At 37.4% G+C, this 72,089-nt stretch overlaps 2 pseudogenes; both read right to left on the bottom strand.

Annotated features, from left to right (window-relative positions):
- Window positions 1-43,327: 43,327 nt before the first annotated feature.
- On the bottom strand, window positions 43,328-44,571 carry LOC123852068 (uncharacterized; annotated as a pseudogene).
- A 6-nt stretch (window positions 44,572-44,577) lies between these two features.
- LOC135361452 (uncharacterized) lies at window positions 44,578-47,225 on the bottom strand (annotated as a pseudogene).
- Window positions 47,226-72,089: the final 24,864 nt, after the last annotated feature.

The following is a 72,089-nucleotide window of genomic DNA, read 5'->3' as shown; positions in this document are numbered from 1 at the left end:
CACATGGTGAACTATTATGTCAGACTTATAGCAAAAAAATAGTTTGAAGAAACAAAGAATCAAGGAATCCCATGATGTGACTCCCTTAGACGAAGAAGATGAGTCTGATGTCCTAGGATATATTCTTCCAATCCACTCTGTATTTGAACCAAGGTGAACCAAGGCAGTAGCTGTTCTGGGAAAAATTAAAAGTGTTAGAAATACAAAGAAGAGTTGATAGAGTTGTCAGAAAGAGAAAGACTTTCAGGGCAAGAAGTGGTTAAACTAGTATCTTTGCATCAGACCTTAATGTTCCATTTTCTTAGATTGGACCCTTCTTGAGGTTTCCTTGTCAGCTTCAGATTTTCACTAAGGCATTAGTGGATAAAGAGATACAGAAGAAAAAAATGATCACTTCTGAAAGCTGAGAGTGTTATGTTTGTCATAAGCTTTTAAATGTAAATAAAAATACATTTTTACTTTCAGTGCTTGGGGAGCTACATTTTATGAGGCAATCTGATGAAATACATTCATATTTCATTTCACAATTACAGGAACAAATTATCTTATATACTTTTTGTGTGTTAGTGGGGCTTCATTCTTCCAAGGAATTCAGGCCCTCATTTAAAAACCAAATGGCAAATTAAAAAAAAAAAATGTTAAAGAAGCAGGGTTACTTTTGTGTTTGCTCTTTCAAAATGTTATGGGAAGTGACCTCAGAGCAGACATTTTTATTTTCTCTTCACCAATGGCTAAGACGATAAATACGGTTGTAAGAATTGTTGAGCCCTGAGTCATAGCTCCTTTGTTCCAGGCTCTCCTTGTTCACACACCCAGCAGAAGAAGACAAGATTTACTTTCTTGAAATGCTGTTTTCATCTTATTATTTCCCAATTTAAAACTCTTAATTACCTCCCTAATGGTCACTGGATAATGGCATTGAATACATTTTCAGTCCTAAGAGAGATCTTAAATTATACCTAATCCATTGTCCCTTGCCTTCAGCAAAAAGGAGAAACCAATGCCCAGACAGACTCCATGAAGTACTATAGGTCACGCAGTTAGCTGCTGAAGGATCTGTGCCCACAGCTGGCTCTGGCTTCCCTTCCCATGCTCTTTGTGGAACAGCATCACTGCACAGCCCACAAATAGCCACTTCATTCGAGATGCTATCTCCTCTAAATTGCCCTTCTTGCAACTCTTCAAAAGCCCCACAAGCCTGGGATATGTCATTTTCTTTCCCTATTTAAGATTAAGCTACATTTTTTATGAATTTTTCCTGAGCAACAGCAGTCTCAGAAACAATCAATACTAGTTATACTCATTTGTCTTGTTTCCCTATCTACTTCTATCTATATTTAAAAGCTTATGATAAACATAACACTCTCAACTCTCAGAAGTGATAACTTTTTTCTTCTATGTCTCTTTGTCCACTAAGCACTCCATCATGTTATTTGAAAATTTACTATACACTTATGTTTGCCACATGATACAAATGGATGATGGATTATGTTGTGGGTTTTTTGTGCCGTTATGCATAAGAAGTCTCAAAAATTCTGTAAAATGCAAAGTTGTTATATAGGCAATATCATTCTATCTTCTGGGCTAAAATTACGATGACTATATATTAGCTGTTAGAATTTTTGAATAAAAAGTTGAGATGGGTAAAAGTAAGGAGTGCTTTCAAGGGAAAGAATCCTAGATTGAAAGGTTAAGAGACTCAGCCAAGATCAAATTTGTCGGGTAGCATAGCTGAAATAGAAATCCAAGGCTCTTGGGTCTTTCTCTTTGTTCTCCCCAACCTTTCAAACTTATTTTTTTTTATCATGTCTGCATTTTTTTATTGAAGTGTAGACACACAACATTACATGAGTTTCAGGCATACCTCAGAGTGATTCGACAAGTCTATATATTATGTTGTTGTAGAAATGTAGCCGCCATCTGTCACCATGGGACACTATTGGTTACCACTGACTACATTCCCTATGCTGTGCCTTTTATTCCCATGACGTATTCATTGCATAACTAGAAGCCTGTATCTACCACTGCCCTTCACCCCATTTTGACCATCCCCCACCCCCTTCTCCTCTGGCGACCATCAGTTTTGTTCTCTGCTTTTACAGGTTTGTTTCTGCTCTTTGTTTGTTTATTCATTTGTTTTGTTTTTTAGATTCCACATATGAGTGAAATCATATAGTACCAAACTTACTTTTATAAGTTCTTCTTTCACAGAATTAGGGTCAGAGTATCCTTTTGAAACCCAGTGTTTATGTGGCAATGGTTCACTCTCACTATGTGTTCTGTTGATACCTCTCCAGTGTCCTCTATTTGAACTGAAGCTGTACACACAGATTCCAAGTGAATGGGGATTTCACTAGTTTCATTGGTTTGGCCAAGGTTCTTAGCACCCGTCTTGCTCTTTAATCTGGCACTATGATTCAGTTGCTACAGTTACCTAAGATGAAAATCAGCTGGACACATAGTACATATTTTCAGCAGGCCATTTATATGAACAAGAGCCAATGTACACATTAAAATCTCTTATAAGTTGTCCATTGCCTTATTCAGCAAAGTGGCTTCATCTCTGGGAAAAAAAAGAGAACAGATTTTACAGGAGAATAAGATATGTTGGTGACCAAATGAATTCTGCAGAAGATAGAACTGGGGAAGTGACAGCCTGTAAAATGGTTTTTAGAATGAGTCTTATCAAAGGGAAGAACAATAGCACATTCCTCTTCAGGAAAATGGCAGAATGGATAGAGGAATTCATTGGAGAGTGTTTTGACAAAAGCAAAAAATTCAACTCTTCAATGGATATATATATATATTGAATACATATATATATACATGACTGAGTTATTCACTGATCACATGGGAACCAGCTGAGGAAAAAGGCCTAGACATGTTATATAGTGAAGATTTATCAGGGGGATATTAACTAATAAGCTTTTCTCACTTCCTGTTTGCTTAACCAACAGCAACTTGAGCTGCTGGGCATTATCTTCAGTTGTCCCAAAAAGAAGCAAAGGAAAAGAAAAAAAACAGTCTCTTGGTAGATCAATCAAGTTCCCAGCAGAAATGTATATTTGTAGAGAATTTTATGATGGAACTAACTCAGAGGTCTGGGTAGGGCTAAGGAGACCAACAAGGAATGTGAAAGCACCAGGAACTGTGAGAAGGTTGAATGAGCCTTAGGCTTGTTACTCCACTTTGCAGGAGTAAGTGGGGCCACTGGTACAGAAGGTGTGGTGACCATGGGTAGAGGAATGAAGTCACTGCTAGAATTATATCCTGGCAGGGATTAAGCAAGGAAGATATTTCCCTTAACACCTTTCTCTTATGAACTTCTAGTCTTTTGCAGATGCATTCCATGGCTAAACCCAGTGGGAAGCCAGAGGTCATGGGAGCACAGGTGTTGCAATTTGTAGAGGACAACTTTCTGGGGCAAAGAATGGCAGAGATAATTTTTCAGGAGTGGCAAATGGAGAATAAACAGCATACCTGGCTTTTAGGTTCTAAAATGTAATTCAGACTTCAGCTTCTAGGAAAATGGAATAGAAAATACTTTTTCCTATTCCTCCCTCAAGTATAGTTTTAAAGCCTGGACATATTACACACACACACACACACACAGAATGAGAGAGAGAGAGAGAGAGAGACTCCAACAGGTTGAAGGAGGAAAGTAAACTAGGGAACTCAGGACACAAGAAATTGCAAATTTTCTTGGTCAAGCTCTTTTATATAGTATTTGCTTATCAGTAACCAAGGAAGCAAGGCAAAAATCACATAGCCTTGTGTAACTGGCTTGTTGGTAAGTCTGAATTTATTGGAACATAAATTTAAAATGATTTTTTTCTCCCAATCTCTACAGGGTAACAATCAGCATCTTGAACACATCCCATACCTTTCTGGTCAAGATAAGTAATTGAAAAAATCCATTCCAATTTAATTTAAAACTTTAGTCTCATGTTTTACTTACATCTTTCTACCCTTCCAGGATTGTAGAGCTTGTGGAGTAAACAGATACTATGGTCTATGTTTCTCCTTCTCGTCCCAATCCAGCACTTTGGAGCAAAGGAGAGAGTAGTCTAACTTACTTTCATTCTTCTTCCCCCTCTTCAATCTTGGAACAATCCCTTTGGTGAGGGAGAGAGAAGACAACATATAGCTAGAGAATGGTAGCCATGCCTTAATTTCCACCTCTGCAGGTGAACAATACCACTATCTACCTCTAGAGACCAGATTGGGTATCTCTTAGCTGTGTTGTAGCTTCCTTGGTAATCTTATGGTTTATGTTCCACATAGAGTCATGAGAACTATAGAAATCCTCTTCTATGCCATCTGAACCAAGGGAGTCTGATGTGTGAGTTGGTTGGGGGGTGTCCTCTTCTCAGGCACAACACACATGATTATTCCTCATCCCTCTGCTTATGGCTAACTACACAAGCCTTTAACTTTTCAGAGATCTAAAAATGAGACACAAGCACACATCTCAGTGTTCATGTACTCCTGAAAACTGCCAGGGCTTTCATGCCAACAGTCCTCATTTTTTCCTCACTATAACTCATTCTAATGACAATACTAAGATATATCAGTATAGGATATCAATCTGAGGAGAGAGAGGCCAGTTCACGAAGATGTGCTCTATTTCTAGAGTGATTCTTTTGAAGCCCTCTCTTAATTGGTTTGGTGGAATGCAGCAAGAAAATTCTGTTCTCGGGGCATCTGGGTGGCTCAGTTGGTTAAGCGACTGCCTTCGGCTCAGGTCATGATCCTGGAATCCCGGGATCGAGTCCCGCATCGGGCTCCCTGCTTGGCAGGGAGTCTGCTTCTCCCTCTGACCCTCCTCCCTCTCATGCTCTCTATCTCTCATTCTCTCTGTCTCAAATAAATAAATAAAATCTTAAAAAAAAAAAAAAGGAAATTCTGTTCTTGCATAAACATTGACCTCCTTGCAACTCTAACACCTTCATCTCCCTTCTTCAGTAGGTGGATTGCAGAGGAAGGAGAAGGAGATTGGAGAGAAAGGAATGAAGAGAAAGGGTACTACGGTAAAAGCTGGGATAGCAGGGCAGATCCATCTGCCTCTTACTAAGATCTAAGGAACATGTCCAGTGCCAATTATTGGTGACTCTTTCTAGAAAGTGAAGTATTTAATGGCTCTCTGATTTCAGCTTTGGGACTAGGTACCACTTCATTCTATAGGGAAAGTTACATTTAACTTCTTTTCATGCTAGATGCATCCAAGTTTTAGAAATAGAAAAGATGATTATATACTCCTATTCCATTACTCCTCCTCCCTCCAATTTATTACCTCTTTCCAACCCAAGAAGACCTCTACTCTATTATTCTGTAATATCAGACTATGTTCTGAATGCCTTTTTGCATTGATTTTGGAGCTGATCTGTCATATATTGCTTAAAGGTCAAAGTTTTTGTGCCACTTGTGAATGTCAGATGACTTCACAGGGACCTTAATTTAAAAAGTATGCTTCTCTGAGTGAATGGAGAGGAATCAACTCAGTCTTAAATAAATATCTTACCAAAAAAAAAAAAGGGTAAGAAAAGAACCTGTAAATTGATATCTTTCTTTGGTTTTAATTTTTCTTCTCTTCTCTTTCCTTTCTTTTTTTCTTTTTCTTTTTTTTTTCCAGCCATTTTCTCTTCAGATATTTCTTCTGTCATATTTTCTCTCTCCTCTCCTTCTAGGACTCTAATTATATTGTCATAACTGGAAGGGAAAAGAGAGAAAGAATTATTCATTATAACTCACAAGTCTTTTATGTTCTTTTTCTGTGTTTTCTATTTTATGCTTTCTTGAATACATTAATTTTAGTTATTTTTAAATCCTTGTCAGTTAATAGTAATTTCTGAATCCTCTCTGAATTTGTTTCCATTGTTGGTTTTTTCTTTTTTTGTCACAAATTATTATTAATATGTTCAAGAATATAGAGGAAAATGTAAATAATATGAAAGCAAAGAGGGAATATTTTACATGAGTATCAGAATCCAATGGAATTAAAATTCTAGTTTGATATGTCAAAGCTTGAAATGCATATATTAGTGAAAAAATTCAGTTTCAAGAGGCTCAAAGACAAAAACAACAAACAAACAACCCAACAAATTAAGATAAAAGAAAGTGATAATCAAGGTAAGAATAGAAATCAGTTATATATACATATACACACACACACATAAAACCAAATACTCACTAAACAAAACTCACAAATTCAAAAGTTGTTTGTCTGGAAAGATGAGGAAAGTTGATAAAACTCTGAAAAGACTGATTGTGAGAGAAGTAACAGAAATTATTAATATCAGAACTAAAAAGAGGGACATCATTACAGGTATTTCAGGCAACAAAAACATAATTATAACTATATAAATAATTTTATGCCAATTAAATTGACAATCAAGATGAAGTAGGCAAATTCCTTGAAGAACAAAAATTACTAAAACTTGCACAATAAAAAAGGGAAAACAACCCTGAGTGTGCCTATAACTATTAAAAAAGTAGAATTTGTTATCCAAAACAAAAAAAAAACTTCAGGCCCAGATGGATTGACTGGTAAACTTTTCCAAACATTTAGGGAAGAAATAATATGACTCTTTTATAAATGCTATCAGAGAAAAGGAAAGAAAAAGAGAAAATACTTCCCAACTCATTTTAAGAGGTCAGCATAATCTTGATACTAAAACCTGGCAAAGACATTACAAGAAAAAGAAGTTACAGATCAGTCTTTCATAAACATGGCTAGATTGGATTATCATAGACACAAATACTAGCACGTCAAATCCAGTCATAGAGAGGTATAACATGGCGTTTAAAATTTGCTTATCAAACTAGTTTAATATTCAAAAATCAAACTATTTTATTGCCCTATTAACAGGAAAAAAGGGGGAAATCATTTTATCATTCCTATGGATGCAGCAAAAAGCATTTGTAAAATTCAACTACTCATTCATAAATTTAAATAGCTTCTTAAAATTAGGAATAGAAGAGAATTTCCTTAATGCAATAAAAGATATTCACAGAAAACCCACAATAAACATGGGTGAAATATTTAAAGCATTCTAAGTTAGGGAACAAAGATGACTACCATGATTTTCAACTCTGTACTGCTTGGAGTATCCAATGAAATAAGGTACTTAGATAAATAGATAGATGGATGGATAGATAGATAGATAAAAAGAAAGAAAGAAAAGGAAATACACAAATATTATTTATAAAATAAATATTTGTGCATATACAAAATATGAAATTATTTGTTATAAATTATTAGACTAACAAATTTAGCAAGGTCACTGGATACAAGACCAATATGTAAAAAGTAATTGTATTTATATACCAGCAACAAAAAATAGAAAATGAATTTTTAAAAGACACAACTTACAACAATACCAAAAATGCTAAATTTCTAGGAATAAATCTAATTAAAAGTGAACATGAAATCTACACTAAAAGCTCTAACATGTTGAGAGAAATTGAAGAACCTCTAAGTAAGTGAAGGAATGTACAGATAAATTGTGTGACTCAGTATCATAAAACTGTAAGCTCTCTCCAAATTATCTAGAAATTCAGTATAATCCAGATAAAAATCTGAATTTTTTTGGTATAAAATTCAGGTGGAAATACAAAATGAACTATGTAAGATAATATTGAAGAACAGCAAAACTGAAGGATTTACCCCACCAGATATTTATACTTATTATACTGTGGTAATTAAGGCAGTGTGATAATTCCAACAAAGATAGTAAAATAAAATAGTGATGGAAAAAATGGAATCCAGAAATAGACCCGCATATATATTGTCACTCAATTACGTCAAAGATGGCATTACAGTGCAGTTAATAAAGAAGTTCTTTTCAGTAAAGTGTGCTGGATCAATAGTCTATCATATGGGAAGGGGGGCAGAGTAAGATGGTGGAGGATAGGAGACCTGGATTTCGTCTGGTCTCAGGAACTCAGCTGGATAGGGATCAAACCATTCTGAACACCTACGAACTCAACAGGAGATCGAAGAAAAGAATAGCAACTCCCTGAACAGAAAAGTGACCACTTTCTGGAAGGTAGAACATGCAGAGAAGTGAATCCGAGGCTATATTCGGGAGGATAGATGGAGGGGGAGGGGGCCTCCGTCGCCGCTTCTGGCAAGTGATAGAGTGGCAGAGCACAAAATTGGAACATTTAGAAGTTGGCTCCACTGAAAGGGGAACCCTCCTACACTGTTGGTGGGAATGCAAACTGGTGCAGCCACTCTGGAAAACTGTATGGAAGTTCCTCAAAAAGTTGAAAATAGAGCTACCATATGATCCAGCAATTGCACTACTGGGTATTTACCCCAAAGATACAAAAGTAGGGATCCGAAGGGGTACGTGCACCCCGATGTTTATAGCAGCAATGTCCACAATAGCCAAACTGTGGAAAGAGCCAAGATGTCCATCGACAGATGAATGGATAAAGAAGAAGTGGTATATATATACAATGGAATATTATGCAGCCATCAAAAGGAATGAGATCTTGCCATTTGCAACGACGTGGATGGAACTGGAGGGTATTATGTTGAGTGAAATAAGTCAAACAGAGAAAGACATGTATCATATGATCTCACTGATATGAGGAATTCTTAATCGCAGGAAACAAACTGAGTGTTGTTGGAGTGGGGGGTGGGGTGGGAGGGATGGGGGAACTGGGTGATAGACACTGGGGAGGGTATGTGCTCTGGTAAGCGCTGTGAATTGTGCAAGACTGTTGAATCTCAGATCTGTACCTCTGAAACAAATAATGCAATATATGTTAAGAAACAAAAAAAAAAAGAAGAAGAAGAAGGTAGCGGGAGGGGAAGAATGAAGCGGGGGAAATCGGAGGGGTAGACGAACCATGAGAGACGATGGACTCTGAAAAACAAACAGGGTTCTAGAGGGGAGGGGGGTGGGAGGATGGGTTAGCCTGGTGGTGGGTATTGAGGAGGGCACATTCTGCATGGAGCACTGGGTGTTGTGCACAAACAATGAATCATGGAACACTTCATCTAAAACTAATGTTGTAATGTATGGGGATTAACATAAGAATAAAAAAAAAAAAAGTAAAAAAAAAAAAAAAAAAGAAGTTGGCTCCACTGAGGGACGTCGCTCCAGTGGCTAAGCGGGGGGTGGAACCCTCGCAGGACAGTGTGGTCTCAGGACCATCAGGGCCACAGAAAGTCCTGGGGTGCCTGAGTGCAGCAGAGCTCCCAGGTATCGGAGTATGGAAGCTGGCTGCAGAGACAGAGCCAAGCCACAGGCTCTCAGCTCAGGGTTGCCATAAACTGTGATTCCCAGCACAGTCGGACCACTGCTCCTCCAGCAGGGACCCAACGAGCAGCAGATCCGGGGAGACTCCCCTTCCTCCCCTGGGAGGAGCGGCACGGGAGCGCACCGCAGGGATCTGCTAGGTTTGGAGACTCCACACGGGGTCAGGAGCCAGAGATAGAAATGCTCGGTCACAGGCTGGGTGAGCACAGAGTGCGGCTGGAGACTGGGGAGACGGGAGTGATTGACTGCTTGTCTCTGGGGGCGCACTGAGGAGCAGGGCCCCAAGTACTCGGCTCCTCCGGGGCGGAGATTGGGAGGCCGCCATGTTCACTCCCATCCTTCAAAGCTGTACGGAAAGCTTGCAGGAAACAAAAGCTCTTGAGAGCAAACCCAAGCAGATTACTTAGCCCGGACGGGCAAGGTGAACAGAGGCAATTCCGCCTCCGGCAAAGACATTTGGGAACCACGGCAACAGGCCCCTCCCCCAGAAGATCAGCAAGAACAGCCAGCCAAGACCAAGTTTACCGATCAATGGGAACGGCAGACCTCCAGCGCTAGGGGAATAATGCACATAGAATCCATGGCTTTTTTACCATGATTCTTTAGTCTTTCAAAATTAACTTTTTTTAACTGTCTTTTTTTTTTAATTTTTCTTTTTCCCTTTTTCAACCAACATCTTAGCAATCTCTTTTTTAAAAAACATTTTTATTTTTCATTTTTAGAGTCATATTCTATCCCTTCATAGTAGTTACCCATATTTTTGGCATATATATATAAGTTGTTCACTCTTTAAAATTTTGAGATAAAGTTTCTTCTAACAGATCAAAATATATCCTAAATCTATAGTGTATGACTTTGTTCTAATCTCCTGCCTGATCACATTCTCTCCCTTTTTTTCCTTTTTTTTAAAAATCCTCTTCTTCCTTTTCTCAAACAACTTCTTATCAATTCCTTTTATAAAATTTTTTATAATTTTCATCTTTACAGTCATATTCCATCCCTTCATCATATTAACCCTTATTTTTGTACATATATAAGTTTTTCTTTCTTTAAAATTTTGGGAGGCACTTTCCTCTAACAGACCAAAATACACCCAAAATCTAGTGTGTGGCACTGATCTATGCACCAGCCTGATCATATTTGATCATATTCCGGTTTTTTGTTGTTGTTGTTGTTTTGTTCTGTTTTTGTTTGTTTTTATCTTTTTCTTTTTCTTTTTTTTCTTTTTCTTTTTTCTTTCCTTCCCTTTCTTTTTCCCCAACTTCAGGTCTTTTCTGATTTGTTTAGAGTATATTTTCTAGGGACATTGTTACCCTGTTAGCATTTTGTTCTCTCATTCATCTGTTCTCCTCTGGACAAAATGACAAGATGGAAATAATCACCTCAACAAAAAGAACAAGAGGTAGTACCGACTGCCAGGGACCTACTTAATACGGACATTAGTACAATGTTGTACCTAGAGTTCAGAATCCTGATTTTAAAGATACTAGCTGGGCTTGAAAAAAGCATGGAAGTTATTAGAGAAACCCTTTCTGGAGAAATAAAAGAACTAAAATCTAACAAAGTTGAAATCAAAAAGGCTATTAATGAGGTGCAATCAAATATTGGGGCGCTAACTGCTAGGATAAATGAGGCAGAAGAGAGAATCAGTGATATAGAAGACCAAATGATGGAAAATAAAGAAGCTGAGAAAAAGAGAGATAAACAACTACTGGATCACGAGGGCAGAATTCGAGAGATAAGCGATACCATAAGACAAAACATTAGAATAATTGGGATCCCAGAAGAAGAAGAAAGAGAGAAAGGGACAGAAGGTATATTGGAGCAAATTATAGCAGAGAACTTCCCTAATTTGGGGAAGGATACAGGCATCAAAATCCAGGAGGCACAGAGAACCCCTCTCAAAATCAATAAAAATAGGTCAACACCCCAACATCTAATAGTAAAACTTACGAGTCTCAGAGACAAAGAGCAAATCCGGAAAGCAGCTTGGGAGAAGAGATATGTAACCTACAATGGTAGAAACATAAGATTGGCAACAGACCTATCCACAGAGACCTGGCAGGCCGGAAAGGACTGGCACGATATATTCAGAGCACTAAATGAGAAAAATATGCAGCTGAGAATACTATATCCAGCTAGGCTGTCATTGAAAATACAAGGAGAGATAAAAAGCTTCCAGGACAAAGAAAAACTAAAGGAATTTGCAAACATGAAACCAGCCCTACAAGAAATACTGAAAGGGGCCCTCTAAGCAAGTAGAGAGCCAAAAAGCAACACAGACCAGAAAGGGACACAGACAATATACAGTAACAGTCACCTTACAGGCAATACAATGGCACTAAATTCATATCTTTCAGTAGTTACCCTGAATGTAAATGGGCTAAATGTCCCCCCCAAAAGACACAGGATATCAGATTGGATTAAAAAACAAGACCCATTGATATGCTGTCTGCAAGAGACTCATTTTAAAGATTTTTTTTTTTATTCATTTGAGATACAGAGAGAGAGAGAGAGAGCATGAGCAGGGGGAGAAGCAGAGGGAGGGGGAGAAGCAGGCTCCCCCCTGAGCGGGGAGCCTGATGTGGGGCTCGATCCCAGGACCCTGGGTTCATGACCTGAGCCGAAGGCAGACGCTTAACCATCTGAGCCACCCAGGCGCCCCAAGAGACTCATTTTAGACCCAAAGACACCGCCAGACTGAAAGTGAGGGGGTGGAAAACAATTTATCATGCTAATGGACACCAAAAGAAAGCTGGGGTGGCAATCCTTATATCAGACAAATTAGATTTTAAACCAAAGACTGTAATAAGAGATGAGGAAGGACACTATGTCCTACTTAACGGGTCTATCCAACAAGAAGATCTAACAATTGTAAATATCTATGCCCCTAACATGGGAGCAGCCAATTATATAAGGCAATTAATAACAAAAGCAAAGAAACACATCGACAACAACACAATAATAGTGGGGGACCTTAACACCCCCCTCACTGAAATGGACAGATCATCTAAGCAAAAGATCAACAAGGAAATAAAGACTTTAAATGACACACTGGACCAAATGGACTTCACAGACATATTCAGAACATTCCATCCCAAAGCAACGGAATACACATTCTTCTCTAGTGCCCATGGAACATTCCCCAGAATAGATCACATCCTAGGTCACAAACCAGGTCTCAACCAGTACCAAAAGACTGGGATCCTTCCCTGCCTATTTTCAGACCACAATGCTTTGAAACTAGAACTCAATCATGAGAGGAAAGTCAGAAAGAACTCAAATACATGGAGGCTAAAGAGCATCTTACTAAAGAATGATGGGTCAACCAGGAAATTAAAGAAGAATTTAAAAAATTCATGGAAACCAATGAAAATGAAAACACAACTGTTCAAAATCTTTGGGATGCAGCAAAGGCAGTCCTAAGAGGAAAGTATATAGCAATACAAGGCTTTCTTAAGAAACAAGAAAGGTCTCAAGTACACAACCTAACCCTACACCTAAAGGAGCTGGAGAAAGAACAGCAAATAAAGCCTAAACCCAGCACAAGAGAAATCATAAAGATCAGAGCAGAAATCAATGAAATAGAAACCAAAAGAACAGTAGAACAGATCAACAAACTAGGAGCTCATTCTTTGAAAGAATTAACAATATTGATAAGCCCCTGGCCAGACTTTATAAAAAAGAAAAGAGAAATGACCCAAATCAACAAAATCATGCATGAAAGAGGAGAGATCACAACCAACACCAAAGAAAGACAAACAAGTATAAGAGCATATTATGAGCAACTCTGTGCCAGCAAATTACATAACCTGGAAGAAATGGATGCATTCCTAGACATGTATCAACTACCAAAACTGAACCAGGAAGAAATAGAAAACCTGAACAGACTTATAACCACTAAGGAAATCGAAGCAGTCATCAAAAATCTCCCAACAAACAGAAAGCCCAGGGCCAGATGGCTTCCCAGGGGAATTCTACCAAACATTTAAAGAAGAATTAATACCTATTCTTCTGAAACTGTTCCAAAAAATAGAAATGGAAGGAAAACTTCCAAACTCGTTTTATGAGGCCAACATTACCTTGATCCCAAAACCAGACAAAGACCCCATCAAAAAAGGAGAATTACAGACCAATACCCTGATGAACATGGATGCAAAAATTCTCACCAAAATACTAACCAATAGGATCCAACAGTAAAAGGATTATTCAGCACGACCAAGTGGGATTTATCCCTGGGCTGCAAGGTTGGTTCAACATCCTCAAATCAATCAATGTGATACAATACATTAACAAAAGAAAGAACAAGAATCTTATGATTCTCTCAATAGATGCAGAAAAAGCATTTGACAAAGTACAGCATCCTTTCTCGATCAAAACTCTTCAGAGTATAGGCATAGAGGGTACATACCTCAATATTATAAAAGCCATCTATGAAAAACCCACAGCAAATATCATTCTCAATGTGGAAAAACTGAGAGCTTTCCCCCTAAGGTCAGGAATGCAGCAGGGATGTCCACTATCACCACTGCTATTCAACATAGTATTAAAAGTCCTAGCCACAGCAATCAGACAACAGAAAGAAATAAAAGGTATCCAAATTGGCAAAGAAGAAGTCAGTCTCTCACTCTTTGCAGATGATATGATACTTCATGTGGAAAACCCAAAAGATTCCACCCAAAACTGCTAGAACTCATACAGGAATTCAATCAAGTGGCAGGATATAAAATCAATGCACAGAAGTCAGTGGCATACCTATACACCAACAACAAGACAGAAGAAAGAGAAATTAAGGAGTCAATCCCATTTATAATTGCACCCAAAACCATAAGATACCTAGGATTAAGTCTAACGAAAGAGACAAAGGATCTGTACTCAGAAAACTCTAAAATACTCATGAAAGAAATTGAGGAAGACACAAAGAAATGGAAAAACGTTCCATGCTCATGGATTGGAAGAACAAATATTGGGAAGATGTCAATGCTACCTAGAGCAATGTACACATTCAATGCAATCCCCATCAAAATACCATCCACTTTTTTCAAAGAAATGGAACAAATAATCCTAAAATTTGTATGGAACCGAAAAGACCCTGAATAGCCAGAGGAATGTTGAAAAAGAAGGGCAAAGCTGGCGGCATCACAATTCCGGACTTCCAGCTCTATTACAAAGCTGTCATCATCAAGACAGTAGGGTACTGGCACAAAAACAGACACATAGATCAATGGAACAGAATAGAGGGCCCAGAAATGGACCCTCAACTCTATGGTCAACTCATCTTTGACAAAGCAGGAAAGAATATCCAATGGAACAAAGACAGTCTCTTCAACAAATGGTGTTGGGAAAATTGGACAGCCACATGCAGAAGAAGGAAACTGGACCATTTCCTTACACCACACACAAAAATAGACTCCAAATGGTTGAAAGACCTCAATGTGAGACAGGAGTCCATCAAAATCCTAAAGGAGAACACAGGCAGCAACCTCTTTGACCTCAGCCGCAGCAACTTCTTCCTAGAAACATCGCCAAAGGCAAGGGAAGCAAGGGCAAAAATGAAGTACTGGTACTCATCAAGATAAAAAGCTTTTGCACAGCAAAAGAAACAGTCAACAAAAACAAAAGACAATCAACAGAATGGGAGAAGATATTTGCAAATGACATATCAGATAAAGGGCTAGTATCCAAAATCTATAAAGAACTCATCAAACTCAACACCCAAAGAACAAAGAATCCAATCACGAAATGGGCAGAAGACATGAACAGACATTTTTCCAAAGAAGACATCCAAATGGCCAACAGACACATGAAAAAGTGCCCAACATCGCTCGGCATCAGGGAAATCCAAATCACAACCTCAATGAGATACCACCTCACACCAGTCAGAATGGCCAAAATTAACAAGTCAGGAAACAACAGATGTTGGCGGGGATGCAGAGAAAGGGGAACCCTCCTACACTGTTGGTGGGAATGCAAGCTGGTGCAGCCACTCTGGAAAACAGTATGGAGGTTCCTCAAAAAGTTGAAATAGAGCTACCATATGATTCAGCAATTGCAGTACTGGCTATTTACCCCAAGGATACAAATGTAGGGATCTGAAGGGGTACATGCACCCTGATGTTTATAGCAGCAATGTCCACAATAGCCAAACTGTGGAAAGAGCCAAGATGTCCATCAACAGATGAATGGATAAAGAAGATGTGGTATATATATACAGTGGAATATTATGCAGCCATGAAAAGAAATGAGATCTTGCCATTTGCAGCGATGTGGATGGAGCTGAAGGGTGTTATGCTGAGTGAAATAAGTCAATCAGTGAGAGACATGTATCATATGACCTCACTGATATGAAGAATTCTTAATCTCAGGAAACAAACTGAGGATTGCTGAAGTGGTGTGGTGTGGGAGGGATGGAGTGGCTGGGTGATATACATTGGGGAGGGTATGTGCTATGGTGAGCACTGTGAATTGTGCAAGACTGTTGAATCACAGATCTGTACCTCTGATACAAATAATTCAATATATGTTAAGAAAAAAAAAAAAGAAGAATGTAGCAGGAGGGGAAAAATGAAGGGGGGGAATCGGAGGGGGAGACGAACTATGAGAGACAATGGACTCTGAAAAACAAACTGGGGGTTCTGGAGGGGAGGCCAGTGGGAGGATGGGTTGGCCTGGTGATGGGTATTAAAGAGGGCACGTTCTGCATGGAGCACTTTGTGTTATGCAGAAACAGTGAATCATGGAACACTACATCAAAAACTAATGATGTAATGTATGGTGATTAACATAACAATAAAAAATTTAAAAAAATAGCCTATCATATGGGAAAAAAAAAATCTTGACCTCTACTTCATACACACAAATCAATTCTGGATTGATTATAAAAGTAAATATAAAGGTAAAATAGTAACATTCTTAGAAGAAAACAGGAGAACTAGTACATGATTTTGGTATAGGCAAATTTTTCTTCAATGGGACAATAAAGCACTTACAGAAATGAATGAATAAATCTCAAAACATAATGTTAAGTTAAAACAACTAAGTACAAAAGAACTTGTACTTCTGCTTCCATTTATAAAAGTTAAAAAAAATACCCATCTCTGTTATTCAGTGAAAGTTGTTGTTATCTTTGGGAAGAAGAATGAGTGCAGTGACTGGAAGGGAGAACCAGATGGGCTCACGTGGTTCTGGTTTCTTGATCCATGTGATGGTTATACAAGACTGCCTGTAACATTTCATTGATCTGTACATCGGAGCAGTAGGTAGGGGTCAGACTGTCTGAAGTTTGCTTAAGGATTTTGGTTTTAACCCTGAGAGCCCTGGGGAGCAAATAAAGACCCTGTAGAAGATAGTGTGGTATAATCTGATTTGCATTTTAGATAAATTCTTCTATTCCTCTGAATGGGATAGGGCTGAAAGCAGATGGGTTAAACTGGTGTGCTGGTGGTATAAATGGAGAGAAATTGAAAGATTTGGGATCTATTTGGAAGGTAAACTTGCTGATATATTAGATATAGGGATAAGGTTGATGGAGGTGCCAAAGATAAGTCCCAGGTTGCTGACTAGTAGAAAAAGGAGTCTGGGGATTTCATTCACAGAGAGAGGGAATGTTGAAATTTGACCTACGTTTGAGGAGACAGTCATGAATTTCCTTGGGAATGTGTTCAGTCTGAGATGCCTGTCAGACATAAAAGCAGGAATGCCCAGAGGTCAGTTGTGTTTAAAAATTTGGAGCTCAGATAAATTTGACAAATAACAATAAAATCTAACATAATTTGGTGCTTTTTATTTGCCAAGCACTGTTCTATGTGCTTTACATATCTGAACTCATTTATTCTGCACCAGAACCCCATGTCATTGATATTATTATTATCCTCATTTTCCAGATGAAGGAACTGAGGTATGGAGAAGTTACCTAACCTGCACACAGTTAGTACCTGATGGTATTCAAAAACATGTTACCTGGCTTGAGAGTCTGTGCCCTGAATCATTAACTTAATGAATATTTCAACCACTCAAAAATACAGAAGATGCAGTCTTGCATTATAGCATATCTTGCCCAATGTGACATACATTTTTTTTTCTTAAATTCAATACATGGAACACTGACCCATAAAAGAATTCCATTCTCTGCACCTCCAAGTGTGCATATCTCTCAGTCCTCCTAGAAAAGAAAATGGGCTCCTCCATGGGCTGTGCTCTTTTTTTTCTTTCTTCTTTTTCCACAACACTTGCTCTTAATTTACCCATCACTCTGGTCCTGTCTGCATTTCATCAAAACAGATTCCATCAATATCAGATTCATTGCTAGTCCTCTCCCTGTTGTTTGTTTGTTTGTTGTTTTTCAATGCTAAGGACTTGTTCCATATTGAACACTTCCAGCCTGTAATTTCAAAAGGATTTGGGGATGTCAACAAGCTTTCTGAACTATCTTAAACCATCTTAAATACCTTAAGGTTTCATGATGAAGAATTAGAAATTGTATTCCAATGCCATCATTCTGCACGACTCTTATCTCTGGACACTAAATCTAACATGTTTGTAATAACAGAAAAAAACATGCAGAATTTAATATTTATATTCTTACTGGGTGGGGAAAGATTAATTTCTAAAAATCATAGTTAGTACAGCAAGTTATTTTCTAATGATTCCTGTTTTACATCCCAGTTTAGGTCAGTGTTCATCATCCTTCCCCACATTCTCGTTTCCACTCAGAGCCACAGCAAGATGAGAGGGAAAAAAATACAGCAGGTCATTAAAGTGGCAGGTTCCTCATAATTGTTAGAGTAAATACCCATATAGTTCCACAAAATTTCAATTCCACATGATCTCTGAGATGAAGGTCGTTGCTCCTATGTTAGTTTTAATGCTTTTTCTATGAAGCAATAAGCTGGAATTCACCAAAATCCTCATTTGGTGAAAGAAGAGACTTAATATATTTATGTTACCGGGGCGCCTGGGTGGCTCAGTTGGTTAAGCGACTGCCTTTGGCTCAGGTCATGATCCTGGAGTCCCTGGATCGAGTCCCGCATCAGGCTCCCTGCTGGGCAGGGAGTCTGCTTCTCCCTCTGACCCTCCTCCCTCTCATGCTCTCTGTCTCTCATTCTCTCTGTCTCAAATAAAAATAAATAAAATCTTTAAAAATATATATATATATTTGTTACCAAGACTCCAGCTAGCAGAGAAGGTAGAAGTGGAAACCAGAGCTTCATGAGTTTTCAATGGTCATTGCATTTCCAGTTCATAATTTAGATTATGAATCTCCTGGACTAGCCTAGGAGAGAACACTTGATCAAGGGCTTCCCAACCTGTTGCTGTATTAATTTGGGTTTCCAAAGAAGCGGATCTTCAGACAAACATTGGAGTGCAAATTATTTCATCTTAAGGTCCAAGGACACATGAATAGGAGAGTAGGGCAGTGATATGAGAAAGAGAAGGCAGTGAATAAAAAGCACATCTTATGAAGCTACCTATCAGAGTAGTAACTAGAGCTTAATCTACAGGGAAATTCTCCCCTTTCACAGGACATAGGGTGTTTACATTTTAACTTTGAGTCACTGATTCATGACCTCATGGATTCTTGACAACAAGAATGGATGTTAATTCTCTGGCACTTCCGGTCTGCTACTCCCACAGGCAGAACAGCCTTTACAGTTCTGGAAGGGAAACATGATTCTACACACAGAGATACAGATACTGGCAGCTAGAAACTAGCTGAAGTACACTGAAAGATCTAAGGGATACAAGGTGGTCACTGACAACAACAATAATGTCACTAGAGTTTCCAACAGTTCTCCTATAAATTTAAGTCCTGTTTGGAAAACTGAAGACATATCCCAAATCCTGAATCCAAGTACTGTTTTAAACTATTTGACCTTACCCCAGACTCTTAGAGACTCCTAGAACCAAAATTCTTGCTTAGGCACTACCCTGTAAATACAAGTACATTTTGAAAAATACCCTAAACTACTCACTGAAGATACATGTGGCCCAATAACCATTTAAGAGCTGTCTACATTCACAAAGCATAGCTTGAAATCTAGTGTGGGTTGCTTTGATTTATTCTTTCAATAAATTGACTAGGTGCCTGTTAAATGTCAGCCACTGGAAAATGCTGGGTCACGACAATTAGTAAGACAAATGAACAGGGCACAAGTATGAACACCTTATAAAAGAGATGTCCAGGGGATGACATCAAATGAACTTTTCTGGTTTTATTTTTCTAATGTAGAGTTGAAGTACTAACTTGAATATAGGACTTTAATAAGTTATGTAATTTTAATAATTCGCTTTCTTTTCTTTGCTTTTTGTCTCCATTTAGTTAGTCCCCTCTCCCACTGGGGGATATTCCCTCCTCTTTAAAGAATGTTAATCTGTAGATATTCCAGTGCCCATTCACAGGCCACATTTGCGGGTTTGGTTTGAAGTATGATGGAAGAAGACCCACAGCAGTCGTATTTGCATCTAACTTTAATATAAATACATAGGCTGAGCAAGATTAGCAATGGTAACTACTGGAACTTTCTAACTGAAAAATTATAAGTGTAAAATTATTGAAGTAGTCATTTTTATCATGCTGAAATTTTAAAATCCTCAGGTGATTTTCTATGGTCTTCAAAAGTCTAAACTTCAGAGTCCAACTCCCAAAGAGGATCCCAGCGGACCTTGAGGATGCATCTCTCATCATTTCCTAAATAAACCATTGTCCACCAGGGCTCCTAAACATCCATTTTACATCTGTCCCCACAATGTGCCTCCCATTTTAAGTTGAATAAATGCCCTTTTATCTTCAGTGTTCAGCTTGTGACCTCTCTCAAATAGGACTGTCTTTCCCTCCTTCAAATGTTTCTAAAATCATTAACATATCCCTCATTTGTTATAGTAAGTGTGCATATGTATGTGTGCATGCATTATTACACATGGCATTTATTTATATCCTACCCAGGCACACACAGCAATAGTTAAATCCTGCATTTCTTAATAATCCTATTGCGATTGGCACCCAATCCATCACAGACACTAAAGATAATTATTGTTGTGGTTAATTATTACCTGATTAATTGGAATAAAAAGAAATATTGAATAGCAATCTACAGTAGATGTCAAGGCTGTGCTTTGTGAATGTGGATAGCTTTTCTTTTTTAATATCATTTTTTAAAAGATTTTATTTATTTATTTGAGAGAGAGAATGAGAGACAGATAGCAAGAGAGGGAAGAGGGTCAGAGGGAGAAGCAGACCCCCTGCTGGGCAGGGAGCCCGATGCGGGACTCGATCCCAGGACTCTAGGATCATGACCTGAGCCGAAGGCAGTCGCTTAACCAGCTGAGCCACCCAGGCACCCTGGATGTGGATAGCTTTTAAGCAGTTCTCAGCCACATGTCTTTTCAAGTGGGTCTTTTGGAATATTTTTCCAAACATACTGCTTGTTACTGATTATTGTGACAAACTTCCATTAACTTTGATTCAGGTGATTGACAGAAGGAGCACTCTTTTACCTGCGGCTTAAGAAATGAGAATCTTCAGGGTGCCTGGGTGGTGCAGTGGGTTAAGCAGCTGACTATTGGTTTTGGCTTAGGTTGTGATCTCAGGGTCATGAGATTGAGCCCCATGTCTGGCTTGGTGCTCAGCATGGAGTCTGCTTCAGATTCTCTCTCCCTCCTGCTTGTGCTCTCTCTCTCTCAAATCTTTAAAAAGAAGGAAAGAAAGAAGAAAAGAAAAGAAAAGAAAAGGAAGGAAGGAGGGGAAGGAAGGAAGAAGGAACGAACGAAAGAAAGAAAAATCTTTTACCTTCTGAAGACACAAGGTTTTGCTCATCCCATTATTCAAATTTAAATTTATTCTCTTCTGATGCTACCTCATATTAAGACCTCTATGTAGTTTGCAGCAATATTCACTCTGGCTCTAGATCTCTCAGAAACCCAAAACTATAAAATAATTCAAAACAACGTTTTTGAAGAAAAAAAAACAGTCCCCTCTCTTTACATGGACAAAGAAGTTGTCCTCATTTGCAACTAACCTCTGATTGGTGTCCCTGGACCATGTTGCCATCTCTGAGATAATTTCTTCAAAGGTAGCAGCTGCCCTTCAATTTCTCAGGGATTTCTGTTCCCCCACGATTTGCTACTTAGTTTTGGATTCGATCCCACAGGCACTGTTTCAGTTATCAAAAGATGGGCCTCCATTAGGAAAAAAAGCAATGCTACAATTTAACGATGTATCTTGCAGGGATGATAGCTGAAGCAGATCCTCTTTCTGCATTCAAAATGAAGACCCCTAGTCACTCACTTCAACTTAACTTGAGGCTTTCAAATTTCTATTTTAATTTGAAACACATTTCTGAACGTTACTGATAGTCCGTTCATGTTTTGAATTCTATGAACGGTTTTGAAACCTTTAAACTGCTGTGAAGCATTGCTTCTTCTGTCGTGCACATCTGAAACTCTGTCAGGGGTCAGAGGAATGATTGCGTGGCTTCTTTTTTTCAGGATTTCAGGGAAGATTTCTCTCTTAAATATCTGAAAAGTTGGGAGATTTTTTTTTTTTAGCTGAATCAAATCAGTGACCATGACAGAAAATGTTGTCAAAATTTCTATAATATCTTGGTGAGGAAAACAGAGTACAGTCCTATTATTAAAGTCTTTCTAGAAATCACATTACAAAGGATTTTATTATGTTTTATATTATGAATAATGATGGAATTTTAAATAGAATTGTTAAAGGCCTGTGAAATATGTCACGTGAATATGCCACGAACATTGCAAACTCAAGTTGGAAATAGAGTTAACAATCCTCGGGCGCCTGGGTGGCTCAGTTGGTTAAGCGACTGCCTTCAGCTCAGGTCATGATCCTGGAGTCCCTGGATTGAGTCCCACGTCGGGCTCCCTGCTCAGCAGGGAGTCTGCCTCTCTCTCTGACCCTCCCCCCTCTCATGCTCTCTGTCTCATTCTCTCTCTCAATTAAATAAATAAAATCTTAAAAAAAAAAAAAGAGTTAACAATCCTCACCCAAGTTACTTATTACTTCTAAAATAAATAAAATGATGTATGTGTGTGGGTCTGTGTGTATTTTTGATGCCAATATCCTTTCAATTACTCAGGCTGAGAGTGTCCAAGGTATATTTTACTTCCTTTATCTTCTATGGCCCCCATCCTAATCAGCCTCATGATCTCAAAATTCTAGTCTATATAAACATGCACAATAGTTTTCTCCAGCTTATTCCCTCTGCCACTGCTAGAATTTAGGCATTCATTTATCTCCTAAAAATTAAAATATTTGTTATTGTGATTAGACTGGAAAAATAATCCATATGCTTTCTAGACTATTTGGAAAAAACAGAAAAGAGGCAAATAAAAGTATCTGTCCTGCACAGCCAAGAAAGCACAGGCACTGTTTCTAAGTTTTTATTTAAATTCTAGTTAGTTAACATACAGTGTAAAATTAGTTTCAGGTATACAATATAGTGATGCAACACTTCCATACAACACCCAGTGCTCATTACAAGTATACTCTTTAATCCCCATCACCTGTTTCACCCATCCCCTCACCCCCCTCGGTAACCATCAGTATGTTTTCTATAGTTAAGAGTCTGTTTCTTGGTTTGCCTCTCTCTTTTTTTTCCCCTTTGCTCATTTGTTTTGTTCTTAAATTCCATAGATGAGTGAAATCATATGGTATTTGCTTTTCTCTGACTGATTTATTTCACTTAGCATTATACTCTCTAAGATCCATTCACATTGTAGCAAATGGCAAGAGTTCATTCTTTTTTATGGCTGAATGATATTTCAGTGTGTGTGTGTGTGTGTGTACCATGTCTTTATGTATTTATCAGTTGAGGGACACCTGGGCTATTTTCATAATTTGTCCATTGTAGATAATGCTGCTATAAACATCAGGGTGCATGTATCCCTTTGAATTAGTATTTTTATATTCTTTGGGTAAATACCTCGGAGTGCAATTGCTGGGTCATAGGGTAGTTCTATTTTTAATTGTTTGAGGAACCTCCATACTGTTTTCCAGAGTGGCTGCACCAGTTTACATTCCCACCAACAGTGTCAGAGGGCTCCCCTTTCTCTGCCTCCTTGCCAACACCTGCTGTTTCTTGTGTTGTCAATTTTAGCCATTCTGACAGGTGTGAGGTGGTATCTCATTGTAGTTTTGATTTTTATTTCCCTGATCAGTGATGTTGAGCATCTTTTCATGTGCCTGTTGGCCATCTGGATGTCTCCTTTGGAAAAATGTCTATTAGTGTCTTCTGCACATTTTTAAATTGTGTTTTATTCTTTTCCAGTCTTGGTTATGCATATTTATATTTTTGATGACTGCATTGTATTACATACTGTGGGTGTGTTGACGTTTATTTAACCATTCCCCTATTATAAGACATATAGACTGTTTCCAATTATCCCCTATTGTCCATATTGCTAAAATAGACAATATTGTACATACAAATCTTTCCACATCTTTATGTCTTACATCTAGATTCCTTGAAGTAGGATAATTTGGTAAGAGTATAAACTATTTTATTTTATTCTTCTACTTTAAACTTCTTCTTTTGGGGTACCTGAGTGGTGTAGTCAACTAGTTATGCTTGCAACTCTTGGTTTCAGCTCAGGTCCTGATCTCAGAGTCATGAGATCGAGCCCCACATCGGGCTCAGTGCAGAGTCTCCTTAGAGTTTCTCTCTCCCTCTCCCTCTGCCCCTTCCCCCCACAAATCAATCAATCAATCAAAAAAAACTTCTTTTGTTCTTTTCAAAGAAAATATTCAGACATCTAGAATTCATTTCAGTGTATAATCTGAGGGGTTTTTTAGAGGCAAATTCTTCCCGTTATTTATTGCATAATACATTAACTTGTGTCTTGTCTTTTTGAAATTTTATATATGATACATGTATATATTGCAGGTCTTTATGAGTATGTATTTGACTTTGTTGTTCTGCTTGTCTACTCCTACACAAATACAATTCTTCCCTGACTTACAATGTATATATTGCAGGTCTTTATGAGTATGTATTTGACTTTGTTGTTCTGCTTGTCTACTACTACACAAATACAATTCTTCCCTGACTTACAATGGGATTACATCTCAATAAACCCATTGTAAGTTGAAAAATCAGAAGTCTGCATTTAATACACCTAACTTATTGAACATCATAGCTTTGTCTCCCCAAACTTAAATGTGCTGAGAACACTTACATTAACCTACAGTTGTGCATGATCATCTAACACAAAGCCTATTTTATAATGAAGTGTTGAATATCTTGTGTAATGTATTGAATACTGTACTAACAGTGAAAACCAGAATGGTTGTATGGGAACAGTATGGTTTTAAGTGTAACAGTTGTTTACCCTTGTGACCACGTGGCTGACTGGGAGCTGCAGCTCACTGACATTGCCCAGCAAAATAGAGTATCTTACTGGCTCAGGAAAAGATCAAAATGCAAAGGACAGTTTCTACTGAATGTGTATCACTTTTGCACCACTGTAAAATCCAAAAATTGTAAGTTTAATCATCGTTAAGTTGGACTGTCTGTACAGCACCATTTCATCGATATTTATTAAAAATATGTTTTAGTATTTGCTGGGTAAAGCCCTCGTTAATATTCTTTATATTTTCTTATATAGTCTCATTTACTTGCTCTTCGAGATTATTTTGGATTCATTCTGTCAAGTTCATATGTAAGCCAAGGAAAAGCTCATATTAGGAATTGAATCTTTCGGAAAATAGACTTTATTTAAAAAAAAATTTTAAAGAAGGCTCCATGCCCAGTGTGGACTTGAACTCATGACCTTAAGACCAAGACCTGAGCTGAGATCAAGAGTCAGACACTTAACCAACTGAGCCACCCAGGCACACCGAGACTTTGAATTTTGTTTATTTTTTTAATTTAAATTCAAGTTAGTTAACATATAGTGTAGTATTGGTTTCAGGAGTAGAATTTAGTGATTCATCACTTACTTATAACACCCAATGCTCATCCCAACAAGTGCCCTCCTTACTGCCCATCACCCATCTAGCCTATGCCCCACCCACCACCCCTCCAGCAACCCTCATTTTATTCTCTATATTTAAGGGTCTCTTATGGTTTGCCTCCCTCTATGTTTTTATTTTATTTTTTTTCCTTCTCTTCCCCTATATTCATCTGTTTTGTTTCTTAAATTCCACATATGAGTAAAATCATATGATATTTGTCTTTCTCTGACAGACTTACTTCACTTAGCATAATACACTCCAGGTCCATCCACACGGTTGTAAATGGCAATATTTCATTCCTTTTGATTACTGAGTAATATTCCATTATATATATATATATATATATATATATATATATATATATATATATATATATATAGTGTGTGTGTGTGTGTGTGTGTGTGTGTGTGTGCACATACCACATCTTCTTTATCCATTCATCAAAGGACATTTGTGCTCGTTCCATAATTGGCCATTGTTGGTAGTACTGCTATAAACATTAGGGTGCATATGCCCCTTCAAATCCGTATTTTTGTATCTTTTGGGTAAATACCTAGTAGTGCAATTGCTGGGTCATAGGGTAGCTCTATTTTTAACTTTTTGGGAAACCTCCATACTGTTTTCCAGAGTGGCTGCACCAGCTTGCATTCCCACCAACAGTACAAGAGCATTCCCCTTTCTCTGCATCCTCACCAATGTCTGTTGTTTCCGGAGCTGTTAATTTTAACCATTCTGACAGGTGTGAGGTGCTATCTCATCATGGTTTTGATTTGTATTTCCCTGATGATGAGTAATGTTGAGCATCTTTTCATGTGTCTGTTGGCCATCTGCATGTCTTCTTTATATTTTAGAATAGTTTTAGATTCACAAAAAAAATTGAGTAGAAAATACAGTGTTCCCATGTACTCCCTGCCCTCACACATTCACCACCCCCTCCATTATCAGTATCCTCCACCAGAGTGATACATTTGTTATAGTCGATAAATCTACATTCACGCATCATTATCACCCAAACTCTATTTTTTACCCAAAGTCCTGGTGGTGTATACTCTATGGGTTTTGAAAAATGTATAATGACATGTATCCATCATTACAGTTTAATACAGAGTATTTTCACTGCTCTAAAAATCCTGTGTTCTGCCTACTCATCCTTCCTTCCTCCAACTCCTAGACATCACTATCATTTTACTGTCTCCATAGTTTGCCTTTTCCACAATGCTGTATAGTTGGAATCATACAGTATTTAGCCTTTTCAGATCAGCATTTAAGTTTCCTCCACATCTTTTCATGGCTTAATAGCTCATTTCTTTTTAGTGCTGAGTAATATTCTGTTGTTTGGATGAATTTATTTATCCATTATTTATCCATTCACACACTGAAAGATATCTTGTGCACTTTCAAGTTCTGGCAATTATAAAGCTGCTATAAACATTGAGGTGCAGATTTTTGTGTTTACATAAGTTTTCAAATCATTTGGGTAAATATCTAGGAGCATGATTGTTTGATTGTATGCGCAGACTATGGTGAGCTTGTAAAAACTGCTAAATTGTTTTCTGAAAGGGCAATGTCATTTTACGTTCCCAGCAGAAATGAATGAGAGTTTCTGAAACTCCACATCCTTGCCACCATTTGGCATTACTACACTCTTGGGATTTTAGCTATTCTAATAGATATATAATAATAATTTCATTGATGTTTAAATTTGTAATGCCAAAATGACATAGGACATTGAAGATATTTTCATATGTTATTTGCTTTCTGTATGTATTTTTAAGTGAGTTTTTCATTCCGATCTTTTGCCCATTTTTATTTTCATTTATTTATTTTTTAATTTTATTATGTTATGTTAGTCACCATACAATACATCATTAGTTTTTGATGTGGTGATCCATGATCCATTATTTTCGAATAACACCCAGTGCTCCATGTAGTATGTACTCTCCTTAATACCCATCACCGGACTAACCAATCCCCCCCTCCCCTCTAAAACCCTGTTTATTTCTCAGAGTACACAGTCTCTCATGGTTCATCTCTCCCTCCGATTCCCGCCCCCCTTCATTTTTCCCTTCCTTCTCCTAGTGTCCTCCATGCTATTCCTTATGTTCCACAAATAAGTGAAACCATATGATAATTGACTTTCTCTGCTTGACTTATTTCACTTAGCATAATCTCCACCAGTCCCATCCATGTTGATGTAAAAGTTGGGTATTCATCCTTTCTGATGGCTGAGTAATATTCCATTGTATTTATGGACCACATCTTCTTTATCCATTCATCTGTTGAAGGGCATCTCAGCTCTTTCCACAGTTTGGCTATTGCGGACATTGCTGCTATGAACATTGGGGTGCATATGGTCCTTCTTTTCACTACATCTGTGTCTTTGGGGTAAATACCCAGGAGTGCAATTGCTGGGTCATAGGGTAGCTCTATTTTTAAATTTTTGAGGAACCTCCACACTGTTTTCCAAAGTGGCTGTACCAACTTGCATTCCCACCAACAGTGTAAGAGGGTTCCCCTTTCTCCACAACCTCTCCAACATTTGTTGTTTCTTTCCCTGTCCATTTTTGCCATTCTAACTGGTGTAAGGTGGTATCTCAGTGTGGTTTTGATTTGGATTTCCCTGATGGCTAATGATGATGAACATTTTTTCATGTGTCTGTTAGCCATTTGTATGTCTTCTTTGGAGAAGTGTCTGTTCATATCTTCTGTGCATTTTTTGACTTGATTGTTTTTTGGGTGTTGAGTTTGAGAAGTTCTTTATAGATCTTGCATACCAGCCCTTTATCTGTAGTGTCATTTGCAAATATCTTCTCCCATTCTGTGGGTTGCCTCTTTGTTTCCTTTGCTGTGCAGGAGTTTTTTATCTTGATGAAATCCCAAAAGTTTATTTTTGCTTTTGTTTCACTAGCTTTTGGAGTGTATCTTGAAAGAAGTTGCTGTGGGCGATGTCAAAGAGGTTACTGCCTTTGTTCTCCTCTAGGATTTTGATGGATTCCTGTCTCACATTGAGGTCTTTTATCCATTTTGAGTTTATCTTTGTGTATGGTGTTAGAGATTGGTCGAGTTTCATTCTTCTGCATGTGGCTGTCCAATTTTCCCAGCACCATTTATTGAAGAGACTGTCTCTTTTCCATTGCATGTTTTTTCCTGCTTTGTCGAAGATTATTTGACCATGGAGTTGAGGGTCCATATCTGGTTTCTCTATTCTGTTCCATTGGTTTGTATGTCTGTTTTTGTGCCAGTACCATGCTGTCTTGGTGATCACAGCTTTGTAATATAGCTTGAAATTGGGCAACGTGGTGACCCCAGCTTTGTTTTTCTTTTTCAACATTTCCTTGGCGATTCGGGGTCTTTTCTGATTCCATACAAATTTTAGGATTGTTTGTTCCAGCACTTTGAAAAATGTCATTGGAATTTTGATCGGGATGGCATTGAAGGTATAGATTACTCTGGGTAGCATAGACATTTTAACAATGTTTATTCTTCCAATCCATGAGCATGGAATATTTTTCCATCTTTTTGTGTCTTCTTCAATTTCTTTCATGAGTGTTCTGTAGTTCCTAGAGTATAGATCCTTTACCTATTTGGTTAGGTTTATTCTGAGGTATCTTATGCTTTTTGGTGCCATTGTAAATGGAATCGTTTCTCTAATTTCTATTTCTACAGTTGTGTTGTTAGTGTATAAGAAAGCAACTGATTTCTGTGCATTGATTTTGTATCCTGGCACACTACTGAATTGCTGTATGAGTTCTAGTAATTTGGGGGTGGAGTCTTTTGGGTTTTCCACATAAAGTATCATGTCATCTGCAAAAAGAGAGAGTTTGACTTCTTTGCCAATTTGAATACCTTTTATTTCTTTTTGTTGTCTGATTGCTGTTGCTAGAACTTCTAGTACTCTGTTGAACAATAGTGGCGAGAGTGGGCATCCTTGACATGTTCCTGATCTTAAGGGAAAGGCTCTCAGCTTTTCCCCATTGAGGGTGATATTTGCTGTGGGTTTTTCATAGATGGATTTTATGAACTTGAGGAATGTTTCCTCTATCCCTATACTCTGAAGAGTTTTAATCAGGAAAGGATGTTGTATTTTGTCAAATGCTTTTTCTGCATCAATTGAGAGGACCATATGGTTCTTCTCCCTACTTTTATTAATGTGTTCTATCACATTGATTGATTTGTGAATGTTGAACCACCCTTGCATCCCGGGGATAAATCCCACTTGGTCATGGTGGATGATCCTTTTAATATATTTTTTTAAATTTTTTTATTGTTATGTTAATCCCCATACATTACATCATTAGTTTTAGATGTAGTGTTCCATGATTCATTGTTTGTGCATAACACCCAGTGCTCCATGCAGAACGTGCCCTCTTTAGTACCCATCACCAGGCTAACCCATCCTCCCACCCCCTCCCCTCTAGAACCCTCAGTTTGTTTTTCAGAGTCCATCGTTTCTCATGGTTCGTTTACCCCTCCGATTTCCCCCCCTTCATTCTTACCCTCCTGCTACATTCTTCTTCTTCTTCTTTTATTTTTCTTTCTTTTTTTTTTTTTTTTTTTTTTTTTTTTAAAGATTTTATTTATTTGAGAGAGAGAGAATGGGAGTGAGAAAGCACATGAGAGGGGGGAGGGTCAGAGGGAGAAGCAGACTCCCCGCCGAGCAGGGAGCCCGATGCGGGACTCGATCCCGGGACTCCAGGACTCCAGGATCATGACCTGAGCCGAAGGCAGTGGCCTAACCAACTGAGCCACCCAGGCGCCCTATTTTTCTTTCTTAACATATATTGCATTATTTGTTTCAGAGGTACAGATCTGAGATTCAACAGTCTTGCACAACTCACAGCGCTTACCAGAGAACATACCCTCCCCAGTGTCCATCACCCAGTCACCCCATCACTCCCCCAACCCCCCACTCCAGCAACCCTCAGTTTGTTTCCTGAGATCAAGAATTCCTCATTATCAGTGAGGTCATATGACACATGTCTTTCTCTGTTTGACTTATTTCGCTCAGCATAATACCCTCCAGTTCCATCCACGTCATTGCAAATGGCAAGATCTCATCCCTTTTGATGGCTGCATAATATTCCATTGTATATATATACCACTTCTTCTTTATCCATTCATCTGTCGATGGACATCTTGGCTCTTTCCACACTTTGGCTATTGTGGACATTGCTGCTATAAACATCGGGGTGCACGTATCCTTTCAGATCCCTACTTTTGTATCTTTGGGGTAAATACCCAGCAGTGCAATTGCTGGATCATATGGTAGCTCTATTTTCAACTTTTTTTTTTTTTGAAAGATTTTATTTATTTATTTGAGAGAGAGAGAATGAGAGAGACCAAGCACATGAGAGGGGGGAGGGTCAGAGGGAGAAGCAGACTCCCTGCCAAGCAGGGAGCCCGATGTGGGACTCGATCCAGGGACTCCAGGATCATGACCTGAGCCGAAGGCAGTCGCTTAACCAACTGAGCCACCCAGGCGCCCTATTTTCAACTTTTTGAGGAACGTCCATACTGTTTTCCAGAGTGGCTGCACCAGCTTGCATTCCCACCAACAGTGTAGGAGGGTTCCCCTTTCTCTGCATCCCCGCCAACATCTGTCATTTCCTGACTTGTTAATTTTAGCCATTCTGACTGGTGTGAGGTGATATCTCATTGAGATTTTGATTTGGATTTCCCTGATGCCAAGCGATATTGAGCACTTTTTCGTGTGTCTGTTGGCCATTTGGATGTCTTTGGAAAAATGTCTGTTCATGTCTTCTGCCCATTTCGTGATTGGATTCTTTGTTCTTTGGGTGTTGAGTTTGATGAGTTCTTTATAGATTTTGGATACTAGCCCTTTATCTGATATGTCATTTGCAACTATCTTCTCCCATTCTGTCGGTTGTCTTTTGGTTTTGTTGACTGTTTCCTTTGCTTTGCAGAAGATTTTTATCTTGATGAAGTCCCAATAATTCATTTTTGCCCTTGCTTCCCTTGCCTTTGGCGATGTTTCTAGGAAGAAGTTGCTGCGGCTGAGGTCAAAGAGGTTGCTGCCTGTGTTCTCCTTTAGGATTTTGATGGACTCCTGTCTCACATTGAGGTCTTTCAACCATTTGGAGTCTATTTTTGTGTGTGGTGTAAGGAAATGGTCCAGTTTCCTTCTTCTGCATGTGGCTGTCCAATTTTCCCAACACCATTTGTTGAAGAGACTGTCTTTTTTCCATTGGACATTCTTTCCTGCTTTGTCAAAGATGAGTTGACCATAGAGTTGAGGATCCATTTCTGGGCCCTCTATTCTGTTCCATTGATCTATTTGTCTGTTTTTATGCCACTACCATGCTGTCTTGATGATGACAGCTATTCAACATAGTATTAGAAGTCCTATCCACAGCAATCAGACAACAAAAAGAAATAAAAGGCATCCAAATTGTCAAAGAAGTCAAACTTTCACTGTTTGCAGATGATATGATACTTTATGTGGAAAACCCAAAAGACTCCAACCCAAAACGGCTAGAACTCATACAGGAATTCAGTAAAATGGCAGGATATAAAACCAGTGCACAGAAATCAGTGGTATTCCTATACACCAACAACAAGACAGAAGAAAGAGAAATTAAGGAGTCAATCCCATTTACAATTGCACCCAAAACCATAAGATACTTAGGAATAAATCTAACCAAAGAGACAAAGGATCTGTACTCAGAAAACTATAAAATACTCATGAAAGAAATTGAGGAAGACACAAAGAAATGGAAAAACATTCCATGCTCATGGATTGGAAGAACAAATATTGTGAAGATGTCAATGCTACCTAGAGCAGTCTACACATTCAATGCAATCCCCATCAAAATACCATCCACTTTTTTCAAAGAAATGGAACAAATAATCCTAAAATTTGTATGGAACCGGAAAAGATCCCGAATAGCCAGAGGAATGTTGAAAAAGAAGGGCAAAGCTGGCGGCATCACAATTCCGGACTTCCAGCTCTATTACAAACCTAATACTGTTTCTTTTTCTTTCTTTCTTTCTTTCTTTCTTTCTTTCTTTCTTTCTTTCTTTCTTTCTTTCTTTCTTTCTTTCTTTCTTTCTTTCTCTTTCTTTCTTTCTTTCTTTCTTTCTTTTCCTTTTTTTCTTTTCTTTCTTTCTTTCTTTCTTTCTTTCTTTCTTTCTTTCTTTCTTTCTTTTTTAGAGAGAGAGCACGTGCAAGTGGGGTCCAGGGGAAGGCAGAGAGAGAATCTTAAGCAACACAACACCCAGTGCAGAGCCCAACATGGGGCTTGATCTCACCAACTGACTGAGCCACCCAAACGCTCCTCCAAATACTTTTTCTGTATCTACTGATAGAATCAAAGATTTTCCTTCTTTATCTTCTTGATGTGATAAATTATATTAATTAATTTTCTTTTTTTTGATAAGCATAACATCATGTTTTGTGTTAAGAAGGGAATAAATAAGAAACATTTGTTTTGCATGCATAGGGTATCTGTAAGGATACACCAAGAATCTGGTAATTGATTTTCTAATGTTGAATCAGTCTTATATCACTAGGATAAATCCCGTTTAGTCATGACAAATAATTCTTTTTATATATTGTTGGATTCAATTTGTCAGTATTTGCTAAAAACCTTTGCATCCATGTTCATGATAGATATTGGCATTTTGCTTTCTTACAATGTCTTTGTCTGGTTTGGTCTCACAGAATGAGTTAAGAAGTATATTGTCTTTGCTTTTATTTTCTGGAAAAGATTGTAGAATTTTTGGTGTAATTTCTTTTTTTTTTTTTTTTTTTTTTTTGGTGTAATTTCTTAAATGTCTGTTAGAATTCACCAGTGAATTCATCTAAGCCTCATGCTGTCTGTTTTAGAAAGTTACTAATTACTTATTCAAAAATTTTAATAGATATGAGACTATTCAGTTTATTTCCCTATTTTGTCAGATAGTGTTTTTCAAGGAATTGGTTCATTTTATCTAGGTTATCAAATTTGTGGGCATAAAAGCATTCGTAATATTCCTTTATTAACTTTTATATTCATGGGGTCAGTCGTGATGGCCCCTCTTTCATTTCTTATATTAGTAGTTTCTGTCTTCTTTATTTTTTTTGTAGTTAGCCTGGACAGAGATTTTTGAATTACTGACCTTTGAAAAGAAAAATTATTTGATTTTGTTGGTTTTCTCTATTTTTTTCCTGGTTTCAATTTAATTGATTGCTGCTCTAACTTTTCTTCTCTGTTTTCTTCTGCTTGCTTTATTTTCCTTTTCCTTTTTTTTTTTTTAGTTTTCTAAATTGAAAACTTAGATTATTGATTTTAGATCTTTCTTCTTTTCTGTATATACATTCAAGACTATGAATTTCCCTCTTAGCACTGCTTTTACTGTATCCTCCAAATTTTGATAGATTGTATTCTTGTTTTATTTAATTCAAAATATTTCCTGAGATAACTTCTTTGACCCATGTTTTATTTAGAAGTATGTTATTTAACCTTCAAGTATTTTAGGATTTTCCAGCTATTTATTTCTAGTTTAATTCCACTGTGGTCTGAAAACATACTTTATTTGATTTCTATTCTTTTAAGTTTGTTAAGGTGTGTTTTATGGCCCAGAATGTGGTATATCTTATGAAATGTTCCATGTGAGCTTGAGAAGAATTTGATGTATATTATGCTGTTAGTGGATAAAGTATTCTATAAATGTCCATCAGATACATATGTGCACATATATAATAAAAGTCAATGGAAGCTGTAATATGCCAATAAATAATATATTTATAATTTTTACAATAGACAGTAACAGACAGTGAAGGATACTTTAAAGGAACTTAGGGCAAGAAGGAAGATTTATGGGTCTTACAGTCTACTTGAAGAAAGTACTAAGAAACCAAGCAATTATATTTCTGTGTGAAAAGTACTTTGCTATGGAAATTATGAAAACACAAAGAAAGGTATATTTACAGGCCTGATGACATTCAAATAAATAACCAGGAAATAGGGTAGGAAAAGTGTTTCAGTCTAAGAGAAGAGCACCTGGGAAAATTCTGAAGCAATAGCAAGCATGGTAAAGTTCAGAAGCTGAAAGGAGATCCTGGTATGGAAAGGGAAGTAGATAAAAGCAAGGCTAGAGAAGAGATCTGGAGCTGAGTCATTCCAGATGTATGGGAAGATATTTATGGGTTTAAATACAGGAGTGACATGTTAGGAATTTAACTTCAAGAAGGTTATTCTGGCGGTTGATGAATGATTGGATTGGAGGTGAGGGCAGACTGGAGTGAAGGAAACGAAGAAATTACTTCAGTAGTCCTGGTGAGACATGGTGGTGATCTGGACAAGAATAATGGCAGCAGTGAACATGGACCTCTTAGTTGATATCTTATTGCTTTAAAACCTTTCTCTATGGCCTTTGTGGTAGCTTAGCTTTACCATAGGTGGCTGCAGCTGTATGTGCCATGCTTCATGTTCTTCTCGTTCTTCTGCAGTGTGGCCTTGTCCCTCCTTTTCAAGAAGTAGAGTCTCTTTCCCTCCAGTTGAATCTGGGTTGGCCTCAGTGACTTGCTTGACCAACAGAATATGACAAAGTAATTTCTTGGTATTCAAGGTCAGGTCATAAGTTTTGTGGCTTGTCTCTGGATTTCTTGGAATGCTTGCTCTTGAGACATTCCCCCTCAGAGCTCACGTCTTGCTGACAGAATCCCAAACTACATGGAGAGGTGATTAGCACCCCTAGTGATAGGTTAGTCTCAGCTGAAATCCTGACTGGCCATTAACAACTGCCAGACATCTTGACTACCTAGTCTAGTTGAACATTCAGAGGAATACAGTCCCTGTTGACCACTGACTGCACTACATAAGAGACTCTATGAAAGAACTATCCAACAGAACCCAGTTAACCCTCAGAAATCTGAAGGATAATAATCAATTATTTTGAGCCAATTAAGCAATTGTTCCATAGCAATAACAAAAAATGTTTTCAATATTTGCTATAAGCAGGTCCTACCCTTCCTATCCAAATGTATTTCCTATACCTCTCTGCTCTATATTCCTCCTCAATCTGTTGCTGATCAACTATAACTGACTTCATTTGGTCAAATGATTCTTCTTCTTAAAGTTTCTCTCGCAAAGCACCAAAGTCTGTGAATCTCCCAAGGAAACTTGTTTGTTTTTACCCACTAGAGAGTAGAAAGAAAAATTCACTTCTGAGAACACAGTATTGAAAGGAGTGAATTTATTAATTATGTGCTCCTGCTGTATATCTTTTGTTCTCATAATAAGGTATTTGATTATTTTATCTTAAATTACTTTTAAGGCTCATTATGAGGCAGGAGTAAGCTAAATTAGAGACACAAAGATAAGTACAGGAACTCAAAGTAGGAATGAACTAAATTACAATAAAAAACAACATCTTTGAAGCTTAATATTCCACAAGTTTAGGCCAATTTCTTTATTTACTTGATTTTCCATTTAACATTCCAATTTGAGAGAAATGCTGAACTGTATCCAATATGGATTACATATTCTTCATCTAATTATAACTTGGTATCTAACATTATTGTCAAAATTTAATGCTAGGGGATTTTTCTGTGGTTAAATTAAAAACACAAATTGTGAAGTTCTGAGGAAAAGAGGAGGCTATAAAATGAAAGCCAAAATTTGCACAACCAAGTGCATATCCATGCACACAGTAATTACCCCACAAATATTTATTCCTATGCATATTTCACTGTCTAGGCAAAGCTTAAGACTTTCTTAACTTCTAAGAAACTGGAATTAGTTGATAATATAAGATTAAATCCTGAAAAATGAATTTGTTCATGAATATTTAGTACTCTAGAGACTGGGAGGATAAAATAATTACTAAGATATTATCTGTATGCTTGAAAAACATCTGGTCTAGGGTAGAAGACAGACATATTAAGCAATAATGTGCTATGGCAAAGCTAAGTACTAAGCCAAGCTCAAAGTTTAAGGGGCACATAGAGAAGAAGATAACATGTTCTACCTTGGGAATAAATGGGGATGGATGGAGCATGAAATACATTTGTGTAGAAGTGTAGAAAAGGGGAAAAAAGGCATTCCAGGAAAGGGAACTACCCAGGCAAAGGCAAGGAGTTATGAATGTGTATATGGTGTTAGGACAAATCTGAGAAGTTAGGTTCACCTGGAACTTACATTGTGTGGAGTCATGGAAAAGGTCAGAGATGAGTCCAAGGAAGAAGGTTTGAGGCTGATCATAGGACACTGTTCAACACGTGAAGGAGTCTGAGTTTTACCCTGTACTTAACTGTAGTTAATTAGGATCCAAAAGAACATTTCCTTAGCATAAAAGTGGCATAATCTGGTTGTTGTTTTAAATCATAATTCTAGCAGTATTAAGGAGGCAGAGACCAGTACTGTGAGTGAATAGTACAATGAAATCTTTTCCAATTCCAGTCATTCTCAATTCCCTAGATGACTATTTCATAACATCTTTTTTCTCCTCTAATTTCTAATACTGATCAGCACTCCTAGATAATAATTTTGCTTGTTACTGAATAGCGAAAATGTCTGAGCCATCAGTTAATCACTCATCGAAAATAATATAAATTATACCTAGAACACTGTTAAAAAAGAGATTCATTTATACATGGTAAGATGTATTTATATATATATATAAAGAGTCTGTAATTAGGGATTTGATCTACTTTAGAGATCAGGGAAGACTTTCAAAAAGAAATTATTTTTTAACTTCAAATCATCTGATAATTTTAGACTACCTATTGAGTGTCAGGCACTGTGCCAAGCACTGGGGCAAAATGATGAATAAAGCACTTACACCTCAGCCCTCATGGTTTCCACATCTATTGGGGGGTGATTGTGGCTTGGATAGGAAATGGCTGTTGAGATGATGAGAAGAATGTAGATTTGAGATATAATGACCACATACTAGGTCACTTTTATCATTTTAAATTACCCCTAGGTGAATGGCATGCCAGTTACTGGGATAGGAAGACGGGTGTTAGTGGAGAGGGAAGAGCGAATTGACACGTCAATTTTGTACTGTTTCTGAGATATTGATACTGGTTGACAAATAGATGCTTGTCGAAGAGCCTAAAGCTAAGAAAAGAAAACTAGTTTGGTTGTATGAATCTGGAAGATGCTTACAGAGGGATAGTGATTGAAATCATAAGACTTAGAAAACCCCAGGAAAACATGAAAACAGAAATGTGAAGGAAAAATTAGAGAAGTTGAGAAAAAGAAGAGAACATGAGAGACAGTAAGGAAAAAGAGTAGAGAAGAAAAGAACAAAAAGGGAAATTCAAGAGGAAGGGAATTAATAAGGCTCCAGATCAATTAATACACTTGGAGACTGGCCAGCAGACATAGTAAAGGAAGGGGAGAAAAGGATTGGCCAAAAAAAAAGTGGGACAATGAGATCTAAAGTTTAGCTGCCAGAACTGACCTTCAGTAGAGAAGTGTAAGAATGTAGGAGAGTGGCTTCTTTATTTTCAGAGAAGTGAAGGCAAGCAGGCCAGTGTGTGTGTGTGTGTGTGTGTGTGTGTGTGTGTGTAAGTTTCTCTTTGGCAGTGGAAATCACTTTAAGGATATTACATTCTGATGGCTACTATATTCTCTATGAACTGAGAGGTTCAGTCATCTTCAGAGAACCTGGAGGGACGTGGGGAAAGATTTGGTGGTTCAGGGAGGCTGAAGATTTAAAATAATGTATAGAGAGGGGAAGTATTGCCAAATAGAAGAGTTTGAGAGCCTATGAGATGTCAGTGATTATGGATATGCTGTGAAATCAATTTTTCTGTCCCGATTTTCACTAGCAGACTTCATATGCAACCAAGAAAAAGGAGAAATGAAATAATAAGTGATGCTGGATTTCTGACACTTGAATGTGATGAAGAACACAGAGTACCAAATGAGTGATACAATTTGTTGACAAGACTTATATTGAATTATGAACTATGTATACAAAGAATTGCATAATCAACTTTGTTCATAAAATGAAAAACTAAAATTCTGTAGGAATAATCATCAATAAGGAATTGATTACACATATTTAGATACATCATATGAAAGATTATTACACAGAAATTTAAAATGATGATCTCTTTGTTTATTGACATGGAAAGATATCCAAGATATATGGTTAGGTAGGAAATATGGCTACCAAAGTACATCTAGAGAATTAATTTCAAAATTTTTAAAGATTTTATTTATTTATTTTAGAGAGAGAGTGAGAGAGAGCATGAGAGCAGGGTGAAGGGCAGAGGAAAAAGCAGACTCTCTGCTTAGCAGGGAGTCTGATGTGGGCCTCGATCCCGGGACTCTGGGATCATGACCTGAGCCAAAGGCAGGCACTGAGCCACCCAGGTACCCAATTTCAACTTTATTTAAAAACAATTATTTGATATCAGGTGTTGGCAAGAAGGAGAGCAGCTGGGACTCTCATGTATTGCCAGGGAAAGTGTAAATTATTATAGTCATTTTGGAAATTCATTGACTGCTTATTAAAAAAATTTAATATATATACACCCCTAGAAACCAGCCAGCCATTCTCCTTCTAGGTATATATCAAACAGAAACATGTCCATAAGTTCCATCATAAAGCATGCACTAAAATTTCAAGGCCCCAAACATGAAACAACCAAATGGCAAAATGGTTAAATAAAGTGTGGTACATTTACATAATGTAATTTTATATATATATAAATGATATATATATCCATATATCAATGAGAATAAGCCAATTACAATGACAAATAACAATATGAATATATTTATGAACGTAATCTTATACAAAATAAGCCAACATAAAAGAATACATAATGTATGATTCCATCTATATAAAATTCAGAAACAGGAAAATCTTAATGGTGTTAGGAATTGGAGAATTTACTCTTGGTAGAGAGGGGTAGTTATGGGAGAACTTCTGGAGTTCCAAAAATTTTCTGTCTCTAGATTACTGATTATGTGTTCACTTTCTGTATCATGCTATGCTTTAATAACAATTACATAAAGGTATTCCTCATATATAGAAAAAAAATCTGGGAAGAAATATATCCACATGTTAATAGTTATAAAATCTGTGTGATAAATGTATTGGTGATTTCTATATTTTCTTTATATATTTTGTTCCATGTGGATTTTAATATTGCAAGTATATTACTTTTATATGCAGAAAAACAATGAAGCTCTTTGCTTTTTTTAAAAAAAAATGTGCTATGTTTGAAGAATAACCACTCTAAAAGTATGTAGTTCATTTTTCATATTCACAAAAAAACACTTTACCTCTTCAAATACTTCCAGGATACAAAAAGAAAATTAGTATCAATTCTTATTATTTCAGTCTGCTGTCAACATTTGACCTTAATAATTTAATTTCTAACACATTTAAAGTTTAGTCTAATACTAAAACAAATTGTTTGCCTATTTCTGGTATTAATTTTTAAATAGGGCAAGGCCATCTATTAAAACAGAGCTAATCTCCTTAAATTCCTTACTGTGAATTCATTTTTTAAAACACCTACTTATATTTCACCTCTAATGGAAGGGAGAGGATACTGCAGAAAATGCTCAATTATTGTTAATCCCCTTCTTTCCCATGCAAGTCATATCAATCTTGTCAAGTTTTTTTTTCCTCCAAAGTGCAAGGGTCCACTTAAGAAAATGCATGTGGTTAAGTTTGTTGTTCTAATAAGGTTCAAGAGGATGGAATTAAATTAGTATAGGGTAATTACTTATAATTAGATATTCTTAATGGAAACTGAATAAGTCCTAAATTATTCTAAAACTTGCTTGCTTAAATATGCAGCTCCGTTGGCAACTACCTCCTCCCCTCCCCACATGGAAAGAAGAAAACTGCTTTCCAGTTTTCAAGGCAGAATTCCATTTGCCCTAGAAAATACCCCAAGGCACACTCAGAGAAAGTTTCTAAACAGGTATTGCTCATTGAACTAAAGAACAGCTAACTAAAAGCTTGAAATTTAGATTATGCAAAGATAGCTATCCCTTGGACTTAACCTAAAAAAGGGTGGAAAACAGGAGTCAACACTACAGAAATGTGACTTACACTTAAAAAGGGCAGGGAGGTTAGAGGGGTAAGTAGAGGACATACAATCTCGGAGGATCAAGTGTGATTATCTGTTGTCTACTCAGTTAGACACCTGGTGGTGAGACTCTCTTGAAAACTCATCAGGTGTCTGTCCATATTTGCTGCTGAGCAGAAAAACTAGCTCTGGGTCATGGCCAGCTCCATGAGGGCACCTCGTGAGCCCCAGAGCTCTACAAGCAATGTGGTATTCAGCAGGCCATGCCAAGGGGACCACATCTGTTTTGAATTGGGGACGTCTTCACACCAAAGGAGTGCAAGAGATAGCCAAAGACACAAGCAGCCAGCACTCCTATAAAATCACCAGGACTTCGATTTTTATCTTTCTCTCATCAAAAGAGCAGAGAGGTTAACTTCTCCAATTGACAGATGTGTAAAAGCCTAGTGCAAAAAGAAGCCTGACATGCTTTATGAAACTCCATGGCAGAAGAATGTTTTCATCCCTACCATGTGAAAAAGTTATGTTTAAATGACTTCCACATGGGGGATTCGGGTTACTCCATATGAGACCCTGGCTTTTGTCTTCTACATGCTTTTGCTCTCCAAATTAGATTTGTTCATTTGCTTAAAATTGTGTGTGTGTGTGTGTGTGTGTGTGTTTGAATTCTATAATAATAGGCTCCTTTTGGTCCCAATACAATGGAACTTTTGATCAGTAACTCAAACTCAGGAAAAAGTAAGTTTCACCAGAACAGAACATCCAGGGATCTGATTTGACCTGACAAGTTCTGAGACTGCACTTATTTAAATATTTTGTAAGTTTTTGCCTGATGTTAAGGAGCAGGGACATGAGAGAGACAGAAAAAAGATACTAGATAATACTACCATGACTTATAATGCCTGTTCTTTGGGCCACAATGAACTTTCTTTTTGACTTAATACATAGATTGAGTTTGTGGTATCTTTACTATTAAGTAAAAAGGGAAAAAAATCAAAACTGCCTGTCAGATCCTAATATGTCTTTAAATTATGCATAAATAAATAGTAGAAATCAGTGAAAAAAGTAAAGAAGCTGTGAAAACACTATTCTAATGTTAATTGAATACCAGGCATATGTACTAATTTTAGCTCCAAAATAGGTATCAACCTCCTTTTTCAGAGGAGGTCCCTGGCCAGCGACTTTAAATAATTTTTCCAAGCTTATGCAGATAATAAGTGATGGAGGAAGGTTCAAATTATGACCTCATTTCAAAGTCCACTTTCTTAGGTTCCATCATGTCTTAGAGATACCTGATTCCTAGGATCATAATGCATGATGTTTTAAAAACACACCCCCAAATTCTTTGACACTTCTGTCAGAAGGAGGGGTCCTTGTTCCCTCCCCTTGAATGTGCCCCTACCTCAGTGATGCATTTGTAACCAACAGACTACAGTGGAAATGATGGTCCATGGCTTACAAGAGTAGGCCAAAGAAGATCCTGTGGCTCCACCCAGTTCTTACGGCCTGCTCACAACTCCAATATGACCATGCTGAAACGGACACAGGGAGATGTCCTGATTGATGGTCCAGCTGAGCACTAAGCCAGTAGCCAAAGTCCACTGCCAGTCATATGACTGAGCCATCTTAAATGTTCAATCCAGCTGAGCTTTCAGATGACTGCAACCCTAGGGGACAACTAATTTCAACCACATAAGAGATCCTATGAAAGAGTAGCCTAGTCGAGCCTTTTCTAAATTCATGAACCATAAAATCATTAGCAAAATAAAGCAATTGCTATTTTATGCTACTGAATTTTGGGATAATTATTACACAGCAACAACAATTAAAACACAAAATTCAGAAACAGGCAATGAAGCATCAGCAGGAGATATGGAGAATAGTTCCTTTGGGTCTTTATTGGTCCATAAGCAGGACTCAAGTATAGCACAGGGGATATGAGCATGGACATTAGAGCCAGACAAACCTGGGTGTATCCCAACATGGCCACTTACTAGGTTTAGTGTGGCTAAAGGTGCTTAAATTTTCTCAGACTCGTCTCTGTAATGAAGGTAATAAGAGTGTATTAGAGAATTAGTCTGGTTCTCTGCTCCAAAGAAACAGAACCAATAGTGTATATAGCTATATATACATGTATATACACACACATATATGTAACTAATATATAACTCTAGTTATATGTGATTTTATTATAAGGAAGAGATTTATTATAAGAAATTGGCTCATGCAGTTATAGAGACTGAGAAGTCCTAACATCTGCAGTTGGCAAGCTGGAGACATGAAAGAGCCAAAGGTATGGTTTTAGTTCCCGGCCAAGTCTGAAGGTCTGAGAATAGGAGAGCCAATGGTGTAAGTTCCAGTCTGAAAGCTGACAGGCTCCACCACACTCATGGTCTATTGTTTCAGTTTGAGTCTGAAGGCAGAAAAAGACCAATACCAATGTTCCAGCTCGAGTAGTCAGGCAGGAGAAATTTCATCTTATAGTGCTACCCTTTCTGTTCTGTTTGGGCTTCCAATTGATTGGATGAGGGCACTCACATTAAGGAGAGCAGTCTATGGATCCAAATATTAATCTCATCTAAAAACACCCTCACGGATACACCCAGAGTAATGTTTGACCAAAGTCTCAGCTCCCCACAGCCAAGTAAAGTTGACAAATAAAATTAACCATCACAAGTCCACCCTTTGTTACTGGGCACCCATGTGCATCTCCTTAAATGATACTTAATCTCCAAATATAGATAATAACAAGGTCATAATTCCACTTAACATGATGCAACTATCCTGCGTACAACTGAAAGTACCCTAACTCCTTCTCCAGAAAAGGAGATAAAGTTCTTGAATGATGTTTACTCTTCTTCTTGATATCCCATGATTTAAATACTATGATTTAAAATTAACAATGTTTAAATATTATGATATAAAGTCAATACATCTTAAGTTACATGATAAGGAATAAGAGGGAAGAAAACAAAGATACATAAAATACACTTATTTTATATTCATATTCACACAAACATTTGTAACAAAATAAGTGAGAAATACTCAGACAGCTGCAGTCCTCATTTCTGTAATTAGTCACTTGGTAACTTTTTTATGACTACCTTCTTGTACTACCCACTGTGTATTCCCTTTGTTTTCTGAAAACATCTCAGTTGCTTCTTTACCTGGTCAGGGGGCCCAGACTTTCATTTCAGAAAGGTCTGGGGCTACTGGTGGTCCTGCTTGGATTGGGTGTCACACTTTTCCACTGACTTTAATCACAGGGTTGTTAATACTAATAGACATATTAAGAGATAGCTTGTATTTCAGACATAATCCTTATCTTTGTTGTGGAGAAGTAGTCCAATCTCCCCTTAGTAATTAGAAATCAATTAACCCAGCCAACACAGTAATTCCCTTCATTGCTTGTTGGTTCTAAAGCATGAGACGCCCAAAATGGCCTACAGGCAGTCTTAACCTTGGGTTCAATGGAATCACTCTTATGTTTCCTGGTGGAAGCATTCCTTCCTTTGGATCTAAGACCAGCAGAGCATAAGGTCATGGCAATAGGAAGCAAAAATTTTACTTGTGGGTCACTAGAGGATAAGAGTGAGTAGTGCCACTCACCTCTGATTCCTGGACCTGTGAATCCTGTCTATCAGAGAAACAGCACCATATAATGGATCCCGATGCAGAGCATATACAGCATTCTGAAGAACCTTGCTGTAGTCCAGCTAGGTGGCACCGTACCTGAGTCTTCAAAGGGCCATTTCACCATTTTATTAAGCCACCTGCTTCAGAATGGTGGAGACGTGCTAAGGCCTGTAAATTCTATGAGCATGGGCCCATTGCCACACTTTATTTACTATGAAGTTCCTTAATCAAAAGCAATGCTGAGAGGGCACCTGGGTGGTTCAGTTGGTTGGGCCACTTTCTTCGGCTCAGGTTATGATCCTGGAGTTCTGGGATCCAGTCCCGCATAGGGCTTCCTGCTCAGCGGGGAGTCTGCTTCTCCCTCTGACCCTCCCCCCTCTCATGCTCTCTCTATCTCATTCTGTCTCTCAAATAAATAAATAAAATATTTTAAAAAAAATTAAAAAAGCAATGCTGAGAAAAAAAAAACTTTAAAAAAGAAGTAATGCTGTGTAGAATACCATAATGGTGGGTAAGGCATTCTGTAAATCTACATATGGAAGAAACATTGCTTGTCGGGAAGGCAAATTTGTATCCAGAATATATTCCAGTAAGAGCAAAATGCCATCCTTTACATGATGGATGTGGTCCAGTGTAATCAACCTGGCACCGGGTTGCTGGCTGAGTACCTTGGGAAATAATGTCATAATGTCCTATCCAGGATTTGGTATTGGTCTTCGCTGCTGGCAGGTTGAGCACTCAGCAACAGCTCTAGCTAGGTTGGTTTTGGTGAGTGGAAGTTCATGCTGCTGATTCCATGCATCATCTCCATCTCTGCCACCATCACCTTTATGTTCATGAACTTTTTGGGCTGTAACAGGAGTATCTTGGGAAAGAAGCTGACTGGTATCTACACAAGTAATTTTATTCACTTGATTATTAAAATACTTCTCTGTTGGGACACCTGGGTGGCTCAGTCATTAAGCGTCTGCCTTCGGCTCAGGTCATGATCCCAGGGTCCTGGGATGGAGCCCCATATCAGGCTCCTTGCTCCATGGGAAGCCTGCTTCTCCCTCTCCCACTCCCCCTGCTTGTGTTCCCTCTCTTGTTGTGTCTCTCTCTGTCAAATAAATAAATAAAATCTTTAAAAAAATAAAATAAAATAAATAAAATACTTCTCTGTTGAGGTCACCTCTTGATGAGCATTCACATGCAAAAATATCTTCATTTTTTTCCCATTCTGAGAGAACTATCTACATACTTCTTCCCCAAATTTCCTTATCATGTTATCCTTATCACCAATTTTCCAATCATGCTCCTCCCAGATCCTTGACCATGCCAAACCATTGGCCACAGCCCATGAAGTTGTATATAATCACACATCTGACTATTTCTCCGTCCAAGAAAAGTGACCAATAAGGTTCACTGCTATAGTTCCGCCCACGGGGAGACTCTCCCTTCACATCTGTCCATCAGGGATGTCCGAGGAGGGGATTGTAGTGCTGCAGATGTCCACTTTTTGGTGTTGCCTGCATATCAAGCATAACTATCTGTAAACCAGGCTCACGTCTTTTCTTCCTCTGTCAAATGATCTTAGGGAATGTCCCATGAAGCCCTAAGTGTGGGAGAGAGAAATTAGTGCAATAATAGTGGGGACTAGGGCATTTGGGCCACTTCTTCATGTACCATACGTGTACCTTAAATGCACCCCCTGGCACCATTTCCTATATACCACCTCCATTTGATGATGTGGTGCTGTTGTGCTGCTAGGTCAGATAACACCCAGTTCATTATAGACAGCCCAGGTTACATGGAAACTTGGTGACCCACGGTCAAGCACTGAGTCTCCATTAAGGCCTGTAGCAGGCCAAGAGCTGTTCTCAAAAGGACAGTAGTTATCTGCAGAAGATGGTAGTGCTTTGCTCCAAGAACCTAAAGGCCTTTGCTGTGACTCACCTTAGGGGCCTGCCAAAGGCTCCAATAGCACCCCTATTCCACTGACACATCAAATGCCATTGGAACTGCTAGATGATATGTCCCAAGTGTCAGAATGGTTTGCCTGGCAGCCTGGACCTATTATAAGCATTCTCTTGTTCTGGGCCCCACTTAAAACTAGCAGCTTTTTGGGTTACTCAGTAAATGGGGTTTGAATAAAACGCCCAAGTGAGGAATTAAGTGTCCTCCAAAAACCAAAGGAGCCCACTAAACATTGTGCCTCTTTCTTGGATATAGGAGGAGCCAGATGCTACAACTATTCTTTCCCTTAGAAGGCATATCTTGACATGCCCCACAGCACTGGACCCCTAGCAATTTCACTGATGAAAGCTTCCAAATTTTTGTCATATTTATTTCCCACCCTTTGATATGCAGATGTATTACCAATAATTCAAGAGTAATTGCTACTTCCTGCTTATTAGGTCTTATAATATCATCAATATAATGGGTCAGTGTGATTTCTTGTGGAAGGAAAAGACAATCAGTATTCCTTTGAGCTAATTTATGACTTAGATCTTGAGAATTAATATACTTCTGAAATAGGAAAACGATGGGAGTATTGTTGGCCACAGCAGTTGAAAGCAAACTGCTTCTGGTGGCCCTTATAGACAAGGATGAACAAAAAAAGGCATTTTTCAGATCAATAGTTGCATACTACATACCAGAGGATGTGTTAATTTGCTCAAACAATGTAACCACATCTGGAACAGCTGAAATTGTAATCACCACCTGGTTAAGCTTATGACAACTCATTGTCATTCCCCAAGATCCAGATGTCTTCTGCATAGACCAAAGGGGCAAGTTGAAAAGGGACATAGTGAGAATCACTACCTCTGCATCTTTCTAGTCCCTGGTGGTGGCAATAATCTCTGCAGTCCCTCCAAGAATGCAGTATTGTTTTTGTTTTGCTCTTTTCCTAGGTAGAGATAGTTCTAGTAGTTTTCACTTGGCCTTTCCCATAATAGTCTTCACTCCACAGGTCGGGGAACCATGTGTTGACCCTGGCAGCTGCTAAGTATGGCTCTTCCAATTGTGCATTCCAGAATTGGGGAAATTACCACAGGACATGTTCCCACTGGGCCCATTGTGAAACAAACTTCAGCTAAAACTCCATTGATCATCTGATCTCCAGAAACCCTTACTCTGACTGGTGGGTCACAGTGATATTTTGGGCGTCCTGGAATTAGTATCAGTTCAGAGCCAGTATCCAGCAATCCCTGAAAATTCTGATTGTCTTTAGCCAATGGACAGTTGCCCTGGTAAAAGGCCATAGGTCCCTTTGGAGAAGTCTGGGAGAAAGATTAACAGGATAAATTTTGGCAGTATACTGGGATCCTTCCTCAAGGGGACCCAGCTTCCCCTTCATTCAAGAGGTTCTGGTTTTATAAACTGACTCAAGTCTGGGAACTGATTGAGGGGCTGTGACTTTCTGTTTTTATGACTCAAGTTAGACTTTCGTTCATTGAGCTAAAATATTTTTGCTTATAAAGATCGAGTAAGAATTTAGTAGTCTTCCTAACTATTTCACTTTTAGGAACGCCATGATTAACTAGCCAGAACCATAGGTCTGCACGAGTCAGAGTATTCTTTTTTTTTTTTTTTAAAGATTTTATTTATTTATTTGACAGAGCGAGAGACAGCTAGAGAGGGAACACAACCAGGGGGAGTGGGAGAGGGAGAAGCAGGCTTCCCGCTGAGCAGGGAGCCCGATGCAGGGCTCGATCCCAGCACCCTGGGATCATGACCTGAGCCGAAGGCAGACACTTAACAACTGAGCCACCCAGGCGCCCCGAGTCAGAGTGTTCTGATTGCTGCTTTGCTTCTGTTGTTCATTATGGTAACCACGTCCATCTTGCCTTTGATGGGTGAGTACTGCCACTTGACCCCCCACTACTGTGGGATTCAATTACTCCTGTTGCATTTACATTCCCCAATTCAGTGACTGCAATTCCCACTGTAAGATCTGACCTACAGATAAGAGTGAGCACAGAGCTCTTTAAGGATGCCCTGGTCTAGATTAAAGTGAGGATTCATACAAATTTTAAAACCTGAATCACATAAATTGATTTAGTTTCTCAAAGTGGTTAAGGTAAACTTACTTGTGCCTCCTCCTAACAAGAATGACATCATAGATTTGATAATGAAACATATGTGCTAATGGGTAGATTTCTAAGCATGTCTGGTTTTAACAGTGAGAGCATTGATTAGGAACATGCACACAGACATCCTTATTATAGCTTTTAGAGCCTTCATTTTAAAGCTTTGCCCCAGCATTTAGGCACATAGGTTGTTCTGTGTTGTCATAGCCTTACTCACATGATTCTTTTTCAGCTTTAAATTGTGCACAGTTCTAGTCATTTCAGGCCACAGTAATAGTACTATAGACTGGGTGACTTATTAATGACAGACATTTATTTCTCACATTTTTGGAGACTGGAAATCCAAGATCAAGGTGTCTGCATGTTTAGGTTCTGGTGAGGACTTGTTTGTAGGTTGCAGACTGCTAAGCTCTCCTTGTACCCTCACATCGTGAAGGAGGAAGAGAGAGCTATTTGGGGTCCCTTTTAAAAGGGCACTAATCCCATTCATGAGGGCTTCACCCTTTTGACCTAACTACTTCTGCAAATTACCACCTCTTAATACTATCACACCGGAAGTTAGGATGCCAAAGTATCAATTTTGGGGAGACACAAACTTCCAGTCCATCACATGCACTGAAGCCATAATGCACATATCATGAATGTACAGCTCACTGAATCTTACAGACAGATCAAAAAATGCTCATGTGATTCTAATAATTACTTTCCTACTGCCTCAAGAATATAGATTCTTAACCCCTAGAATCAAAGCAAACAGCCACTCTGTAGTAAAGAGCACAGGATCTAGGTTAGATTATCAGGGTTCACCTGTCAGCTCTACCATTGGCTAACCCCCTCTGTGAATGACTTTTCTCATCTATAAAACTGGCACAATAATATGCCTTCCTCATAGATATATTAAATGAGTTAATACATGTAAAGAGCTTAGAAAGTGCCTGGCCCATAATAAACTCTCAATAAATATAAGCCATTTTTATTGCTTATTTCATTTCCCCTTATAGTACCCATTACCCACCAGATGGTGCCTGAGGTGAAGTGCTTGCTGAATGAATAGGAAGGAAAAATAAGAGACCTTTACCTGACAGAATATAATGTTTCAATGAAGTTACACCATGCAGAGAAAGCAATGTGTCCTGTTTATATGCAAGACAAACAAGGAGCTGGACTTCGACTTCAAGCTGTGTGAATAGAAGATGCCATTGCTTCTGTGACCCACATTCACAGTGAATAACAAGACCAGAGAGCAACAGCTTTTAGGAGCCCAACAGGAATTGTCACCTAAGACTCGCTGTTGGACTAAACAGCCACTCCATTCTTTTCTTCTCCACAGCTGTTCCTTACACATTTCAACCGTTTGGCAATACGACTCTCCTGAGATTGAGAAACAGTGTGTCAGATTCCATTGATCCTTAACATAACAGAGGAGTGGTGGCCACAGTATACTAGAAAGGGTGCTTTCATTGATCTGGAGCACTCTGTGTCCATCACAGGGAAGAATCTTCCCACAACCAAAGTGCTAGAGGACTGATGGCCAAGTAAAATCTTGAGTGAGTTGGGGTCACCCACATAGCCAGAGAGTCTTAATTTACTGAAAGAGTAAAGCTCACAAACAAGACCATCACTAAAAAAATTGCCAGAAAGAATACCAACTTTTCTGCTTCGTTTGTTAAGTGTACAAAACACTCAATGCTAATTCTCTCATTGATTTAAGTAAATCAGAACTTCTTCCAGGCTAAACAGAAAAATCTATAAGTTACTGAGCTATTTTTAACTAGAAATGTTCCCTTTTGAAATCTCTGGAGTTAAGAATCCAATAGACAAGAGTTATTAAACAAGGATCATGTGACTTATGAAGTACATGCAAAGGATAATTTGCTGATGTGTTGACATTACGGGGGTACTATACCCAGCCGGAAGTTCTTCTGTGTACTTTGTTATTATTTAAAGATTATTCAAGAATTAGTCTTTTCATGTATAAATTAGATGGATGAGCACTTAAGAAATTCTGCAATTTTTTTTCATTTTCATACTCCATTAAGCCACCAAGCTGTTTCAGAAAAACAAGCAAACAAAATATTTAATAGGCTAGTTTTTCAGTTCTCTCACTAAACAGGTGTTCATTCTGTGAGATCATAAAATTGAAATCATGATATATATATTACATCATTATTTAGCATTGAATGCTGGCCAGAGGGCACTGCAGAGATTCATACAGTTGTTGGTGCACATGTGATAGAAATTAGGACAAGAATGAGAAAAATCTTAGAACTGAGTGCAAATGCTCTTGAATTTTAACACTGTTAATTATTTCTTCCAGTAGATGGGTTCTCAACTCTTTGAAGCTCAGACTAGATAGTCATGTTCTTGTTTACTGAACCTAGTGCATTTGCCACATTTAGACAGTCCCTTCTCAATGGCAAACTACCTCATTTTCTGGCAGAAAGCAAAGCATAAGAATTGAAGCAATAGACTTTACATAAAGTACACTCTGTACTTCCTCCCTAGGGTAAGAATAGTTTCCATCCCAGACACACTCCAAAACCTTTCATGATTCTGACGACAGTAGCAGTAAAAAATTATTTCACATGTACCAAAATGTGCAACCATAAGTCTCAAGTTTCTTTTCACAGCTTTGAAAAATCTTAATTTACCAATTGAGAAATTTACTTAGTGGGAGTATTTGGGAACTAAGAAAGTACACTTGGATGTGCTTTCATTCTCTCAGACTAAATTCATTTCTAGAAGGGCCACTGCATTATGTGGGATAGTAGGTGAAAAAAAGAGTATTGGTAATGGACTCTCTTGAATTTGTAAAAAAAGAAAAAAAGGAAAAAATTGTGTGTGTGTGTGTGTGTGTGTGAGAGAGAGAGAGAGAGAGATGTAAGCTTATAAGAAATGAAGTAGATTTGGAGTTACACACTTTTTCACCCTCACTTGCATATATGATAATTGTCTAAAAAGAAAAAAAAAGATGAAACAAGCAACTGATAAACATTTTCACAATAAGGGAAATAATAATATAGATTTAAAAATAAAGAAGTCAGTTAGGTGCTAGACTCATTCATTTACATTTCTTTTATGTAATTCTTAGAATAAACTGAGTTTAAAAACCAGGAAACCAGCGCTGTCATCAGCTCAGTAATTAAGACTCACAGTCTCGCAGTGAGAAAGTGAAAGCACAAGTTTGAAATACATACATTTGTAAACTCTGGTCGCAGAGTCTGAGCTGGGAAAAGAAGAGAAGAGGTGTACACGCTGGTAAGGTGGCTATGTTGGCCCGGTAGCAGGTTAACTACATCCTCACAGAGAGGTACACTCACGGTGGTTACTGCTTACCTAGAGAGAACTCGGCTGGCTTTGTCCTGGCATGAGGAGAGCGAGGCTAGGATTTCAACCTGAGGGATTGCGGCGTGAGAAGGGGTTTGATGATCTCTATATCTCTGTCAGCACAGAAAGACCACAGGTGGGGAAGCGGTTAAGGCAATCCTTAATAATACTGCCCAGTTTCATGTGTTTACTAATTTCCAATTTCTCCTCAAATTTAAATTATCCTTCTTTATCATCCACATCAGTCATGATGAAAAACCAGGGCAGATTCCCAGGATTCTCTGTACTTGCACTTCTCTTGGTTTTGAAGTAAAGGCTAGACTAAAGTGGGGGCGGGTCCATACCTCATTTCCCTCTCTCTCTCTGGTATCTCTAGTACAGGGGGCCTTAACACAGTCAGCTTGAAAACAGTGTAAGAGCCAAAAAAGCATAACTATAAGGCATATCAGCCAGATATTAACATATTTCTACTTGATGCTCTTTTTAGAAACCTTATTTTATTTTATTTAGTTCCATCTGTTAGTGTGAAGATAATCTTGAATTTAGAATTTTCCCTTGAACTCAAAAGCCTTCTGTGGTTGAGTTGAATATCTTAAGGTCTCTTTTTGGGGCACCTGGGTGGCTCAGTTGGTTGAGTGACTGCCTTCGGCTCAGGTCATGATCCTGGAGTCCCAGGATCAAGTCCTGCATCAGGCTCCTTGCTCGGTGGGGAGTCTGCTTCTCTCTCCCCCCTTGTACACTCTCTCTCTCGAATAATAAAAGAATAAAATCTTTAAAAAAAATCTCTTTTTGACCACTGAGTTGCCATTAAGCAGGTGTTTGTTTTGTGCCTAATTACTTGGAAAAGAAAAATGGATCTCCTAGCTTCACCCAGGCCATCCCATTGGTCACATCTTTAGAGACAGACAGTTATCAAAATGTCCTCTGACACATCTGCCTCATGCCTCATCTCAACCAAATCAGCACTGTTGAAAATTCAACTTTTATCAAAGAAACATACACAAAATGATTACATTATTTTAACTGTTGTATGAAATATATAAAATATGTAAAAAAGAAAACATTATTAAAAAAATAAATAAATAAAAAAGAGAAAACATTTAATTAGCCAATAAGCATTTATTCCATACTTCTCACACACCAGGAACTATGTTATGCTAATAGAATCTAAAATGCTTCTAAAGAGAAAATACATATAAAGGGAAATATTACAAAACAAGGAGCTAAAAATATTTGTTAACTTAGTATTTACTGAGCCTGTACTATATATCTTAGGCACTATTCTGGGAGATAGCAGAAAACAATGGATAAAGTCCCTCTCCACATGGAGTTTACACTATAAGAGAAGAGAAAGACTGTAAACAAAAGGATAAAGCACACTATAGTATTAGATAGAGTTCCAAGTCATGATGAAATATCTATAAATGAGGGCAAATGAATAAAAATGGATAGGAAGATCTCTGTTAGAGCTTACATGGAAGTCTTTACTATAATTTTGATTTCAATTAAAAACCAATTTTGAAGGCACCTGGGTGGTTCAGTTGGTTAAGCATCTGCCTTTGTCTCAGGTCATGATCTTGGGGTCTGGGATCAAACCCTTCCTCAGGCTCCCTGCTCAGTGAGGAGTCTGCTTCTCCCTCTCCTTCTGCCCCTTCCCCCACCCATGGGCACATACTCGCTCTCTCTCAAATAAATAAATAAAATCTTTTAAAATCAATTTTGCATTAAGTTTTAATAGAGATATTAAATTGTAATGGAGGTCTGAATGAAGTACTATGAGCAAACAAATAAGGACGTTTCTATATTGGCCTGGGAGAAATACAAGAGGCTTTGTTGAAGAAGGGACAGATAATAACAGTAACAAGTGAAGAAGGGAAATTGAACCAACAGAGAATGAGTAGGCCAACACTTAATATGGTAAAAAGAACTACTTTCCTTAAATCCAAAGGTGCATCAAATACAGTTTGAGAAAACTTCCAATTATGACAGCTTAGCATTGGTAGGAAGAGATGAGAGATTGGTCAACACAAAAAGTTAGGCATCTTTTATTGAAGAAGTAGATGTCACCAAGGTGCAGTATGAAATGCTGATTAGGTAGTATTTTCTAGTGGGTTTGTTACTTCTTTCAAGCTAAAGCTGAGTCCTCAGTGACAGTGTCTTTCCCAGGACTTCCTCCCGTGGACGTGGAGGAAGTCTCCTCTGTACTTGTAAGAACTGCAGTTGCACCATTTAAGAATTTTAAAGTTGGGGGGTGCCTGGGTGGCACAGTTGGTTGAGTGTCCAACTCTCAGTTTCGGTTCAGGTCATGATCTCAGGGTCCTGGGATTGAGCCCTGCATTGGGCTCTGCGCTCAGTGTGGAGTCTGCTTGAGATTCTCTCTCTTTTTCTCCCTCTGACCCTCCCGCATGTGCTATCTATCTCTCTCTCTCTCTCTAAAATAAATAAAATCTTTAAAAAAAAAGAATTTGAAATTAGGGCTCCTCAAAGTGTGTACATGAACTGTCTCCATAAGTACTGCTCCAGATTCTTATTAAAATGCAAATTTCTGTGTCTCACTTCAGACTAATGAATCAGAATTTCTGAGGGAAACCTGAAAGTCTAAATTTTCAACAGACCTGAAGATGAGGAAGAACCAATCTTAAGAAGAAGAGAGAGCTTTCCAGGTAGAATGATCTACAAAGGTTCCAAGTTGACAGATTCTGAGGATTAGAAAGGTCATTATGGCTAAATTATAGTTATCAAAGGGAGGGTGATGGAAGATAAGGTTAAGAAAATAGGATGAACAAATCAGCAGTGTCTTCTAAGCCATGGCATAGAATTTGGGGATTTTTTTTGAAGGAGGATGGGAAATCCTTGGTAGATTCTAAATACAAAAGGGTCATATTCAAAGATAAAGCCACCAGTGGAATTTCTAAAGGGAAAGGTTTTCAGAGACCACCAAATCTTACATCTTCATTGATTATTTTCTTCATGCTTGTGTTTGTGAAGGATATGGATAAGCGATATTTAATTCATGGCCTTTTTTTGGTTAACACAAACATTTCTTTTAGATGACATCTCTTTATAACTGTACATTCCAACAAAAGAATACAAAACTGCCATGTTTTATTTTAATTCCAGTGTTATGTTAGTTTCAGGTGTACCATACAGTGATTCAATAATTCCATACGTCACCTGGTACTCACCACAAGTGCATCCTTAATCCCCATCACCTATTTAACCCATCCCCTCCTTTAACCATCAGTTTGTTCTCTATAATTAACAGTCTGTTTCTTGGTTTGTCTCTTCTGTTTTCTTCCCTTTGCTCATTTGTTTTGTTGCTTGAATTCCACACATGAGTGAAATCATATGGTATTTGTCTTTCTTGGACTGACTTATTTCACTAAGCATTATACTTTCTAGCTCTATATGTCCTTGCAAATGGCAAGATTTCATTCTTTTTATGGCTGAATAATATTCCATTTTATATATATATATGAAATATATATATAAATATTCCATTTATATATATATGGAATATATATATAAATATTCCATTTATATATATATATACACATATATGTGTGTGGATATATATATGTATATATATGTCACATCATTTTTATCTGTTCATCAATCGATGGACCCTTGGGCTACTTCCATATCTTGGCTATTGTAAATAACACTGCTATAAACATAGGAATGCATGTATCCCTTCGATTTAGTGTTCTTGTATTCTTTGGATAAATACCCAGTAGTGCAATTGCTGATAGTAGGGTAGTTCTATTTTTAAATTTTTGAGGAAACTCCACACTCTTTTCCACAGTGGCTTCACCAGTTTACATTCCCACCAACAATGAACAAGGGTCCCTTTTTCTCCACATTCTCACCAACACTTATTGTTCCTTATGTTGTTGATTTTAGCCATTCTAACAGGTGTGAGGTGATAACTTATTGTAGTTTTGATTTGCATTTCCTTGATAGTAAGTGATGATGAACATTTTTTCATGTGTCTGTTGGCCAACTGAATGTCTTCTTTGAGAACTATCTGTTCATGTCTTCTGCCCACTTTTTAATTAGATTGTTTTTTGGGTATTGACTTTTATAAGGTCTTTATATATTTTGGATACTAACCCTTTATTGATATGTCATTTGCAAATATCTTCTCCCATTCCAAAGGTTGCCTTTAGTTTTGTTGATTGTATCTTTTGCTGTCCAGAACCTTTTTATTCTGATGTAGTCCCAATAGTTTATTTTTGCTTTTGTTTCCCTTGTCTCAGGAGATATATCTAGAAAAAAGTTGTGAGGACTGATATCAAAGAAGTTACTGCCTATGTTCTAGGATTTTTGTGGTTTTGGGTCTCACATTTAGGTCTTTAATCCATTTTGGACTTCTTTTTGTGTATGGCATAAGAAAGTGGTTCAGTTTCTTTCTTTTGGACATTGCTGTCCCCTTTTCCCTACACTATTTGTTGAAGAGACTGTCCTTTTCCCTTTGGATATTCCTTCCTGTTTTGTTAAAGTTAATTGATCATCTAGTTGTGGGTTTATTTTCTGAGTTTTCTATTCTGTTCCATTGATCTATGTATCTGTTTTTGTGCCAGTACTATATTCTTTAGATCACTACAGCTTTGTAATATAACTTGAAGTCTGGAATTGTGATGCCTCCAGCTTTTCTTTTCTTTTTCAAGATTGCTTTGTCTACTCTGGGTCTTTTGTGGTTCCACACATATTATAGAATTATTTGTTCTAGTTCTGTGAAAAATGCTGGTGGTATTTTTATAGGAATTGCTTTGGGTAGTATGGACATTTTAATAATATTTGTTCTTCCAACCCATGAGCCTGGAATGTTTTTACATTTCTTTGTGTCATCCTCAATTTCTTTCATCAGCGTTTTATAGTTTTCAGAGTACAGGTCTTTCACCTCTTTAGTTAGGTTTATTCCTAAGTATCTTATTATTATTTTGGTGCAATTTTAAATGGTATTGTTTTCTTAATTTCTTTAACTGCTGCTTCATTATTGGTGTATAGAAATGCAACAGATTTCTGTACATTGGTTTTTGTATCCTACAACTTTACTGAATTCATTTATGAGTTCTAGCAGTTTTTTGGTGGAGTCTTTCAGGTTTTCTGTATATAGTATCATGTCATCTGCAAACAGTGAAAGTTTGACTTCCTCCTTGCCAATTTGGATGCTGTTTATTTCTTTTTGTTGCCTAATTGGTGCAGCCAGGATCTCCAGCATTATGTTTAATGGAAATCATGAGATTGGACATCCTTGTTCTGTTCATGACCTTAGGGGAAAGCTCTCAGTTTTTCCCCATTGAGTATGATGTTCCCCGTGCGTTTTTCGTACATGGCCTTTATTATGTTGAAGTATGTTCCTTCTAAACCTACTTTGTTGAGGGTTTTTATCAGGAATTGATGTTGTACTTTGTCAAATGCTTTTTCTGCATCTGTTGAAATGATCCTTATGAAATGAACCATATGTTCTTATCCTTTCTCTTATTGATGTGATGTATCACATTGATTGATTTGTGAATATTGAACTACCCTTACAACCCAGGAGTAAATCTCACATGATTGTGGTGAATGATTATTTTATTGCATTGTTGAATTCTGTTTGCTACTACTGTCTTGAAGATTTTTGCATCTGTGTTCATCAGGGATATTGGCCTGTAGTTCTCTTTTTTTGTGGTGTCTTTATCATGTTTTGGTATTAGGATAATGCTGGCCTCATAGAATGAATTTGGAAGATTTCTTTTCTATTTTTTGGAATAATTTGAGAAGAATAGGTATTAACTTTTCTTTAAATGTTTGGTAGAATTAACCTGTGAAGCCATCTGGTCTTGGGCTTTTGTTTGTTGAAAGTTGTTTTGTGTGTGTGTGTTTTAAGATTTTATTTATTTGAGAAAGAGAGAGAAAGAGCAGTGGGGAGAGGTGGGGGGCGGGGAGAGAGAGAGAGAGAGAAGCAGACTCCCTGCTGAGCAGAAAGCCCAACTCGGGCTTGATCCCAGAACCCAGAGATCATGAACTGAGCCGAAGGCAAATGCTTAACCAACTGAGCAACCCAGGTGCCCCTGTTAAGAGTTTTTTGATTACTGATTCACTTTCTTTGTGGTTATCAGTCTGTTCAAATTTTCTGTTTCTTCCTGTTTCAGTTTTGGTTGATTATATGTTTTTAGGAATTTATCCATTTCTTTCTAAGTTGTCCAATTTGTTGGCATGTAGTTTTCATAATATTCTTTTATAATTGTCTGCATTTCTGTGGTGTTGGTTGTTATTTCTCCTCTCTCATTTGTGATTTTATTTATTTAAGTCTTTTCTCTTTTTTTCTTGATAAGTCTGGCTAGAAGTTTATCAATTGTATTGACTTTTTCAAAGAACTAGCTTCTGGTTTCATTTATCTGGTTTTTGTTTTGTTTTGTTTTTGTTTTTTAGTTTCTGTATCATTTATTTCTGCTCTAATCTTTATTATTGCCTTCATTCTGCTGTTTTTATTTTTTGCTATTGTTCTTTTTCTAGCACCTTTAGGTGCATTGTTTGGTTGTTTATTTGAGATTTTTCTTGCTTCTTGAGGTAGGCCAGTATTACTATAAACTTTCCTCTTAAGACTACTTTTGCTGCATCCCAAAGGATTTGGACTGTTGTGTTTTCATTTTCATTTGTTTCCATGTACTTTGTAATTTATTCTTTGATTTCCTGGTTGATCCATTCATTGTTTAGTAGCATGTTATTTAACCTCTATGTATTTGTGTAATCTTTCCAGATTTTTTCTTACAGTTGACTTCTAGTTTCATAGAAGTCATTCTATGGTCGCATTGTTATGGTCACAGCATTGTGGTCAGAAAAAAATGCATGGTATGACTTTGATCTTCTTGAATTTGTTGAGGCTGGTTTTGTGGGCTACTATGTGATCTGTTCTGGAGAATGGTCCATGGGCACTTGAAAAGAATATGTAATCTTCTGTTTTAGGATGGAATGTTCTGAATATATCTGTTAAATCCATCCGGTCCAGTGTGTCATTGAAAGCCATTGTTTCCTTGTTGATTTTCTGTTTAGATGGTCTCTCCACTGATGTAAGTGAGGTGTTAAAGTCCCCTACTATTGTTGTATTAATATTGATTAGTTCTTTTATGTTTGTTATTAACTGTTTTATGTACTTGGGTGCTCCTATGTTGGGTGCATAAATATTTATAATTGTTATATCTTCTTGTTATATTGTCCCTTTTATTATTATATAGTGTCCTTCTTTGTCTCTTGTTACAGTGTTTGTTTTAAGATCAATTTTGTCTGACATAAGTATTTCTACTCTGGCTTTCTTTTGATATCTATTTGCATGATAGATATTTCTGCATCCCTTCACTTTCAATCTGCAGGTGTCTTTAGGTCTAAAATGAGTCTCTTGTAGGCAGCATATAGATGGGACTTGTTTTGTTTTTTTTTTTTAATCCATTCTGTCACCGTATGTCTTTTGATTGGAGCATTTAGTCCATTTACATTCAAAGTAATTATTGATAGATATGTATTTATTGCCATTTTATAATTTGTTTTCTGGTTGTTTTTGAGACTTTCTCTGGTTCTTTCTTGTCTTTCTGTCTGTCTTGTTTTGCTGGCTTTCTTTAGTGATATATTTTGATTTCTTTCTCTTTATTCTTTGCATGTTTATTAGTGCTTTTTAATGTATAGTAACCATTAGGTTTGTATTTAACTTCTGTATACAGCAGTCTATATTAAGTTGATGGTCATTTAAGTTTGAACCCATTGGTTTTTTCCTCTCCTTCCTACGTTTTAGGTATATGTTATGTATTTTTTGTGCATTCCTTAACTGATTTCTTACAGAAATATTCATTTTTACTGCTTTTGTTTTTCCTACCTTTATACTGTCTACTTACACTTTCTCAAAAATTCCCTTTAATATTTCCTGCAGGGCTGATTTAGTTGTAATGAACTCTTTTAGTTTTTGTTTGTCTAGAAACTCTTTATCTCTCCCTCTATTCTGAGTGATAACCTTGCTGGATAGAGTATTCCTGGCTGCAGATTTTTCCCATTCAGCACTTTGAATATATCATGCCACTCCTTTCTGGCTTGCAAAGTTTCTGTTGGAAAATCTCCTGCTAGACTTATGGGTTTTCCCTTGTAATTTAGTGCCTTCTTTTGTCTTGCTGCCTTTTTTTTTTTTTAAGATTTTATTTATTTATTTATTTATTTATTTATTTATTTATTTATCAGAGAGAGAGAGCGAGCACAAGCAAGGGGAGCGACTGGCAGAGGGAGAAGCAGGCTCCCAGCTGAGCAGGGAACCCAATGCAGGGCTCAATCCCAGGACCCTGGGATCATGACCTGAGCAGAAGGCAGACACTTGATGGACTGAGCCACCCAGGCACCCCTGTCTTGCTGCTTTTAAGATCTTTTCTTCATCACCATATTCTGCATATTAATTACAATATGTTTTGGTGTGGGTCTGCTTTTGTTGATTTTGATGGGAGTTTTCTGTGCCTCCTGGATCTGGATGTCTGCTTCCTTCTCCAGATTAGGGAAGCTTTCAGCCATTATTTACAGTTGAGCAACATTTTAACTATCATTTAATCAAATATTTCTTAACTTGCTTTAACATCCATCTTTTTTCTGTCTAAATAGACATATTAAGATGAAAACAAAAGAATGTTTTGAAAAATCTGTACTAAGTAACATAAGAAGCACTGACTTACAAACTCCAAGAGCTTAGAGAAAAGGGATGTCAATACAAGGTCAAGTAATCTTAGAGGACTCCATGAAGGAAGTATAATTTGTACTGGGATATAGGATGAGAAGTGTTTAGATGGGTGAAAAGGAGAAGGAATAACATTTTAGAAGTAATGATGATTTAATTGAGGGGAATTTATAATATGGGAAGGAACCCAACTTTTGCTGAGGAATTATCTGGTGGAGTCATATTTCAGAGGGCTTTGAAACAGACTAAGGTATTTAGATTTCTATTGATAGGAGTTAGGAAGAGTTAAAACTTTTGAATCATTAAGTGTTGTGGAAAATATTAAATATTTTCCCCAGCATTCCTCTGTTAGTAGATAGTAGAGTCAGAGTTCAAACCCAGGAGCTCTGGCTGTAAAGCCTATCATTTTAGCCTCTAACATTGGATTTCCAGTAAGTCCACTGAATGTTAAGTCCATTTGGGCAAAAGTGAATTAAAAGACAACCTGAAAATATGGATGATAGGTTTCCTTGCAGTGACTTATACTTGGGAGAACATGAAAGCTTGGACATGGATATTTTGGAAGCAATGCACCAAACAAGTTACATATCTGTGTCTTGGTCATATTTGAGGGAGCTCCATTAGCTCACTGTGTTCATGGACCTGACACTAAAGGAATTCATCCAGTTGAAATAAAAAAACAGAACCTACAGGATTAGCACCAAAAGACAGAAATGTAACCAAGCCCAGGGCTTTCCTGCCAAGAATAGAAAGGTATGGAAAACTCATCTCCTGCTTGTCTGGTCTAGTAAAACCTGACTAAATTATTATAGAAAGGTAAAAAATTAAAATAAAAAGATCCATTTGTAAGATTCTTACCAAGGGAACTTTTTCTTGGAGTGGACCAAATAGCATAGAAGTGAGGTACAGCTCATTCCAAAACCGTAGACGAGTTATGAAACCACTTGGATAATTATGGCTGACCATTGCAGTTCCATGTGGATCATAAACTGCAGTATACCCGTGCTAAATGTACAGAGAGTTCCCTGGTTTGTTAGACCATGCTCATATGTCTGCTGAAGTGATTGGAGACAAAACAGAGACTGAGAGCCTCAGCAGTAGTTTAAAATTTGGTTAGTTTGCTAATTATCTCCTTTTTCTTATTATTAGAAAGATAAACTTTATTACACTCAAAGAAATAGAGTGGGCCACATTATTAATACAAAATCCAGGCCATCCACATTGGTCAATACCAATCTCAAAAGATGTTAACCTTGTGTAAAATAAATACATAAGAGAAAAAGAGAGAAATCGAGAACCACTAGCTTAGGACTCATAATTTATTTTGAAGACATTTTTTTCCTCTTTGTATTTCAATAAACCATATTTGTTACAAAACAAATTAGTGAAAAAGTTTTCTACTAACTTGGTATTAAGAATTATGGAGTGAACACTTTTATTTCTTTCCTGTCTAAAATTCTCACTAAAATAAAACTGGATTATTTTGAATTAGTAAATATGTAAAAATCCTTGAAAACAAAAAAAGGTACTATCAGCAGATCATAATTCTCAGCAATCTTCTGATTTCATGTCACTCCCCCTATATTTAAAGTTACGGCCATCAATCTCTTATCCAAGTTAGAGAGACTCAACTCCCAAGTACTATGTCCTTTAAAAATGCAGGATCTACCTGGGAAGGTCTCTCACCTTGGGCATTGGTCTTGGTAAAGAAGTCAATCAGAGCCTGAATTAATGTTACCATGAAAGAGAATAAATAAAACAAGAGGATTTGTGGGACGATTTAAATTGTTAGTGTATTTAATCAAAAGGTTAAATAATATAATGGACAACATCAGAAGATAATGAGTAATTTAGAAGAATAAGTCAGTTAAGTCTCATAAAATGATGGGGGACAAGATGAATCATTGGCAAATGGGAGAAAAAGCTTCATAGAATTGGAAGGTGTGCAAACCAAATACAGCAGCTGATAGGAATTTAAGAAGCAAACAAAACAGCAGAAAAATAAAACACAGAAGGGCAGTGCTAGAAACTGTGAACTTTGGATTTTACCCTATTTTAAAGGTAAGAAGTTAGCCTGCCATGGTTTTATGTATGCTGGCAGAAGACACAAGTCTCCTAGGTCAGAGATAAAAGCCTTTGATACTCATGGCACAGCAAGCTACATGAGCATCAGAATATCTATACCATTTCTCCTTTCTCCTGAATCCTACAGGGTGACATGGTTGGGCCCAGGTGGATGCCTGCTAATGAATAACCTGAGGTTAAGTAACCCATATCTTTTATAAGGCAGTAAGTATGCAGGTCTCTTACGTTGGGAAGACACCATCCTGCCTTTCTAAGCTGTATGCAAACTTGCTCTTTGTTCTGAATGGAGACACTGTCTGTATATTCTTTTTTTTTTAATTTTTTATTCTTATGTTAATCCCCATACATTACACCGTTAGTTTTAGATGTAGTGTTCCATGATTCATTGTTTGTGCATAACACCCAGTGCTCCATGCAGAATGTGCCCTCCTCAGTACCCATCACCAGGCTAACCCATCCTCCCACCCCCCGCCCCTCTAGAACCCTCAGTTTGTTTTTCAGAGTCCATCGTCTCTCATGGTTCATCTACCCCTCCGATTCCCCCCCCCTTCATTCTTCCCCTATATTCTAAGTATGTTATGTAATAATACTTGTAAAAGAGACTATGGAACAAATGGCACTTAGTGTTTCTGTTCACAAAATGTATAAAAAAGTGAGAGACCCATGGAAAATGTTCTTCCAAATGACATGAAATAATCACAGATATGTTAGGAAAAAAATTCCATAACATTAAGAGAACATCAAAACTTTAGCCAAGAAGAACCACCAAGAAATTTAGTAGGAAAACTAAAAGACACACACTGGTAACATTACTGAGTTCCAAGAATAGAGAATCCTGAACACCCTTCATTTGTTTTGGAAACTTGTGCTGGAAAGTTCTATTATCAACTTTGTTAAGGAGGAATCTTTATATCCCCAAATATCTTTCTGTTTGGTACTGCTTGGAGTTGACCAAAAAATGGGAACTTGCAAGAGATGAGGGAGATGGAAGCAAAGCGTCAACCATTACTCTATGAGGATTATCATGATTAGGTGGAGTGAGAGATGCAAAGATGTTTGGAAGTCCAGCTTACCCTCAATCTCTTCTGTTCAACATTCAGTCCTTCTTCACTTATACCATTCTTATTAATTGACAACCATTCCCAGTGCATCACCAAACTCTTGCCTTCAGATCAACAAAAGCAAGAATTTCTTGTAGCCTTATCAACCAGTTTCCCTTTCAGGATACCACTTGCTGTCTGAATGTGCTTGCCTTATCAGATGGAATGGTTGGCAATTCTTTGATCTTCCAATTATTCCTTTCAGCCTTTCAATCCTTTAGCTTCTCCCACAAATGTGTAAGGTCAAATTCCTTTTTTTTTTTTAATTTTATTATGTTAATGTTAGTCACCATACAATACATCATTAGTTTTTGATGTGGTGATCCATGATCCATTGTTTTCGTATAACACCCAGTGCTCCATGCAGTATGTACCCTCCTTAATACCCATCACCGGACTAACCAATCCCCCCTCTCCCCTCCCCTCTAAAACCCTGTTTGTTTCTCAGAGTCCATAGTCTCTCATGGTTCATCTCTCCCTCCAATTCCCCCCCACCATTTTTCCCTTCCTTCTCCTAGTGTCCTCCATGCTATTCCTTATGTTCCACAAATAAGTGAAACCATATGATAATTGACTTTCTCTGCTTGACTTATTTCACTTAGCATAATCTCCTCCAGTCCCATCCATGTTGATGTAAAAGTTGGGTATTCATCCTTTCTGATGGCTGAGTAATATTCCATTGTATATATGGACCACATCTTCTTTATCCATTCATCTGTTGAAGGGCATCTCAGCTCTTTCCACAGTTTGGCTATTGTGGACATTGCTGCTATGAACATTGGGGTGCATATGGCTCTTCTTTTCACTACATCTGTGTCTTTGGGGTAAATACCCAGGGGTGCAATTGCTGGGTCATAGGGTAGCTCTATTTTTAAATTTTTGAGGAACCTCCACACTGTTTTCCAAAGTGGCTGTACCAACTTGCATTCTCACCAACAGTGTAAGAGGATTCCCCTTTCTCCACAACCTCTCCAACATTTGTTGTTTCTTACCCTGTCCATTTTTGCCATTCTAATTGGTGTATATATAAAGTATAATTTGCTCCAATAGGTGCTATCAAATTCCTTTGATAACTCTCTTATCTCATGACTCATAGTAGTTTTGCTTTCCTCATTGAGCCCTGACTAATAAAATTCCAAAGGTTTGGAACCTAAGAGTCTAGAGTTAATAGTTCCTCATAATGACCGCCGCTCAGTTTCAAGTGATCTTAGTCTCTGAAATCTGATTAAGGTAATCCTTGTGACTAATGTTCTTAGGGACCTAGCAGGAAATCAACAAAATCAAAGCCCAATTTAAATTCCTTCTAGGGAGCTAACATCATCTATCATCTGAGGTCTCAAATTATTTTGCAAACCAATTTGCAGATAAATGTCACAATAAAAAGTTAATCACATGAAGAGATAAGCCAACATAGAAGAAAGACAACACACAAAAGAAAAAGACCCATAGAGGCTTCAGATTTTGCAATTATCAGGCACAGACTTTAAATGAACAATGCTCATTATGTTGAATGATATAAAAATAAGATTAAAATTTCAAGTAAGAATTTGAACTTTAAATAAAACCAAATAAAAAGTCTAGAATTTAAAAATACAGTAACCAAAAGGAAGAACTAAATAGGTAAAATAATAGATACACATGAAGACAGAAATAGTAAAATGTACAATAAGTCAGAAAAATTATACAGAAGGAATCACAGAGAAACAAAAGGATGTAAAATACAGAAGATTAAAAGATGCAGGGGATATCATGAGAAAAGTTAACTAGTTAGAATTGGTGAAAAGAAGAAAATGAGTAGAAACACTGTAAGGAGAGTTAATGGCTGAGAATTTTATAATACTGTTGAAAGATATAAAGTTACTGATTCAAGAATCAGGATGAACACTGAGCAGGATATTTAAGAAGGAAAACAGGCCCATCATAGTAAAACTGACAATTACAAGGTAATTAGTAAATATCAAAAATAACCTAAGAAAAAAAGACAAATTACCTTCCAAGGGACAACAATTAGATGAAAATCTCACTTCTCAATAGGTAAATAGAAACCAGACAAGACCAGAATGACATATTACATATGTTGAAAAAAGTAACTACAATGCTAAAATTATGTACCCAGAAAGTATCTTTCAAAAATGAAAGTGAAATAAAGACATTTTTTGCTCAAACTAAACTGATAGAGTTCTCGCCAGCAGATTCCCCTAAAGGAAATAATAGATGGTAATCTTCAGTCAGAAAAAAAAAAAAGATCTTTGGTGGTAGTTTTACAATATAGGGCATTATGAAGAGCAATGGAAAAGATAAAAATCTGGGTAAATCCCAATGAATATTAACAATATTATAAAATAATAATAAAGCTTTATAGAATATATAGAGAATTAAAACATAAAAAATAATATCAGAAAAGGGATAAATGGAGAGTAAGGTTTACAAGGTCCTTGTAGTATTCTTGGAAAAGTATAAAATTAATCATTAATATCATACTTTGATAAAAGAAGAATGCTGGTAGTCATTGAAAGAATAACGAAAGAACATATAACTAAGAAGTTACTCCATAAAACACAATTATAAAAATAATCAAGAGTGCAAAAAAGGACAAAAAGTAGATAAAATATTATAAGGACTATACAGGACAAAGAGAAAGCACTCAATAAGGTCATTAATTTAAAGCAAAATCTATAAAGAACTTATCAAACTCAACACCCAAAAAATAAGTAATCCAGTTAAGAAGTGGGCGGAAGACAAAAACAGGCATTTTTCCAAAGAAGACATCCAGATGGCTAACAGAAACATGAAAAGATGTTCAACATCACTCGGCATCAGGGAAATACAAATCAAAACCACAATGGGATTCATCTCACACCTGTCAGAATAGCTGAAATTAACAACACGGGAAACTATAGATGTTGGTGAAGATGTGGAGAAAGGGAAACCCTCACATGCTATTGGTGGGAATGCAAGCTGGTGCGGCCACTCTGGAAAACAGTATGGAAGTTCCCCAAAAAGTTAAAAATAGAACTACCCTATGACCCAGCAATTATACTACTAGGTATTTATCCAAAGGATACAAAAGTACTGATTCAAAGGGGCACATGCACCCTGATGTTTATAGCAGCATTATCAACAATAGCCAAATTATGAAAAGAGCCCAAATGCCCATCAATAATGAATGCATAAAGAAGATGTGGTACATATACAATGGAATATTACTCAACCATCAAAGGAATGAAATCGTGCCATTTGCAATGATGTGGTTGGAGTGTATAATGCTAAGCAAAATGAGTCAGTCAGAGAAAGATAAATACCATATGATTTCACTCATATGCGGAATTTAAGAAACAAAACAGATGAATATGGGGAAGGGAAACAAAAATAAAAGAGGAAAGCAAACCATAAAAGACTCTTAACTAGAGAACAAACTGAGGGGTAATGGATGGAAGTGGGTGGGGGATGGGCTAGATGGGTGAAGGGTATTAAGGAGGGCCCTTGTTGTGATGAGCACTGGGTGTTATATGTAAGTGATGAATCACTGAATTCTACTCCTGAAACCAATATTGCACTGTAGGTTAACTAGCTAGAATTTAAATAAAAACTTGAAACAAAAAAAAAAAATTAAAAGATAAAGCAAAATACTAAAATTAAAAGGCAATGTTTTCATACTGGATAAAATTAAAACACAACTATATGTGATTTATAAGTGAACATATCTAAAACCTAGGAAAACAGAAAAGGCTGCAAGTTGTAGGATGGAAAAATCTGGTATAGCTTTATTAATATCAGAAATGAAGAATAAGTCATTAAGGAGAAAGCCTTGCTGGAGCTTTAGAGGACACATCAAAATTACAAGAGATCAATTCAGCAGGAAAATGTACAGAATAAATGTGTGTACATCTAATAATTTGGTTCAAATATATAAAATAAAAAGTATGAAAAACTCCAAAGAGAAAAAATAAAGTTACAATGTTACAGCACGATTATAATACATCTGTGTCAGTAAATAACAGACAATAAAATTTAAGACTCTTCATCAGGGTGCCTGGGTGGCTCAGTCGGTTAAGCATCTGCCTTCGGCTCAGGTCATGATCCCAGGGTCCTGGGATGGAGCCCTGCATTGGGCTCCCTGCTCAGCAGGGAGCCTGCTTCTGCCTCTACCCCTCCCTCCTGCTTGTGATCTCTCTCTCAGATAAATAAATAAAATCTTTAAAAATAAATAAAAGTAAAACTTCATCATTAGTGTACCATTTCTCCTTGTCTCCTAAACACCCACTCATCTTATAAGTTATGTGTGTTCTTCAGTATATATAAAGTATAATTTGCTCCAATATACCTTCTGCCCCTCTCTCTCAGTGGGAATGCAAGCTGGTGCAGCCACTCTGGAAAACAGTATGGAGGTTCCTCAAAAAGTTGAAAATAGAGCTACCATACGATCCAGCAATTGCACCACTGGGTATTTATCCCAAAGATACAAATGTAGGGATCCGAAGGAGTACGTGCACCCCGATGTTTATAGCAGCAATGTCCACAATAGCCAAAGTGTGGAAAGAGCCAAGATAAGATGTCCATCAACAGATGAATGGATAAAGAAGAAGTGATATATATATACAATGGAATATTATGCAGCCATCAAAAGGAATGAGATCTTGCCACTTGCAAGGACGTGGATGGAACTGGAGGGTGTTATGCTGAACAGAATAAGTCAATCAGAGAAAGACATGTATCATATGACCTCACTGATATGAGGAATTCTTAATCTCAGGAAACAAACTGAGGGTTGCTGGAATGGGGTGGGGGTGGGAGGGATGGGGTGGCTGGGTGATAGACACTGGGGAGGGTATGTGCTATGGTGAGCGCTGTGAATTGTGCAAGACTGTTGAATCTCAGATCTGTACCTCTGAAACAAATAATGCAATATATGTTAAGAAAAAAAAAAGAAGATAGCAGGAGGGGAAGAATGAAGGGGGGGAATTCGGAGGGGGAGACGAACCATGAGAGACGATGGACTCTGAAAAACAAACTGAGGGTTGTAGAGGGGAGGGGATGGGAGGATGGGTTAGCCTGGTGATGGGTATTAAAGAGAGCACGTTCTGCATGGAGCACTTTGTGTTATGCACAAACAATGAATCATGGAACACTACATCAAAAACTAATGATGTAGTGTATGGTGATTAACATAACAATAAAAAATTAAAAAAATAAAGTATATGGTTTTCTGTCTCTGTGCAGTTATTATGATATTATTTAATAAAGAATTATGTGCACTTCCATCTCCAGAATTATGGTATGCTGGGTTATTCAAACTAATCTTCCTAAAATCAAATAGAGTTTTTGATAAAATAGATCTGATAGTTTAGTAAAGAATTGCCAATCCAAGATCCAGTTAAAAGTCAGAACCTAGGAATACAAAAGCATTCTGGGAGTTCTGCCTGAAATCTGAGTAACTTGATCTTTATTTTATAATACTAAAAGGGGACCATAAGACAGAAGTCAAAGCCCCAAGGTGAGGATTCTCACAGGATCTTTGTTCTCATAAATCTAGGAACTGAAAGAACTATACCCTATGGTAAGAGAAAGTCTGAAATAAACCTACGCCAGGATCACCTCCATCCCCACCATGCCAGAAGTCTACTGTGGCTCTGTGTGGAGCAGGAAGGAAATATCCCTGAAGAGTTGTAATCTCTCAGGGAGCTGTGGTCCCTGGGTTTGCAAACCTAAATTTACATCATCTCCATGATCCACAATACCCCAATATGACTAATTTAAATTGGCCCCAAACCAGACACCTGGCAGAAGCAATTTCATGTCCTCTTGAAGAAATGCACTCTCATCCTAGGCCTCAAAGAATTCCCAGCAAGAATTTTCCAAGGAGAATAAGCTCACAATGAAACAATAACCTAGCACAGGAGGGACAAGGCACCATGAGTAAAAACCCACAGAATCCACAGGGAAAAAATAATTACCATCTCTAGACTAAAAACTGTACTTTTCTCTGAAATTCTTTCCAAGAACAAAAAAAAATTTTTTTAGATGGCTGGATTCAGATTTGTGAAGAGTCAAAAAGAAGTTACCAAATGTGAAAATGCTCGCTTAGCATACTCCATTTGCAATCAGTATTGACATTTGGTTTTTTTGTTTGTTTTTTTCTTTTTTGGGCAGCAAATGGAAGAGACTATGCTATGGGAATCATAGTGCAAGTTAACTGAAAAGACAGGCATACCTCAATTTCTTTTAGACAAGTTTTTGATTCTTAAATTTTTTATCATCATATGCAAGCTACTTTTCAGAGATGAGTGAAATATTTATTTAATAAAGGCATAGGAATCTGTAGTGAGGATGTTCAGAGAGGTTATAAAACCCAAACTAATTGTGATCAAGTGAAATACAAAAATAATAAAAATATATAATAAAAATCATAAGATCATAAAAATATATTATGTTTCCTTTGCAAATCCATTTAATTAGCATTTCAAGATTTCTAATTCTTATACTATGCTTAGATGTCTCCTAGGTCATTATTGATAGAATGCTCTGGTCCTAACATAAACAGTTATTCTTACATTTTTCGTAAGAACTTTTGAAGTGATTATGTTCAATTCCATGTTTCAGGAAAGAAGGCCCAGCCAAAAAGACACTTCTTTCTCCCTTCTCTTCTTCCCTTTCTCCTTTCTAATTCAGTTTAGTACAGCTCAACAAACTAAATTTGAAAGCTATCATATACCAGGCAACATAACACAAGTTATATTTGAACTTTGATTATTCTTTGCCAGCTAACAGGCAGGTGGAAAAAAAATTACACCATTTCCTCTATTATCAAATTAGATTTGGAATTTTTTTCCTGCATATAAGTGGTTTATCTAACTATGGCTTTGTGCCTGGTGTCACCACTGTTTTGGAGACAATTTCTCTATACACGTAAATTACCATTGCCCTCTTGTTTACACATCCAGGTTTGGTTTTGCTATTGGTCAGTGTAAATGTCTACATGAGAAAGGAAGCTTGGGACAATTTATAAAAACAATGGAGTAAATTTCTATTAGGGCTGAGAATCTTTCTGCTGCAAGGGAGGGAAACCTCAAACTCAGTTCCAACAGGAAATTTATTGGCTTAAATAACTAAAACATGTAGAAGTAAGTTGGATGTAATTAGAACTTCAATCAGCAGAGCTGAAGTCTCCCTTATTTGCTTTCCTTTTCTTCATTCACAAATGAGTGCTTCCCCATGTAGTAGAAAATATGGACCCCAGAATTGTCAAATAACTTTATTCTTGGCACGTATGTCTCTGAAGGAAAAAAAAAATCCCTTTTCCAAGAGATACATCAAAAATCACGAAGTTGATGCAGACTAACTGAACTTGGTCCATATGTCTTTCTCTGCCCATCCCTAGGCTCTGATTGGCCAGGCCTGGGTCACATGCCCACTCCAGAAATGAGGAGTAAGATAAGTCCTATATGAAGCAAAGAAAGAGAAAGTGAAAGAAGAGTGATTCCCCTAAAGGAAGAAATTAGCCCTGCTCCAGAAGAGAGGTTGACATTTAAAAATAATCAATACTTATACCAATTATAATCTAGTTCATTTCATATGGACACATCAGCTACCAAGGAAGAGATACTGAGTTGTACAGGAAATAAATAAGTAAATAGTTCATTTGGGGAACATACTTAACACTTGAATTATAAATCAACATTTGTTTTATAACAACGAACTTACAAATATCTTTATCACTTTGACTTACACACAATAGACAAGATAAATTTCTCTAACTAGTTGGAAATTCTACTTTGTGAAAAATGTGCTATAGATAGCCATCAGAATAAAAAGCAATATAATCCCTTAAACCAACTTCAGAGCTGTCCTAGGAAAAAAGTAAGCAAACGACGTTCCTTACATTTTTATAAGTGAACAGTAAGAAGAATTGTATACCACAAAAGAGAGTGAAGGGAAACTTGCCAGACTGCTAACTGTTTAGGTGAGGAGGCCCTGGTATCACAGTTACATTTAAATAACATAGGTCACATTTTGCATATCATGAGGCTGGCATTAAGTAAAAGAAAATCTTGTGGACCCCTGTGTATAATTTCCCCCAGACTGGTGTTGTTTTTTTTTTTTTTATTTCTTCAATAACTTTGTGCTCTGGCCATGGTGCTGAATGCTTGAGGGCCACACCTTGGGCAGCCCTGGGCTGACTTGAAGAATGCAGATTCAAATTATGGATTCAAAGTCACAGTGGATACTTACTTTTTGAAGGAAAGAAATATTATATTCTCTGACTTTGTTGAGGAAGAGGAGGCGCTGTGACAAAGGATAAGGCAGAGACTTTGGCCCAAAAGAATATTACATTACTGACTTTAAATCAGAGAATATTTACCATTGCCTTCCTGTAAACCTAGGTTAATATTTCTAACTCAGTACCCCCACAGAATCATTAATTAGTTTGGAGAATAAATTAATTATAGGAACTGCTTGCATTAGTGAGAAAAAAGACTCTCACTACTTTGATGAATAAAAAAATAATAATTTCTTTCCTTAAGATTATGTTCCATGAGGGCAATATTTTGTTTTTATTGGGTTTTTTTTTTTGCTTCTTTTGTATCTCCACATTATATCTCTAGTATGTCAAATTGCACCTCACACATAGAAAGTACTAAAAATTTCTTTTTAAATTAAAAAGACTTCTCTTCAGCTTTCTCTCTCTGATACTGAATAACTCACTATTTTGTCTCATTTACTTCACATGCAAACTGTACCTGGACCATTGTAACATATGTGGTAATTAAGTGAGCTAAAGCATATGAAATATTTTAGAGTTTCATGAAATTGTCACTAAAGAAAAATAGTAACTGTTACCATTCAATAAAACAGAAAAGAGAAGTTACTCCTATATGAAATACATTCCCATGATCAAGACTTTTCAAAATAAAAATGTCGGAATACTT

The sequence above is a fragment of the Mirounga angustirostris genome, unplaced genomic scaffold (genome assembly GCF_029215605.1).
Source record: "Mirounga angustirostris isolate CCGP_5_RB_7025 unplaced genomic scaffold, mMirAng1.0.hap1 SCAF_10, whole genome shotgun sequence".
In the NCBI taxonomy this organism is placed as follows: Eukaryota; Metazoa; Chordata; class Mammalia; order Carnivora; family Phocidae; genus Mirounga; species Mirounga angustirostris.
Note: the sequence above shows the minus strand (reverse complement) of the source record. Positions and strands in the feature narration are given on the sequence as shown.